Raw genomic sequence first — 71,084 nt, 5'->3', positions numbered from 1 at the left:
TTCGAGCGCGAATAGCAAGCGAGCTCCTGAGGTCGGGCCACAGGCCGGGGCTCCTGTGGCGGGAGGCTGTGGGAGCTCCTCCCGAGGCTGAGCTGCGCTTGAGAGTGGAGGCATCGCCGATGGCTTGAAGAGCCACTCCTCGAAGACGCCAGGCTCCTAGGGCTGCCGCTTGGATGCTCTCCTGGCGATGTCATCGGCTTCCTTGTTGGTGCCCCGGGGCACATGCTGCACCTCCAGTCGCATGAACTGTTTTTCCATCTTACGCACCTCTGCGAGGTAAGCCTCCATGTGCTCGTCCTTCGGCTCATACACTTTGTTGGAGAAGTTGACGAGGAGCTGCGAGTCGCCCCTAACAACAAGGCGCTTCACCCCAAGAGCTGCTACGGCCTTCAGGCCAGCTATGAGGCCCTCGTGCTCTGCGATGCTGTTGGAGACCTTCTCGCCCTGCTCAAAGCAGAGCTGCACGGCATAGTAGAGCTTGTCTTGAGTGGGCGAGATGAGTACTGCCCCAGCCCCCGCGCCCTGATGCGCGAAGGCGCCGTCGAAATACATGACCCAGCCGTCCGGCGCCTCGCTTCCCGGTGAGGTGGACCGGTCTTTGCCTACTTCAAGTGCCGGGGCATTCATCCATTCTGCCACAAAATCAGCAAGCGCGGCTCCCTTGATGACCCGGGTAGTGCTGAACTCCAGCTGGAATGCTTGTAGCTCGATGTTCCACTCAGCGACCCTTCCAGCAGAGTTCGGGCTCCTGAGCACTCTCTCCAATGGGTAGGCTGAGACAACCTTGATGGGGTGGCCCTGGAAGTAGTGCCGCAGCTTGCGCGAGGCCATCAAGAGCGCGAGCAGGAGCTTATGAGGCATGGGATATTGTGCCCTTGCGTTCCGCAACACCGTGCTGACAAAATACACCGGGTTCTCGACAAGGGCTGGCGCGTTGGTGAGGCTTGTGTCTTGCGGGGGCCCGGACGTCTCCTGAGGTGCTGGAACTCCTGGTGCCTGGTCGCCCGGGTCTCTGTGACGTCGTCCTACCGATCTTGGTCTTCTGTTGCCGCCGCTACGGCTCCCGCGGCGCCTTCCTGATCTTGCGTCATTTCAGTCGGAGCTTGGCTCGTCGCAAGGATGATCCTGATGCCTCGGTACTTCGCGCCTGTGCTTGCTTCCTTAGCACCAAAGAGGAAACAAGGACGCTGCATGCGCTGGCGCCCGCTTGGCGCCTGCCTGGTGTCGATCGTCATGGCTCACGTCACTAGAGCCTCGTGAGGTTTGCCCCGCCTTGATATCTCCGCTCCTCGCGAGGCAGCCTGGTGAGGCCGCTCCTGAGGAGGTCTTGCATCGTCCGCCTCGCGAGGCTTGGCCCCTCGCGAGGGTCTTGAATGCCTTGTTGATGAAGATGGGCCGTACAGGCCTGCTCACATTGCCACGCCGTGGGCCGCAGGCAGGCAAGTCTGGGGACCCCCGGGTCCAAGGCGCGCTCGGGCTTGGCTTCGAGGCGAAGCCAAAGGCCAAGCGCATAGCGCCACGGGCCCCAAAAGCCTGCGGCCTCGGTCGACGCGTGGCGGTTGATTGGACGTGGGCGTCTCCACTTCCCCACGCTGCCTTTGAATCCGCCTGGCTATGCTGCCCCCGCGGCCTACACAGTTATTCTTTCCTCATCCGCGCTTGGCTTCCCCAATCTCTCTGCTTTCTCGAGACTCTGCTCCTCCCTTCCAATTTGACCTGCGCCCTGCTTGCCCCGCCGCTATGACGCCGGGACGAGCAGACAAGGGGAAGAAGCCCCTGCCTTCGCCAAGTGCACCTCCCTCCTTCGAGCCTGCGCTCGGCCGACCCCGGGTGCTCAACGACGAGGCCATGGACAAGGTGCGCCCCATGCTTGCCTCCAGTTTCAATGAGTGGGGAGAGATGGTGGCTTGGCCCGCGTCTCGCACTCGCATTGCCCGGGCAGCCACTGAGGTCCCAATCTTCATCGATGCCCTCTGGGCTGGCCTGATTACTCCCTTCTCCGCTTCTTCAACGCGGTGCTCGAGCATTATCAGATCCACATGCTGCATCTCGACCCTCAATCTGTGACTCTTCTCGTCGTCTTCGCCTTTGTGTGCGAAGCCATGGTGGGCATCGCTCCTTCGGTGGCCCTCCTCCGCCATTTCTTCTCATTGCATCTGACCGACCCTCGGCAAAGCTCGGGGTGCGTGAGCTTCCAGGCTGTGGCCGCGACATCAGGCGCGGGGATCAACTTCGAGCTTCCTCCATCCACGAGCGAGTTTCGGACACGATGGGTGTTTGTCGACGCCGGTGTGCTCAGCCCTCTGCTCTATGCCCCGCCAGGGCCTGCTGTTCCCAACTCCAGTTGGGGCCACCAGAGGCTCGCAAGCCCCCGTCTCGTCCCCGTCTGGCTCAGGCTGAGGAGGTTGAAGGACCGCGGCGTGACTGCGCCTATGGTGGTGAAGGAGTTCGTCAAGCGCCGAGTCGCTCCGCTTCAGCGCCATTCCCGCCCGATGTGGGCCTTGCTCAGCAGTCAGGACCATATGAGGTTTCAGGAGGAGGGGCTTCGTCTTAAGACGCGGCAAACGGTGCTTACGGTCCTGACGGGTGCCCCTCTGCCTGACGACATGCCCAGGAAGAGCTATATGTTGTACCGCTGCGAGAACAAAGCCGAGTTTGCCGAGAGCATGACCTCCTTTGATGAATGGGGGCTGCACCCGATCGGCCTGGTGGGGCCCCGTGAGAACCCCGTCGACGTGGTTCCCTTCCTCACCGCTGGTGCCGAGCTCGCCCAAAGTGAGGGTGCAGGAGGGCGAGCACCGACGGAGGCCGGTGGCCCAAGTGCCGAGGAGCACGTGCCGCGTGGTTATCCCGGGGCGTCGTCCTCGGGAGCTCGCGATCCCTCCCCTGGGGCGTCGGTTACTGAGGCGACGTGGCATGCAGTTCCCGAGGTCAAAGCCCTGGAAGCCTTGGGAGGTCGTGGTGAGACGGCGTCCGGCTGCTCGCCGCAGCCGGGCGCCCCTGAAGTTGTCCCTCCAAGCTCTTCCTCGGCCTCGCCCCGCGCTGGTCGCCACGTCCAACGCTTCGGTCGGCTTTGCATGGACTTCGAGGAGCTCCGCAAGAGGAAAGGATCCCCAAGTGGCAACAGCACCTTCGGATTGTTGAAGCGACGGAAGTACTTCGCTGTCGACGAGTAAGTACTGCTCCTTGTGGTTTCTTGATTGCTGCTTTCCTTCCTGACGCTGGCTCTTCAGGACCCCTTCTGCCAGGGCCGTTGAGCCTTCCGACAAGCAATCCTCGCCTTCCTCAGCACCCCTGTTGGTCTTGTGCACCCCGAGCCTGCATGCCGCGCCTGGAGCAGGCCGGTCGAGGGGGTGCGCTCGCCTTCACGGAGCCTCGAATCTGCGGCTTCGTTGCCCTTCCTGCACGGTCTGGCTTGGAGCCTGGCGGGCGTTCCCCGTTCTCCTCCTCTGGTTATGGACAGCAGCTGGTTGGGCTCGGCCTTTAGTTCCTCCTCAAGCGGCGGGCCCCAACTGGCTAGGGCCCCCCGCAAGGACTGGCCAGCGCCCGGGGCAGCACCAGCCCCCAGCCCCCTGCCGAGAGGTGGTGCGTCGCTTGATGTCCCGCCTGCAGCCCCCCGGGGTGGAGGATGAGGTGAGGCGCGTGTTCGAGTCCGAGCGGGGGCGAAGCGTCGTTCGCCATGAGCTCTTCCAGGAGGCAATGGGCGCGATGAGCCGACTTGGCGAAGAACTCGCGGGTATCGACTCGCGTCTTGAGGCTGAAGGTCTTCGGCTGGCGGAGGAGTGGCGCAAGCTGAGGGTGGCTGTCAACTTGGGCCGCTACCAGCGTGATCTTGACAATGCGAAAGCCGAGGTGTCCCTCAAGGTTTCCCGCGAAGCTTGCTCCCGAGCCTTGGAGGAGGCTCGCGAGGCTGACCGCCGCCGCGAGGCTGCGGAGAAGCGCGCGTGGGAGCTCCAGGCCTGGGGTGCGTCCCTCGAGCAGCAGGTGGAGGCGCGCAGAGCCGCCCTTGCGTCACTGAGGGGGACGCCTGCCGAGGAAGAGGAGGTCCGGAAGCGCGAGGAGGCGCTGGCTCTGGAAGCCGTGGAACGCAGCCTTGAGCTCGAGCAACTGGAGACGAGGGAGCGTCAAGTTGCTCAAGCAGAAGATGCCGTCGGGGCTCGCGAGGCCAGGATCCAGGAGGAAGTCGACCGCCGGGTGGCCGAGGTTCGTGCAGATCTGGAGGGTAGGTATGACTTGAAGCTGAAGCTTGCAGGAACTAAGGCGGCGGGCAGGACCGCCGCTCTCAGACCCAGGTTAGACGAGTCGGAGAGGCATGGGGAGGCCGCGGCTGCCGCCTTGGTCACAGCGCAGGCGGACTTGGCCTCCGCCCGCGCCGAGCTGCTTTTGCTTCAGAAACGGGTTGATGATGCCGAGGCCGTCACGCGGCAGAACAGGGAGGAAGTGCTTCAACGGCGGACACTGGAGCGCGAGCACGCCCCCATGCTTCAGGACCTCCGGAACAGGGCTAACACCGCCCTGGGCTTCATCTGCGATGAGAACGCACCCCCCCCCACTCGAATGACTACGCCAGCCACCTGATCTTCTTCACCAACGTGGTGACGCGCCTGGAAGCCCGGTCTGACAGGGCTCGCCAGCTCGTGGAAGAGAGGAGTCGGGGCCTGCTCGGGCGTGCGTTCTCCCGCGTCTTCAGCCATCTCCGGAACACCTTCCCCGACTTCGACTTTGACGCCGCCATTGCCCCCGTGCCACAGGCCGTCCGAGGCGACCTGGCGCGGTGGGTGGAGGACAACGTGGATGCACTGGTCAGAGCCTTTGCATCTGACGACGACGCGGTGGTGGTCGTCGCGGACGAAGGCGACGTGGTTGACGACGGCGACGGAGGCGTCGCCAAAGGCGGCGACAGTGACGGCGAAGACGACGACGACGCTAGTGACGCATCCGAGGGTGATGTAGCGAGCGACATATCTGGTGATCCCATGCTCTCTTGTCATTTTATCCTGTACTAAAAAACTCGGGCATGGCGCCTAAAGATTGTTAGAGCATTTTGAGAGGGGGAGCCCCTCGTGCAAGCTGACCGACGCCTTTATTCTTTTGTGTCGAGCTAAATGTGTACCTCTGTGAATTCATGAGTCTGGCAGCAGGTTTGCCGCATCAACTCGCCTTGGTCGTGGTGCGCCTCGAAAGGGATCGCGAGGTCTTGAGCTCCTGAGGAATTCCTGAAGGGCCCGCAGACTCACCCGAGTGGGCCTTGCGAGGATCAGGTGCCAATAATGGTGCCGGCGCGTGTGCTACGCATGCTGCGCCCAGCCCCGCTCGCGAGGGGCCCGCGAGGGGGAGGCGACGATCGTGCGCTTTGTGAGAAAGCAAGAGCCGGACGACAATAAATCGCTCAAACGAGAAAAGGTACCCCCCGCGAGCATCAAAGAAAACTCAACTTCAACTTAAATCCAAAACCAGAAACCAAGGCTACAGAAGAAGAGATCCAAAGCAAATCGCCGCGTCCGGCGTCTAGTCTAGTCTTCTGGTCTTTGAGTCTTCTCACCAGCGCGGAGCTAAGTGCTACCACTAGGCGTGGGAGGGAGCCCCAGGGCCTGAGTCCGGCACCCCTGAGACTCTGGGGCGTGTACAGCCCCACTCATTATTACGTGAGAGTGTCATGGGCGGCGAGCTTCACAGGCACTGGGCCTTCTTCACAGGAACCGGCCTTGCTTCATATCGCCAGACGAGGGCCCCGCCTTGCGCCACCCTCGACCACCTTTGAGCCGACTGGCAACCCGGACGACACATAGGGGGGAAAGGGGACGCCAGCGGTGCCCTCGGCGACCACGGGTCCTCTGCCGGGGGAAGGCTCGCCGGCACCTCCCCGGCAGAGGGCCTACCTCCGGGCGTTGCCTAGCTTCGCGCGACGTGGGGAGGGGCCTTGCTCCTGGCCCCCTCCGTGCGGCCCCAGCGTGCTTCCCCCGGCGGAAGGGATGCTGCCGTGCCGGGGTCGTCGACCGATGCTGTGACCTGATTCACTTGCAGCCCATGGTTAGCGTAAGCCTGCTCCTGAGAGATTAGCGGTACCCTGTAGTTGTTGTTGCCGGCGCGATCATCGCGGTTCTCCGTCGGTTCCTGGAAGGCTTCAACTTCTAGCGTCCCTTCATCCCAATCTTCTCCGAGGAACGAGCCAGGGTCGTCTTCCGGCGCGTATTTCTGGTCCATCATGCGGGGCACGTAGGCTTCCGGGGCCGTCACCCCGAACACCTCGCCGTAGTGCCCCACACTCCATGTTGCCCGCCCCAGCGCGGCGTCCTGAGGATGGTAGCGCGGCATCTCACTGCGACCATGGAAGGCGACGCTTGTGCACATGCTTGTTGCGGGTGGCATGGGGGCGGTGGAGCCCCCGGCGCCTGCGGCCGTGCTGGTGTTGACGAAGCCCCCAGGCACACTCGATGGCGCGTGGTTGCGGCAAGGCCCGCCGTGAGACCCCGCAGTGGCCTGAGAAGGAAGCTGATAGCATAAGGGCGGCGCTCCCGATGCCGCCGCATCCAGCAGCTCGGCGACGTGTTCCAGCAGTGCATCCTGGCCGCTTTCCATCAGCCGGCACCGCAGCAGCTCCCGCGCCACCGTGAGCGTGGCCCGCATGTTCCCCTGCTCTCGCCGTGAGTGCGGCGCCGTTGCCGCGGTGTGGCTTGCAGCCCTTGTAGCGGCTCGCGCTTGTCGTGGAGTGAGGGTGGACGACACCCCGCCACGCCGCCCGCGCCCTCTGGCATTAGGGGGCGCTCGAGCCGCCTGGAGCGCGTGTTTGAGGTCTTCATGGGCAGATGGCGCCGCCCGGGCTAGCCAGGCTGCCCAGCGGTCGGAGTCGGCCCTCGGGTCACCGGACATCATGGCCGTGGAGCGTTGGCAAGTCGGTTGGCGGAGAAGAAGCTCCGGCGCACCCCTTGTCGGTGTCAAAACCGGCGGATCTCGGGTAGGGGGTCCCGAACTATGCGTCTAAGGCGGATGGTAACAGGAGGCGGGGGACACGATGTTTACCCAGGTTTGGGCCCTCTCGATGGAGGTAATACCCTACTTCCTGCTTGATTGATCTTGATGATATGAGTATTACAAGAGTTGATCTACCACGAGATCGTAGAGGCTAAACCCTAGAAGCTAGCCTATGGTATGATTGTTGTTGTCCTACGGACTAAACCCTCCGGTTTATATAGACACTAGAGGGGGCTAGGGTTACACAGAGTCGGTTACAAAGGAGGAGATCTATATATCCGTATCGCCAAGCTTGCCTTCCACGCCAAGGAGAGTCCCATCCGGACACGGGACGAAGTCTTCAATCTTGTGTCTTCATAGTCCAACAGTTCGGCTGTCCGAGGACCCCCTAATCCAGGACTCCCTCAGTAGCCCCCGAACCAGGCTTCAATGACGATGAGTCCGACGCGCAGATTGTCTTTGGCATTGCAAGGCGGGTTCTTCTCCAAATTCTGACTACCTGTTGAGTAGTGTCCGGCTTCCCATAAACGTTGCACTCCTTGGCTTCCGCGCCTAATAATGGCTATCTTCCATGTGTCGAGCGAATGCGAGAAGCCAGGGCATTTTTACATTTTCCACCCTAGCCATGTGAGCAAATCGTCTATTAAAGAGACAGGGATTCTCAGATCCAGATCACACCATCCTCCCGCAGCGAGTATCCATCGGAGCGCGCCTGGAAAAATCCATTCCAACATGGCCGACCATCGCAGCTCCTTCTCTCGCTCCCATAGCCCTAAGCTCGGCAATTGGAAGAAGTGTTCCGTCCCTCACAACCAATTAGTAGAATAACAGACCCAGGGATTTCTCCCTCCAGCGTATATGGTCCCCGTTCGAGCCGGGCTCGCCACCTACAATGGCGGGGAGCAAGCGGAGAGCCTCCCCAACCCATCCATGGGGGAGCGGGTATGCCTTGTCCCTTACTTATTAAGAGGGCTTGGATTTCCAATTCATCCGTTCCTCTGCGGGCTCCTGGAGTTCTACGGCCTCCAGTTGCATAACTTTACTCCCGCCTCCATATTACACATCGCTGGCTATGTCGCCCTTTGCGAGCTGTTTCTGGGCTGCGAAGCTCATTTCGAGCTATAGAAGAGGCTATTCTGCCTCGTACCCCATACACAGGTGGGGTCAATATATCAAGTGGGCGGAGCCAAAATATGGCGCATCGCCAGGACCGGGTACCTGCCCGGTACTCCGAAGAAGACATCCGAAGACTGGTCTTCGGAGTGGTTTTATATGGAGGACGTTCCCCTTCCGGACCCTATTCGGGTGGGCCTTCCTGAGTTCAGCAACGCTCCCTTGAAGAAACGCCGCAGCTGGCACCCTCGGAGCCCTCAGGAGGAAGATAACGGGGAAGTCCTTTACCTGATGGGTCGGATACAGATGCTGGCCCAGCCAGGATTGACACTAATCGAGGTTATGTCAATATGTATAATGCGGGGGGTGCAGCCACTTCAATATCACGGGAAACCCATGTCTCACTTCAACGGAGAAGACGATGCCACCCGCTGTGGTCGTAAGGGACCGGACTCAGTCGCTGCTCTAGCAAAAATTATGTCCGATTTGTACAAAGGAGAGGAAGAGGAGTTCATCCGCATCAAGCCACGGGATGGATTCTCCATGTACAACCCTCCAAGCTGGGTGAGCTGCTACTTTTTACTCCCAACCTTCCCGCATTCTTCATCATAAGTATTTACCTTGCCATTTCATAGCAGGAACTGCGAAAAGCTGTAAGGGAGGTCTACAGCCCGCCTCCACAACCGGAGGACCCTGAACGGGCCCTCGACCCCGGACTTGAAGAAGATCCGGACACATTTGTGGAGCTTATCAACAGGAAGTTCTATCAATTAAGCTGCGACGGGGCCATGGTGGCCATCATAGCCGATTATTCGGGACTACTCCCTGCATCGCATGTAAGTAAAAACCGGAGTCCTAACTTCCAAGAAGGATCCCTTTTTCTGCACTTCACCTACAGCACACATATTGTGTTTTACAGGGAAGGTCCTCGGGACGCCATGCCGAACCCGTAGTGACTCACCAACAAGGGGCACCGAAGCCGGGTAGGCTTAAAAGGAAGGCGGTCAGGACTGAGACGCCGTCGCAGAGGTACGAAAAGAGAACCCCGCTCCATGGTACGAAAAGGAAGGCGGTCGTCTTTTAAAATATAATAACACCCATGTTTCCTAGTAGGAAAAACGCTCGCCGGACTATATCCGGAGAGGTTGCCGGTCACACCTCCACCAGTCGGGCTCCAGAGCCGGACTTAGAGGCGGACGCTAACATGGGGCCAACGCCGGATATTCCTCCTATAGAGGATGCGGATAGGCTATCCGCTACAACTTCCGAAGTGGAGAGCGCCATGAATCACAGGCGTCGCCGGGCTGTATTCCGTGACGCTTGTTTCTCCCAAGAGGCGTTCGATGCCTTCAACTCAGGACACGCATACATCCGAGCTGCTGAAAATGGTCTTGCCAGAGCCACGGACCAGTATGTAAAGGATATACGGGTAAGGAAATCTAATAATTATGTATATCAGTAGCCCCTAAGACTTGAAACAGTTGGCACAACTGATTTAAGGATCATTGTTTGCATAGGTTCTTACGGAGAAGAATACCCGGTTGTCTCAAGAGCTGGAGGAGTGCAAAGCCCAGCTTCAGGCCGCAATTGCCACAGTAAAGGAGTCCGAGAAGGCCCCATCTGGTAACACTTATTTTGATTGCAAAGAATGACAGGTACCAGGTAGTATGCGGCATGCATGCAAATCTAACAATAGATTCTGTAGATGACTCCGGAGTGAATCCGGAGGTCGTGATAGGGGATGAGCCGCATGTTCAACGTCAGCTAAAGGCTGGCGAGCGCGTGCTTACACGGGTTAGGCGGGAGAAAAACGATCTCCAAGACGCCAATATCCAGCTGGGCGTGGAACTGAAAGATGTTCGAGCCCAGCTTGCTGACTCCGTAAAGGAGAATAAGAGGCTTCGACGCGGCATTTTTAGTAAGTGCTTGAACGAACTTTTAAAGAGTTCGGTGAAGAAACCGACTAACAGAGTTATATCTGTAGGTATGCTGACGGGTCGTCCCGCGGAGGAGATGCCCGGGTCTGCAGGCAATCTTCTGCCAGAGCTCTCACAACTGCACGAACAAGTACGACAGGTGATGCAGGGCGTTGCCCAAGCCTTGTGGCCATCCGCCTCCCTGCTAGGAGGCATGAGAGAGCTTGTAGAAAAGCTCAAGGGAGCGCAGCGACGCTTCCGATTATGGAAGATATCAGCCTGCCGACAAGGTGCTAGGGAAGCCTGGGCCATGGTGAAGACGCGATATACCAAGGCTGACCCGAACCACATGGCCGAGGTCGGACCTGTGGGGCCTGACGGGAAAGAGATCCCAGTCAGTTTGGTTTATGACCAGGTAGAATTAGCCGCAAAGTATTCTCAACAGGACTGTAGGCTAGACAACCTGTTGGATGGTATAGAAGAAGAGTTTAGTTAGTCTAAGTGACTGTGTACTTCCAGTGACATATATTGTCCCTAGCCGGATTTTAAATCATTTGTCATGGCGGACCCTTTCGCTTCAACCTCCGGACCCGACAGTCCGGAGTGTATCCGAATACCCGCTCAGTTATGTAAGAACCGGGATATGCGTGGAAACTAGGCGTAGGGGTCATAAGTGCTTGAACAGACAAGTACCCAACTAGCTATGTTATATTACATGGGTAGTAAGAAACATCTTCCAGGGAGAATAGTTCCGTTAAGGGTTCCTTTCCCTGGGTACGCATGCATTAATGTGCATGTCCGGACTGCGAAAAGAGACGCATGATATAAACTTCTGGGGGCATGTAGTACAATAAATAGATATCGTCTTTTGTTCACCGACCGAATATTCCCTTAAGAACGCTAGCCTTCGGCTTCACCCAGTCTGAGGTACACATCCGGCTGACCCAGTAGTAACAATCGTAGAGGTGCCCCCCTTATGCCCTAGCCGAATTAACAGGAACGTAGGGCATAAACACAAGAGCCAGACAACCGAGCTTGGCCAAAACTTAAGTCATATCAATGCATATAATGGCGAAAAAAGGTACATGTGAAAAGTAACATGTGCGTGGGGCCTAGAGCCCGGAACGTAGCTATATTAAGCTTCTGTATAAGAAGCCCCCAGGTATCATGAGCGCAGCTGGCGCGTCAAGATTGTGTAGTCAAGACACATTTTAGCCTTTTAAGGCCTTGAAGAAAAAGGGGAAAAAAGAAAGAAAAGACAGATAACGAATATATAAAAAATTGACAGAGGTAAGGAGACGAACACCGAGTCCGGCACTAGGCATAGAACCTTCGGAGTCTGGCTGCGTTCCATGGGTTCGGCTCGAGTCGATTGTCCGATGCATCCCGTAGACGGTACGCTCCACCGGTCAGAACTTGGCCAATAACGAAGGGACCTTCCCATTTGGGCTTGAGCTTGTTCTTTTTCTTCTCCGGTAGGCGCAGAACGAGTTCGCCAACGTTATAAGTTTTGGCCCGTACTTCTCTGCTTTGATACCTTCGAGTCTGTTGCTGATAGAATGCGGAACGGGCTTTTGCCACGTCGCGCTCCTCCTCTAGGGAGTCCAAACTATCCTGCCGATCAAGCTCGGCTTCTTTCTCTTCATACATGCGCACTCGAGGTGAGTCATGAATTATGTCGCAGGGCAGTACCGCCTCTGCGCCGCACACCATAAAAAACGGTGTGTATCCGGTAGTGCGATTCGGCATGGTCCGCAGCCCCCATAGTACAGAGTCGAGCTCCTCTACCAAGTGCGTATCGGATTCCTTCAAGGATCGCACTAATCTGGGTTTAATGCCGCTCATGATAAGACCATTTGCTCGCTCGACTTGACCGTTAGTTTGCGGGTGATAGACAGAAGAATAATCGAGCTTAATGCCCATGTTGCTGCACCAAAGTTTTACCTCGTCGGCTGTAAAGTTTGAGCCGTTATCGGTGATGATGCTGTGGGGGACGCCATAACGGTGTACAACCCCGGATATGAAGTCTATCACTAGTCCGGATTCGCCCGTTTTAACTGGTTTGGCTTCTATCCATTTGGTGAATTTGTCCACCATGACCAATAGTTATTTTTTCTTATGGCTTCCCCCTTTAAGGGGTCCGACCATATCAAGCCCCCAGACCGCAAAGGGCCAAGTGATGGGGATTGTTTGGAGAGCAGTAGGCGGCATATGGCTTTGGTTTGCAAAAAGCTGGCAACCGATGCAACGTTGAACGAGGTCCTGTGCGTCTGCTCGGGCCGTTGGCCAGTAGAAACCTGTATGGAAGGCCTTGCTTACAAGGGCCCGGGCTGCGGCGTGGTGGCCGCCAAGTCCAGCATGAATTTCTGCCAAAAGTTTCCGTCCTTCCTCTTCGGAAATGCACCTTTGAAGGACTCCGGTAGCGCTTTTCTTATAAAGCTCTCCCTCGTGGACCTTGTAGGCTTTAGACCGCCGCACAATGCAGCGCGCCTCGTTTGGGTCCTCGGGTAATTCCTGCCTAGTTAGGTAGGCCAGGAATGGTTCTGTCCACGGGGCGATGACAACCATTATCACGTGGGCGGAAGGTGTTATTTCGGTGGCAGAGCCTCCGATTATGTCAGAGTGTTCGGTATGTGGTGTTGTGGCCGGGTCTGGACTATTGTTACCGGTCTCTCCTTCCCAGACCACTGATGGCTTAAACAACCTTTCCAAGAAGATATTAGGTGGGACAGGGTCGCGCTTAGCGCCGATGCGGGCGAGGATATCCGCCGCCTGATTGTTTTCCCGGGCCACATGGTGGAATTCAAGCCCCTCGAACCGAGCTGACATTTTGAGGACGGCGTTGCGATAAGCTGCCATTTTTGGATCCTTGGCGTCGAAGTCTCCATTTATTTGAGATATTGCGAGGTTCAAGTCCCCGCGCACCTCGAGGCGTTGAATGCCCATAGAGACTGCCATCCGGGGACCATGTAATAGGGCCTCGTATTCTGCTGCATTGTTTGAGTCTGTGTATAGTATTTGGAGCACGTATTGGACTGTATCTCCGGTGGGGGATGTCAGGACGACACCAGCCCCCAGACCAGCCAGCATTTTAGAGCCGTCAAAGTGCATGATCCAATTGGAGTATGCGCCGTACTCTTTAGGGAGTTCGGCTTCTGTCCATTCGGCGATGAAATCAGCCAGTACTTGTGACTTAATGGCTCGCCATGGTTTATATATTATGTCGAACGGGAGGAGCTCAATAGCCCATTTAGCAATCCGGCCCGTGGCCTCGCGGTTGTTTATTATGTTGTTGAGTGGTACTTCAGAGGCCACCGTAATTGAGCACTCTTGAAAGTAGTGTCGTAGTTTCCGGGATGCCATGAACACCGCGTATGCTATCTTTTGATAATGTGGGTACCGTGATTTGCATGGAGTGAGGACAGTGGATACATAGTATACCGGCTTTTGAAGTGGGAAGAACTTATGTCCGTCCGTCTCTAGTCCGACGACGAGCACTGCACTTACAACTTGGTGTGTTGCCGCTATATATAACAGCATTGGTTCGCCAACGTTAGGTGCGGCCAAGATTGGGTTTGTGGCCAAAACGGCTTTTATTTCTTCTAATCCGGCCGTGGCCGCATCCGTCCACTCGAAGTGTTCGGTGCGCCGAAGAAGGTGATAAAGAGGCAGTGCCTTTTCTCCTAGTCGGGAGATGTAGCGGCTTAAGGCAGCCATGCATCCAGTTAGTTTCTGGATTTGCTTGAGGTCTGTTGGGATGGCCAACTGTGACAGAGCTTGGATTTTAGCCGGATTTGCTTCGATTCCTCTGTTGGAGACGATGAAGCCTAAGAGCTTTCCGGCGGGCACGCCGAAGACGCATTTTTCCGGATTGAGCTTAATGTCGTATGTTCGGAGATTGTCGAACGTGAGCCTCAAGTCATCTATTAGGGATTCGACGTGTCTGGTTTTAATGACTACGTCGTCTACGTATGCCTCTACTGTTTTGCCAATCTGTGTCTCTAAGCATATCTGAATCATGCGTTGATAGGTTGCACCGGTGTTCTTGAGCCCGAAAGGCATGGTGTTAAAACAGAAGGCGCCGTATGGAGTGATAAATGCCGTTGCGGCTTGATCGGACTCCGCCATCTTAATTTGATGGTATCCGGAGTATGCGTCAAGGAAACACAATGAGTCGTGTCCTGCTGTAGCGTCGATAATTTAGTCGATGCGAGGGAGGGGGAAGGGATCCTTTGGGCAAGCCTTGTTAAGGTCCTTGAAGTCGACGCATAGGCGCCAGGATTTGTCCTTCTTTGGTACCATCACCAGGTTCGCTAGCCAGCCCGGATGTTTTATTTCTCGAATGAATCCGGCCTCCAGTAACTTGGCTAGCTCCTCTCCCATGGCTTGTCGCTTAGGCTCAGAGAAGCGCTGAAGAGTTTGCTTGACCGGCTTGAATCCCTTTAGGATGTTAAGGCTATGCTCGGCCAGCCTGCGTGGGATTCCTGGCATGTCTGAAGGATGCCAGGCGAAGATGTCCCAATTCGCGCGCAAGAACTCCCGTAGCGCAGCGTCTACTGTGGGGTTTAACTGTGCCCCGATGGATGCTGTTTTTGTAGGGTCCGTTGGATGGACTTGGAATTTGACTATTTCATCCGCTGGTTTAAAAGAGGTGGACTTGGATCTTTTGTCGAGTATCACGTCGTCCCTGTCCACTGTGGAGTGCAGCGCAGTTAATTCCTCGGCCGCGAGGGCTTCGGATAGCGCCTCGTGGGCCAGTGCGGCTGTTTTATTTTTGGCGTGGAGTGCTATGTCCGGATCACTAGCTAGAGTGATGATTCCATTGGGCCCGGACATTTTGAGCTTCATGTACCCGTAATGGGGTATAGCTTGGAAGATCGTGAATGCCTCCCGCCCTAGAAGGGCGTGGTATCCGCTATTGAACGGGGCCACTTGGAATGTGATTTCTTCGGACCTATAATTCTCCGGCGTGCCGAATACTACATCCAGTGTGATTTTCCCAGCACATCGTGCCTCCTGACTAGGGATGATTCCTCTAAAGGTCATGCTGCTTTGCTCAATGCGGCTTCTGTCTATTTCCGTTTTTCGAAGAGTCTCCTCATAGACGAGGTTTAATCCGTTGCCGCCGTCCATGAGCACTTTAGTAAGCCGAAAGCCGTCCACAATTGGACTAAGGACCAAGGCGGCTGGTGCTCGGGCTATTTGGAATTTAGGTTCGTCACTGGCATTGAAGGTGATAGCCCTATCGCTCCATGGATTTATTGCTGCTACGTGGCCGACTTCGGCAAGGCTATGGAGTGCTCGCTTGCGCCTATTATTTGAGGCGAAGGTCTCGAAGACTGTCAATACTGTATTGTTGTTCTCCACGGGATGGTGCTCTGCGGTATTGTTGATGAGGAGATCCTCACCGCTCTTGGCCACCTGCCGGAGTACCCAACATGCTCTAAGGCTGTGTGTTGGCATGGTATCCGTTGTACTGTGAATTTTGCATGGCCCATTAAGCCATCCCTCCAATACGGTTCCACGCCTTGTAGTGGGCTTTTGCTTCTTTGTAATTGGATCGGGTGACTTACGAGAGTACACCCTTTTAGTTCGGACTGGGGGTTTTGTCAGAGCCGGAGGATCCCAAAATTTTGTTTGGGTTTTCCAGGCGCTTTCCATCGCATAGTACTTCCGTACTATGGCCGCCAAGTCAGCGAAGTGTGCTATGTTACGGCGACTTATGGCGTTGAGGATTCCCCTGTCCGTGCAATTTTTGCAAAAGAATGAAATTGCGTCTCCCTCGCGACAGTCCTTAACCTTACTCATTACAAGGAGGAATCTGGCCCAATAGTGGTGTACTGTCTCTTGGGGCTCTTGTGTAATGTGGGAAAGATCACTTATATCTGCGTGGGTGGGTAGATTTAGGTCCGAACCCTGACCCGATCTAAGACCCAGGGGCGGAGGAGTTTCCGATCTTGGAAGTTCGGGCTCCGGGATGTTGCCCGCTAGGTCTGGCCCGCTGCCTCATTCTAGGTTCAAGGCTTGGGCCATGTCCTCCCGTGGACGGGTATCCGGCTCGAAGAGCTCAGGAATCTGGACATAGTTCGTCCTCAAGATGGAGGAAGAATCGCTAAGTTGCTCCTCCACCACCGCTATCTGATGGGTGACCGGCGGAGAGTTAATCTCCCTTTAGTCGGGTTTAAGCCCAATCCGATCATAGTCCGTAGCGACTCCCAAAGCGGCGATGCGATCCAAGAGCTCGTTCAAGGAGGAGAGCTCCACTGGATCCATCTGCTCGGCGAATCTCGAGCCGACACGGAGGCGGTTTTTGATGACCCGAGAGGTCATCGTCGGCGCACCAGCCGAACGGGCGGTCATGATGGAATCGCCTAGTCGGAGAGTTTGGCCTACAGCCAGGGCTCCCCCGAAGGTAATGTTGTCCTTGACAACAAGACGAGCCATCAAGCCTTATGGTGACGACACAGTGGAACTCTCAATGAAAGCACCAATGTCGGTGTCAAAACCGGCGGATCTCGGGTAGGGGGTCCCGAACTGTGCGTCTAAGGCGGATGGTAACAGGAGGCGGGGGACACGATGTTTACGCAGGTTCGGGACCTCTCGATGGAGGTAATACCCTACTTCCTGCTTGATTGATCTTGATGATATGAGTATTACAAGAGTTGATCTACAAGGTGATCGTAGAGGCTAAACCCTAGAAGCTAGCCTATGGTATGATTGTTGTTGTCCTACGGACTAAACCCTCCAGTTTATATAGACACCGGAGGGGGCTAGGGTTACACAGAGTCGGTTACAAAGGAGGAGATCTACATATCCGTATCGCCAAGCTTGCCTTCCACGCCAAGGAGAGTCCCATCCGGACACGGGACGAAGTCTTCAATCTTGTGTCTTCATAGTCCAACAGTCCGGCTAAAGGATATAGTCCGGCTGTCCGAGGACCCCCTAATCCAGGACTCCCTCACCCCTACCCGGCGCGCCAAATGTCGGATGTGGGGTTCCGGCAAACCCTTAAGGTTCGAACTCTGGAGTGCGCGCGAAGTTCTTTCTCTCCTGCCGATCCACGCCCTAGCTCGCTAAGATCTCGCGGACGAACTCGACGAACTCTCAACACAGAAACACATGAGATTTATACTGGTTCGGGCCACCGTTGTGGTTACCCTACTCCAGTGTGTGGTGGTGGATTGCCTCTTGGGCTGATGATGAACAGTACAAGGGGAAGAACAACCTCCTGAGGTTGAGGTGTTCTTGTGTTTGTCGAACTTGTGGGGGTGAGGACTCGATGCCCCTGAGTGCGTTATCAGATGCCCTCAACTGTGGTGGCTAGCTCTACTTATATAGGCCCTGGTCCTCTCCCCAAATATTGAGCGGGAAGGGAGCCAACAATGGTGGGCAATTTGAAAGGGGACAGCTAGTACAAGCTATCCTGACAAAAGCGATCTTCGCCTGCAAAAGGCTCTGGTGATGACGCCGTCTTGGGATCCACGGTGACCTTCGTCCTGCTGGCCTGCTGGTCTTGGTCTCGTTACACTGATATGGAAACCTTTTCCTGATGCCTCAGTACTTCGCGCCTGCGCTTGCTTCCTTGGCACAAAAGAGGAAACAAGGACGCTGCGCGCTCTAGCGCCCGCCTGGTGCCCGTCTGATCCTGACCGTCATGGCTCACGTCACGAGAGCCTCGCGAGGTTTGCCCCGCCTTGATATCTCCACTCCTCGCGAGCCTGCCTAGAGAGGTCGCTCCTGAGGAGGTCTTGCGTCGTCTACCTCGCGAGGCTTGGTCCCTTGCGAGGGTCTTGAATGCCTTGTCAATGAAGATGGGCCGTACAGGCCTGCTCGTATAGCCATGCCGTGGGTCGCGGGCAGGCAAGTCTGGGGACCCCCATTCCCAGGACGCCGACAGCTCCCCTGGGTTGGGCGGCGCCCAAGGCCAACCTGACCTTCCATGCGAGGGACCACCCTGTCACCATCGTCGGCTCGGGCGTGCTCCCAATGCTTTGCACGCCCACCATCAGCAGTGTAACCGTCACCAAGACCCTCATCGACGGCGGCGCCGGCCTCAACATGCTCTCTGTGGAGGCTTTTAGCCTCCTTCACGTACCGCTCGATCGGCTCCGCCCCAGCAAGCCCTTCTCCGGGGTCCGCGGCGGCTCCTCCAGTCACCTGGGGCAGATCCGTCTTCCCGTGACCTTTGGCACCCGCGACAACTACGACACGGAGCTGATCGACTTCGACATCGCTCGCATTGGCCTTTCGTACAATGCCATCCACGGGTACCCGGCTCTGGCTCAGTTTATGGCGGCGACCCATCCAGCCTACAACCTCATAAGGATTCCCGGGAGCAAGGACGTCCTCACCGTAGTTGGAGATACCAAGGAGGCTCTAGTGGCGCTCAAGCTTGCCCTCAAGGCCGCCGCGATGGCGCGACCGACCGACGAGGCCACCTCTGGAGTTAAGGAGGCCGCGCCGGCCAAGAAGAAGCAGTTGTTCACTCAAGATCGGGCAGAAACCAAGCAGGTGCCGGTCAAGGAAGATGGGTCCTCTAGAGCCACCTTCACCATAGGTGCCAACTGTCGGTGTCAAAACCGGCAGATCTCGGGTAGGGGGTCCCGAACTGTGCGTCTAAGGCGGATGGTAACAAGAGGCGGGGGACACGATGTTTACCCAGGTTCGGGCCCTCACGATGGAGGTAATACCCTACTTCCTTCTGGATTGATCTTGATGGTATGAGTATTACAAGAGTTGATCTACCACGAGATCGTAGAGGCTAAACCGTAGAAGCTAGCCTATGGTATGATTATTGATGTTGTACGGACTAAATCCTCCGGTTTATATAGACACCGGAGGGGGCTAGGGTTACACAGAGTTGGTTACAAGGGAGGAGATCTACATATCCGTATTGCCAAGCTTGCCTTCCACGCCAAGGAGAGTCCCATCTGGACACGGGACGAAGTCTTCAATCTTGTATCCTCATAGTCCAACAGTCCGGATAGAGGATATAGTCCGGCTGTCCGAGGACCCCCTAATCCAGGACTCCCTCAGTAGCCCCTGAACCAGGCTTCAATGACGATGAGTCCGGCGCGCAGATTGTCTTCGGCATTGCAAGGCGGGTTCCTCCTCCGAATATTCCATAGAAGATTTTGAACACAAGGATAGTGTCCGGCTCTGCAAAACAAATTCCACATACCACCGTAGAGAGAATAATATTTCCACAAATCTAATCTGCTGACACATTCGGCAGCATGACATCACACCACAGCTCGGTCATTATTCGAACCGTTTTTCTCAACCAGCTACTGCACATATTGCGAGGCGGTTTTCTTGGCACGTCTTGTCGAAGCAGAGATCATGTCCCCTTATCACGGGATTTTCATCAATGCGGGTGTGGGTAACACAACCGCGCCATCAATTACGGCGCTTGGGGAATAAGCGGTTTTACCAGGCAAGTTGGGAGGCGCAGAATCCCTGCTGCCTTTATAAGGGGTTAAGGACTCCCTTTCGCACCCACGCTTTCTTCTTCCCGATCCATTCCCCTCCGCCCAAGCGTTCATCTTCTCTGCCCACGAAGGCTTTCCGAAAATGTCCGGATCCGGAGCAGGAGGCAAATGGATGGCCTCTACCGTCCGGGAGAAGGATATCAAAAAGCTTCGGGAGGCCGGGTATCTGGCCAAGAAAATCAGCCATCATCTCCCGACGGCGGGACAGATCGTCCCCACCCCGGAACCCCACGAGAGGGTTGTATTCCTCCCTCACTTTGTCCGCGGGCTAGGGTTTCCCCTCAACCCGTTCATTCGCGGCATCATGTATTATTATGGGATCGATCTTCACGATTTGTCCCCTAATTCCTTCCTCAACATCTCGACATTCATTGTCGTGTGCGAGGCTTTTCTTCGCATCTCGCCACATTTTGGCTTATGGTTGAAGATTTTTAATGTGAAGCCCAAGGTAGTGGGTGGCGAGCACGCCGAGTGCGGGGGCACTATGATGAGCAAGATGCCCAATGTTACATGGCCAACAGGCACCTTTAACGATTCCATCAAGGAGTGGCAACAGCCGTGGTTTTACATCACCGAGCCACGCGGCACGGAATGGGCCGCTACTCCTGAGTTTCGATCCGGTGCCCCCCTGCGGCTTACATCCTGGGTCAAGAAGGGCCTGAACTGGTCCTCGTCCGACGAATTGTCAGTGCTCCAGACGCGCGTTAAAGATATGGGAGACAAGAACATTGAGCTCGTCAATGTGGTCCAGGTGATGTTAGTTCGTCGGATCCTGCCTTGTCAACACCGGACTTGCAATCTATGGGAATTCGATCCGGCCAAGCACCAAACCTTGCGGGAGCTTTTCGGCTCCTCGCACAAGGACATCTGGAAGGTGCTTTTCCAGTCCAGCAAATCATGGCCAGACTCCGCCAAAGACCGCGGGTACCAACTGTCCCGCCCTGCAAGTTCGGTAAGTAATCGTACTCTTTGTCCGCATAACCCAAGGGGAGCGCTTAATGTGTTTTCCATAATTCTCCTAGGGCCGGACGAAGAAGGCGGAGCGGATCCATTGTCCGGCCCCGCTGCCCGAAGAACTGGCCATCCCACTTCTGACGAAGATGCTGGTCCCGGCGCCTTACAAGGTGCCGAAGAAGACAGCCGAGAAGGGGGCCAAGAAGACCCGGGTCGGCCTTCGTCACCGCGGCACTTCGAATATGATATTCGAAGGCTCTGATGCCCGTTCAGCCTCCGAAGAGGACGAGGAGGAGGAAGAAGATGAATCCCCTGCGGGGCAAGAAAGAAGAGGACGGCCTCTGCACACTTGGAGGCTGAGTCTCCCAAAAGGGGAAAAGCTCCTCTTCCGGAGGAGTCCACTGCCGCCGCCGATAGCGGCCCGGCGTGGGATCCCAAGGCCCAGCCCCTGGTGAACCCATGAGTATATATAGTCCGAACACGTTTATGCGTCCAGCCTCATCATGGCGTAATATTTTAACCTAAGCCATATGTTTTGTAGTCCGGCGAGGTCCCGTACCGAACAATCCTCATCAGAGGATTCGCTGAGCTCGGATGCTATGGAAAGCGGGACGCCCCCGAAGGCCCCTTCCTTCGAACAGGTGAATACCACCGAGGCTTCGTCCCAGAGGGACCCCGGCCAAGGAGGAGAGGAAAAGACCGTGAAGGCGGCGCCTGGAGGTCAAACTTCAGGGGCCGAACACATGGGGGAGCAAATTCCCATGGGAGCTGACGGCGGGGGCCATCTTGAATTCGGCTCCCAGCCGGATGCAGTTCCGGAGACCAATACGGCTTCAGGATCAGTCAGGCAGCCTCTCTCAGCTGGAGGGGGTATACCGGCAACCTCTGTCCAACCAGAGGTGTCGGATGCTTTGTTGGTGGCGCTGAAGAGCGCCTCCATCGTCGATGAACACCGTGCCCTTATGGGTGCGGTGATTGAGAAGATTCAGTCTGTTGAGAGTGGACTGAATGGAGCCTGTATCAGCCTTATAAAAGGTTTTGAGGTATGTTTTTTGAAGAGTGTCATGGTATGGATAGTAGCCCCTGATACACTATTCGGTGAAAGAAGAAACCGGACAAAGCATCAAATTTATGTTCGCATGAAGACTCATTGACATCTATTTCTCTTCTGTTATAAGCAGGCGTCTGTAGCGGCTGCTGCCTCTCATACTGCGGAGGTCTCCAGACTGAATCAAAGTCTAGAGCGGGCCAAAGAAGAACTCGGCCAGTTGAAAATGCAGTTGGGAGATAAACAAGGTATGCACAAGTCTTGTTCGCGTTTAGTGCGATCAAATTTCCAGTATGATAAAATATGTTCCCTGATTTTCTCTAGGGATGATGACCGAAGTCGAGGCTCTTAAGAAGGCTGTGGCCAAGGCCGAGGAAAAGGCAGCCGCAGAGAAGGCCCTCCGTGAGAAGTACGAGGCCAGGGTTATTAAAGCTGAGCAGGAGCTACAAGAGGCCGTAAAGAAATGCGAGACCTTGGAGCAGAGTTTAACGGAGAGAGAATCCGAACTCACCAAGGCGCAGCAGGCCACGAGCGATGCCCGGGGGGAAACCCAAAGCGCCCTGCAGGGGATCCAAGAGGCAAGGAAGATCGCGGCGGGTAAGGCTTTTTCCTTCTAAAGCAAGTTTTTAAGGAGAAGATTATGTTTCTAATTTTGAATTCAGATTTCTCCAGGGGTGTTTGCGGAGCTGCCCCGCAGCATATCAGATGCCGCCCAATTCTACCGGGCCGAAGAAAGGAACACTGCGGATAAGCTCTTCTGGTCGCAGTATTTGGCACCGAATTATCCGGTGCCTTTTGCCGATCAACTGAAACAGCTGATCGAACTGCATAAGGCGACGGAACTAGCCATGAAGGATTTGATTATCTGGCTATGGCCCGCCGAGCCAATTCCAAGCAGCTACTTCGGGCTCGTAAAGCGGCTTGTAAGCGCTTGCCCTCGACTTGACGTCATCAAGCGGTCGGTCTGCATAGAGGGTGCGCGGATGGCCTTCGCCCGCGCAAAGGTGCACTGGGGGAAGATGGATGCTAAGAAGCTGATGACGGAAGGGCCGCCAGAGGGGAAGGAGCACTGCAAGCCCGAATTATATTATGAAAGTGTCCTTAAAGGATCCTACCTTGCAGCGGAGCTATGTACCAAGGACATTATATTTCCGTGAATGCGAATCATGTCGTCCTTTGTAATGTCTGAACAGGGTCATTTATACTATTTATTTCCTGTTATGTAAAAGTTTACCCTCCTGTGCGGCCGTTTTATATGTTAAACCTGAGAGTTGGCCAGTCGTCGGCTTCTGCCCCCACGTAAGAAGTACGGGGGTGTTCGGGATAAACCTGAGCACTCTTTATCCCAGTTTTGGGTCCTTCGAAGGAGGTGCTCAGCACAACGAACCAGGCAATCGGACTATAGGGCTTTATCACTCTCACTTAGCCATAGGAGCTTTAGTAAGGTAGGCGCAACCCCTAGTGTTCGGAAGACCATATAGGGGCTCTATAAGCACCTGATCGGAGGAAAGACCAATCCATCACATGCTGCATTGGTTATGGCATTATGCGGGAGAAATCCTTAAGGATTTTACGACCTCTCGAACAGCTGACCAGCTCTCCCCGTATCATGACAGTCAGTTTTCGGCTTTCTCTACTGAAGTGCTCGTCCGGAAGAACCAGGACACAATCGCAGTAGTTCTCCCAGTGCTACCTTAGCCGATATAGCGGAACGTAAGGTACCAAAACATGGGAGCCGGGAAAACCCAACTATTGACCCAAGACATGATTCGGAGCTGATGCATATAATGCTATAAGTTTGGGGTGCCGAACTTCCACGAAGGTGTTCCGACTTTATTGCCGTACTGTGGGTAAAACGAAGCCCCTGGCTCGTTTAAAGGCATATCGCGGTGTACGGATGCCACTCAACGAAAGAGTTTTAATAAGAAATGACAGCAGAAAAGCGTCATACAAATCCACATATTTTATTTGAATAGTACGTCGATGCGCATAAGACAGATAATAAATGGAAAAGAAATATGACTGTGGCACCTACTTTGACCAGGAGAAGAAGAAGCTGCATGCAGATCCGGAGTATAGTCGGATGGTCATCGCGGGGAACATCTAAGGATTCCCTTGCGCGTTCGGGCTGCCTCCATATTGCCCGTCCTGGTCGACGCAGAGGTGAGCCTGCAAGTGAAACGTAAGAAATGTTTGTGTGCCGGAGAGCGGTTGAGCCGTTGTATGCGGCCTATCTTGGCCTTCGCCGGAGTGTTTAATTGAGCTCTGGACGAGCCGGGCTATGCTGCCGAAGTAGTTCGAAGCCTTTTGGCAGTATCCGGGAGCCTGGCCGTCGACTCGAGGTTCGGCTGCAAGGTGCTGCTCATTGCTTCTGCTGTTAAGGCAGCGGTGTACTTGTTGCTGCCGGAGGAAAGGTCGGCCTTGCCCTTAACCGTGATGACGCCGCGTGGACCGGGCATCTTGAGCTTACAGTAGGCCTAATGTGGCACCGCATTAAATCGAGCGAACGTGGTTCGTCCGAGCAGTGCCTGATAATTACTGCAGAAGGGGATGATTTGGAAGGTTAACTCTTCGGTGCGGTAATTGTCTGGTGATCCGAAGACTACCTCAAGGGCAATGGAGCCTGTGCAACTGGCTTCCACACCTGGTATGATGCCTTTGAAAGTGGCTGTAGTGGGTCTGATCATCGAATGATCGATGCCCATCTTGCGCACTGTGTCCTGATAAAGCAGGTTTAGACTCCTGCCTCCGTCCATAAGGACTCGTGTGAGGTGGAACCCGTTAATTATTGGGTCAAGGACTAGTGCGGCTGGATTGCCCTAAATTGCGTTGACCGGACGATCTGTGTGGTTGAAGGTGACCGGCCCTAGTTTATATTGTGGGACGGTTGGTTCCGTTAAGTCGGCATCCCTAGGGGTGCGTATCGGGTCCGGTTTGGGAATTTGGGTGGTGTTTACCACGTTCACCGTTTGGATTTGTGGGGGAAATTTCTTTTGCCCTTCTGTGTTCGGTGATCTGGGCTCCTCGTCGCCATCATCGCTTTGAGACCCCCCCTTTATTGTTTTTGGCGCCTGCCCTGCCGGCTTGTTTGAAGACCCAGCATTCTTTGTTGGTATGGGTGGCTGGCGTCCCTGGGGTGCCATGAATTTGGCATTGACGATCGAGTATGCGGTCTAGACTGGATGGACCCGAATTGTTATTTTTGAGGGGCCCTTTCCGCTGACCGGACTTTGAGCCACTAAACCCGGCATTAACTGCCGTTTCTTCGGCGTTTTCACCATATTTGCGGCGCTTGTGTTTGTTGCGTCGTGGTTTGCCGTTGCTATCCCTGGCCTCTGATGAGCCAGGATTGCTTGCAGTGTTGTTACTACGAGCCAACCAGCTATCTTCGCCCGCACAAAAGCGGGGCATAAGTGTTGTGAGGGCTGCCATGGATTTTGGCTTCTCTTGACCGAGGTGCCGGACGAGCCACTCGTCACGGATGTTATGCTTAAATGCCGCTAAGGCCTCTGCATCCGGACAGTCAACAATTTGATTCTTCTTAGTTAGGAACCGGGTCCAGAATTTCCTGGCCGATTCCCCTGGCTGCTGAGTTATATGACTTAAATCGCCAGCATCCGGCGGTCGCACATAAGTGCCCTGGAAATTGTCCAGGAATGCATCTGACAGGCTCTCCCAACTTCCGACGGAGTTTGCCGGCAAGCTATTCAGCCAATGCCGAGCTGGCCCTTTGAGTTTTAGCAGGAGGTACTTGATGGCGTGTGGATCGTCCCCGCGGGCCATGTGAATGTGGAGGAAGAAATCTTCTATCCATACCGCGGGGTCTGTAGTACCATCATATGATTCAATGTTCACGGGTTTAAACCCTCCTGGGAATTCATGATCCATTACTTCATTGGTGAAGCATAGGGGGTGTGCGGCGCCTCTGTGCCGGGCTATGTCACGACGCAGTTCGTACGAGTCTTGTCTGCTGTATTCGGCCCGGCCGGACTTTCTTTTAGTGTATCTGATGTGACGATCACCGTCACGCGTTGGGGCGCGACCCCGTGATCTGTAGATCGATCTTGTATGTCCTGCTTTGTTTTCCAATACGTCTCGCAGGTCCCGCGTGTTGCCCCGGGCCTTGGTGTTTTTGTTTGTCTGGCGACGGGGTGCGGGCTGGACTTCGGGCTGATATGCCCCTCTGTCTTGGCCACGTGGTGGCCGATCAGCCGCATCATACGCTGGTAAGGTAGGTTCTGATGTTTCCTCCTCCAGTTGGGGTAGCAACTTGCGCTTTGGGTAACTCTTGGTTGGGCGTTCGAGTTCGTATTCCTCGGCTGCAAGGACTTCAGTCCATCTGTCCGCTAGCAGATCTTGATCATCTCGAAGCTGTTGTTGCTTTTTCTTCAGGCTGTTTGCTGTGGCTATAAGCCGGTGCTTGAAGCGCTCCTGCTCGACGGGATCCTCAGGCACGATAAATTCTTCGATGCCGAGGCTCACCTCGTCTTGGGAGAGAGGCATGTAATTGTCATCCTCTGATTCTCCGTGTGCTGCCTGTTCTGGAGGACTAGCTTGTTCATCCTCCCGCTCGAGGTCTGGCTGGAGGGGATTATCGTTGTCTTCGGCACTATCTGGAGCGTTATTGTCTCTTGTGCCAGTATCGCTGCTTTTGCTATGGCGGGACTTAGAGCGGCGCCGCTGACGTCGGTGCTTGGATTGCTTCTTGGAGGGGTTATCCTCCGCTGTCTTATCGCCATCGCCTTCTTTGGGGGTGTCCACCATGTATATGTCATATGATGAGGTGGCAGTCCAGCGCCCTGTGGGCGGTGGTTCTTGTTCGTCTCCTGCATTGTCGTCCATACCGTTGATGTCTTCGGAGCCGAAGTCGAGCATGTCGGTTAAATCGTCGACAGTGGCTACTAAGTGGGTGATGGGTGGGGAGCGAATTTCTTCGTCGCCCGCATCCCATTCTAGCCGGACATAGTTCGGCCAAGGGTCTCCTGACAGGGAGAGAGACCTCAACGAGTTTAGCACGTCGCCGAAGGGCGAGTGCTGAAAGATATCCGTGGAGGTAAACTCCATGATCGGTGCCCAATCGGATTCGATAGGCACGGACGCAGGCGGCTCGGGGCCCATGGCCGGGGACGAATCCAACGGTTCGGCAACACGGGTCTCGTAGGAGGTGAAGTCAGTATTCGGCTCTATCGCCACTGAGTGCGCGGCCTCCGAGGCGGGGTCCATCCACCCGTCTTCAGATGGCACAATTTGTTCCGGATTGAGGGCCGGAGTAGTTACAGGTGTGATCTCCCGAACACTGTCTGACGACAGAGCTAAGTCATGCTCGTCGTGATTGTGCGGCGCACCTAACATGGGCTCGAACCCGTCGAAGATCAAGTCTCCGCGGATGTCGGCAGTATAATTCAAGTTTCCAAACCTGACCTGATGGCCAGGGGGTAGCTCTCGATCTGCTCCAGATGGCCAAGCGAGTTGGCCCGCAGTACGAAGCCGCCGAATACGAAGATCTGTCCGGGGAGGAAAACCTCACCCTGGATCGCATCGTTGCCGATGATCGAACGAGCCATCAAGCCTTGTGGTGACGGCGCAGTGGAACTCTCAATGAAAGCACCAATGTCGGTGTCAAAACCGGCGGATCTCGGGTAGGGGGTCCCGAACTGTGCGTCTAAGGCGGATGGTAACAGGAGGCAGGGGACACGATGTTTACCCAGGTTCGGGCCCTCTCGATGGAGGTAATACCCTACTTCCTGCTTGATTGATCTTGATGATATGAGTATTACAAGATTTGATCTACCACGAGATCGTAGAGGCTAAACCCTAGAAGCTAGCCTATGGTATGATTGTCGTTGTCCTACGGACTAAACCCTCCGGTTTATATAGACACCGGAGGGGGCTAGGGTTACACAGAGTCGGTTAGAAGGGAGGAGATCTACATATCCGTATTGCCAAGCTTGCCTTCCACGCCAAGGAGAGTCCCATCCGGACACGGGACGAAGTCTTCAATCTTGTATTCTCATAGTCCAACAGTCCGGCTAAAGGATATAGTCCGGCTGTCCGAGGACCCCCTAATCCAGGACTCCCTCACCAACCTTGACTCAGATCAAGAGGAGGCATTGGTAAAGTTCTTGTGCGCAAACAAGGAAGTGTTCGCCTGGGAGCCCAAACAGCTGGTAGGGGTCCCAAGAGGGGTGATCGAGCATCACTTAAGGGAGTGCCCCAATGTGCGCCCTGTGAAGCAGAAGGCGCGGCGACAGTCCACGGAGAAGCAGTCCTTCATCGTCCAGGAAACCCGCAAGCTGGAGGCAGCAGTAGTCATTCATGAGGTTCGGTACCCCGAGTGGCTGGCGAACCCCGTCGTTGTGTCAAAGAAAGGCGGGAAGGAGCGCATGTGCGTCGACTTCACCAACCTCAACAAAGCCTGTCCTCAAGATCCGTTCCCTCTTCCACGCATCGACCAGATCGGCGACTCCACCGCCGAGTGCGACCTGCTGTGCTTCCTGGACGCGTTTCTAGGCTATCACCAGATCAAGATGGCAGTAGAGGATGTGGAGAAGATGGCCTTCCTAACCCCTTGCGGGGTGTACTGCTACACTTGCATGCCGTTCGGGCTGCGTAACGCGGGTGCGACCTTCCAACGGCTGATGCACATCGCCCTGGGACAGCAGCTCGGGAGGAACGCTGAAGCCTACGTCGATGACATTGTGGTGAAGTCTCGGGAGGCGAGAACTTTGATTCAGGACCTGGAGGAGACCTTCGCGAGCCTGCACCAGGTGGACTTGCGCCTCAACCCAGAAAAGTGCGTATTTGGTGTCCCCTCCAGCAAGCTGCTTGGCTTCCTCGTGTCCCACAGGGGGATCGAGGCCAACCCAGAGAAGGTCAAGGCGATTGAATACATGAGCCAACCACAAACCCTCAAGGAGATGCAGAAGCTTGCCGGCTGCGTGACTTCGCTGGGATGCTTCATCTCCAAGCTGGGAGAGCGCGCCCTACCGTTCTTCAAGCTGATGAAGAAGAAGGGCCCGTTCGAGTGGACCCCGGAGGCTGACCAAGCGTTTCAAGACCTCAAGAGATACCTGACCAGCCCTCCGGTGATGGTGGCGCCCTGCCCTCTCGAGCCCCTAGTGCTCTACCTCACCGCCACTCCTTACTCAGCCAGTGTGGCTCTGGTGGCGGTTGGGGAAGAGCGCCAGGCCAAGGATACGTCGCGCCGAGCCACGACCCCGACCGGGGCGACGCAAGACCCGAAGGGCACCGCGGGGGCTGCAGCATCGCCAATGGATGACCAGGCTCAGCAAGATGGCGCCCTTGGGCCTGCAGAGGCCCCAATTGGCGACCAGGCTCCGGAAGTTTCATCGCCTCAGGAGGCACCTCAACCCCCGACGGACGCAAGCCCCGTCGACGCGCCAACCCTCGTCGAGCACCCAGTATATTTTGTCAGCACGATATTGCGGGATGCAAGGGTTTGCACAGTACCCTATGCCTCAGAAGCTCTTGCTCGCGCTTTTGGTGGCCTCGCGTAAGCTACGGCACTACTTTCAAGGTCACCCAATCAAGGTCGTCTCGGCCTACCCACTGGAGAGGGTACTCAGGAGCCCCAACGCTGCTGGAAGAGTCGCCGAGTGGAATATCAAGCTGCAGGCATTCCAGCTAGAGTTCAGCACAACCAGGGTCATCAAGGGAGCCGCGCTCGCCAACTTCATGGCAGAATGGACGGACGCCCCGGAGCTTGAGGCAGGCGAGGATCGATCCCTCTCACCGGGAAGGGAAGCGCCAGATGGCTGGGTTATGTATTTCGATGGCGCATTCGCGCGCCAGGGCGCGGGGGGCTGGAGCAGTGCTCATCTCACCCACTCAGGGAAAGCTCTACTATGCCCTGCAGCTCTGCTTCCAGCAGGGAGAGAAGGTCTCCAACAACATAGCGGAGTACGAAGGCCTCATAGCTGGCCTCAAGGCTGCGGTGGCCCTGGGAGTGAAGAGCCTCACCATCAGGGGCGATTCGCAGCTTCTCGTCAACTTCTCCAACAAGGTATACGAGCCGAGGGACGAGCACATGGAGGCATACCTCACGTAGGTACGCAAAATGGAAAAGCAGTTCTTGGGCCTAGAATTGCAGCACGTGCCCCGTGGCACTAACAAGGAGGCCGACGACATCGCCAAGAGAGCATCCAAGCGACTATGCCAAGAGTCTGGCATCTTCGAGGAGCGGCTCTTCAAGCCGTCAGCGACACCACCACCTTCAAGGCCGGCGCTGCCTCGGGAGGAGCTCTCCCAACCACCTGCCTCGGGAGCCCCGACCTGCGGCCCAACCTCGGGAGCGCGCCTACTCTTGGCGCTCGAGCCTCAGGAGGGGTGCTGGACCAAGGAGTTCAAGGAATACCTGACACAAGGGACGCTGCCGGAGAAAGAGGAGGACGCGGAGCGCGTGGCCCGATAGGCCACGGCGTACTGCATCCAGGATGGTGAGTTATACAGGAAGCGACCGAATGACGTTTCCCTGCATTGTATCTCCAGGGAACAGGGGAAGGAGCTGCTAGCTGACATACACAGCAGAGACTGCGGGCACCACTCATCGTCATGAACCCTCGTCGGCAAGGCATTCCGCAGCGGGTTCTACTGGCCTACGGTGCTCAACGACGCGACTGAGCTGGTGAAGTCCTGCGAGGCCTGTCAATTCCACGCCAAGCAGATCCATCAGCCAGCTCAGGGCCTCTAGACCATTCCGCTCTCGTGGCCATTCGCAGTCTGGGGGCTGGATATCTTGGGCCCATTCCCTCGAGCGCCTGGGGGCTACCGCTACCTCTACGTCGCCATCGACAAGTTCACCAAGTGGGCGGAGGTAGAAGCCATTCGCACCATCCCGGCCGGATCTGTGGTCAAGTTCATCAAGGGTCTCGTGAGCCGGTTTGGGTTCCCCAACCGCATCATCACCGACAACGGCTCGCAGTTTACTAGCAATCTCTTCAGGACATATTGTGCTAATCTTGGAACGCAAATCTGCTATGTTTCGGTGGCATACCCCAGGAGCAATGGTCAGGCCGAACGCGCCAATGCGGAGGTCCTGAGAGGCCTCAAGACCAGGACCTTCAAGAAGAAGCTCGAGGCCTACGGCAGGGGCTAGCGCGATGAGCTCCAGTCTGTGCTGTGTTCCATCCTCACCACTGCCACCAAGCCAACAGGCGAGACTCCGTTCTTCCTCGTCTACGGAGCAGAAGCGGTTCTCCCTCACGAGGTCAAGCATCGCTCCGCGCGGGTCCTGGCGTTCGATGAGGCGCAACAGGACACCATGCGGGGGATGGACCTCGTGCTGGGGGAGGAACACTGCCGTGAAGCCACGCCCCGGGTGGCAAGATACCAGCAGGCGCTGCGGCGGTATCACTGTCGCAGCGTCTACTCCAGGACGCTCGAGGTGGGCGACCTCGTCCTAAGGCGGGTGCTCTCCAGGGAAGGGATGCACAAGCTCTCGCCCATGTGGGAGGGCCCGTTTAGGGTCGCCCATGTCTCCAGGCCCGACGCCGTGCGCCTGGAGACGCAGGATGGGGTCCCTATCCAGAACGCATGGAACATCCAGCACCTCCGGAAGTTCTACCCATGAAGAAAGGCCCGACGCGTGTGAAGCAAGGCCGAGTGCCTGTGAAGGTCTCCGCTCGTGACACTCTCACGTAATAATGAGTGGGGCTCTACACGCCCCGGAGTCTCAGGAGTGCTGCCCTCGGGCCTCGGGAGCTCCCTCCCACGTCCTAGTGGCAGCACTTAGCTCCGCGCCGGTGAGAAGACAAGAAGACTAGACTAGGCGCCGGACGCAGCTTTTCATTTGCTTTCCGTAGTTGGCTTGCCCCTCTTTAATGAAAATTTGCTTTCTGGTGTTCCTTGCCGGCTTGGTTCCGTCGCCTTTGCCTCCGTTTCTGCCTTCGGTTCCTTGTTTTGACCTGTACTGTCTCTCGCATGCCTCCCGAGGGGGCTGGAAAGGTGCCCTCGTGAGCGTTTTCCTGTTTTTCGCAAGGCACCCTCGTTCGAGCTCGCAAGCTGGCGCACCTCTCTCAATCCGTGCCCCTCGGGTACCGGATGCGAAGCGCTGGGTCGTGGCCAGCAGCGCCTGCGACCAGGGCTCGGGAGAATAAGAGTTTCCTAACGAATTTTTGCAGTTCCTAGACGCCTCCCAAGCCAAGGAGGCCTCGCCAAGTACTAGGAAATGTGCGCCTCACGAGGCAAAAACTACTTCGAACGTGCCAAGCTAAGTTATTTCTACGTGCCTACATGAAACGTTGATGCTGCAACGCGACACAGGAACAATAAACATATCATAGCAACTTGGAAACCATGGTTCGTTGCACGCCCCTACAGGGACCCATACTTGTCTCTCTCTTAATGCAGGAAGATAAGAAAGAACGAAACAAAACTGGCGCGTGCCCCTGCAGCAGCTCACAAGGATGGACCCATGGCGCTCTCCCGAGCTTAGCCGGACCCCTCCTCACGCTTCAATGGGCGCGGCGATGAGACAACCCGCTGCCACCCTCGAAGCGGGCGTGGCGGCTGGTCGTAGCTGTCGCTGCTGGAGCTGTCGCCGGAGGGAGAATCGCCGTAGCTGGGCGAGCAGCGGCCAGCACCGAAGGCAAGACCATCCTCACCCTCGTCACGACCGTCGCCAAGGCCAAGCACCTCGCCGCCGTTGTTGTCCTCGGGGCAACACCTGACGCGGTGGCCGTCTTCTCCGAACACCCTCACGTAGAGGGTCGTGTTGCCATCGTACTTGAAGTGGAGGGTGCACCACCTGCCCAAGCCGCGCACGCGGGCAAACGTCTACCAGCCGCGAGCCAGGACTGCGTTGCCCGCGATAGAGACCTCGACTGCGACCCATGAAGCTTTGCTGCAGCAGCTGTCCGCCTACAGGCAGAGTCCGCCTGGACCCGTGGCTGGCAGCTCGCCGGCGAAGAAGCGTGGGAGCTGAAGCCAGGTGCCGGCCAGGTTCTCCGACCACACGACGAACTCCGGTAGCACCTTCGCCGAGTGGAAGCACGGCCGGGGAGCCGTGCGACCATGGCGCGCCTCCCTTCATCGACGGGGCTGCCACGACCTGGTCGACTCCCACCACGCGAAGAGGCTGTCGGTGTTCTGGGAACGGGGGTCCCCAGACTTGCCTGCCTGCGGCCCACGACGTGGCTCTGCGAACGGGCCCGTATGGCCCATCTTCACCAACAAGCATTTGAGACCCTCGCGAGGGGCCAAGCCTCGCGAGGCGGACGACACAAGACCTCCTCGGGGGCGGCCTCACCAGGCTGGCTCGCGAGGGGCGGAGAGATCAAGGCAAGGCAAACCTCGCGAGGTTCTCATGACGTGAGCCATTACGACCAAGGCCAGGCGGGCGCCAAGCGGGCGCTAGCGCGCGCAGCGTCCTTGTTTCCTCTTTGGTGCTAAGGAGGCAAGCGCGGGCGAGGAGTACCTAGGCGTCAAGCAAAGGTTTCCATATCGGTGCAACGAGACCAAGACCAACAGGACGGCAAGACGGAGGTCACCATGGAGCCCAAGGCGGCGTCACCACCAGAGGGTTTGGCAGGCGAAGACTGCTTTTGTCAGGATAACTTGTACTAGCTGTCCCCTTTCAAATTGGCCGTTGTGGCATCCCTTCCCGCTCAATATTTGGGGAGAGGACCAGGGCCTCTATAAAAAGGATTAGCCACCATTGTAGGAGGCGAACTGAGCCTCAGCCATCTCATCTTGGACAGGGTCCAACCCATCCTCACACCCACCAAGCACAAGAACACCTCACCTCAGGAGGCTGTTCTTCCCCTTGTACTGTTCATCCTCAGCCCGAGAGGCAATCCACGACACCACACTGGAGTAGGGTATTACCCCACAACGGTGGCCCGAACCAGTATAAATCTTGTGTCCCTTGTGTTGCGAGTTCGTCGAGCTAAGCTTAGAGATCCCGGTGAGGCTAAGGGCATGATTCAGTAGGGGGAGATCTTCGTGCGCACCCCAGTGTTCAAACCTTGAGGGTTTAGCCAGCACCCGAGATCCGACATTTGGCGCGCCAGGTTGGGGTGCGTCGAAGCTTTCCTTCCGTTGCTCCGCGTCCCGTCGCTTCGTCATCTCCATGGCGGACGCTCGCCAAGCTCGCGCTGAGCGTCGGGCCACCCTCGCTGCCCGCGTTGCTAAGACGGCTCCCGTCGGCGGGCCACCCCGTCGTTCTCCGTCGCCTGCCACCAACGCCGCCACCGGCCCGGCGGGGAACGAGCAGCAAGCATCCTCGCTGCACCTGTCGGTGTGGAACGACACCTATGGGATCACAAGAATCCCTACTACGGTTGCCGGGGCGCAGGTTGCGAGAAGAGCAGGATTAGTAACCAGCACAAGGATCGTTTACCCAGGTTCGGGCCGCGAAGATGCGTAAAACCCTAGTCCTGCTTTGGTGGGTGTATTTCAGAGAGTTCTTGAGCTCTTGAACTAGCTATGGTGAGTGCGTGGTTCGAAAGAGCCGAATCCCCCTCCAGTATGCCATGGGCCTCCTTTTATAGTTGAAAGGGGCTGCCATAGTGGCATACATGAGGTGGAAAGGCGTACAGTATTGCGAGTTTATCGCTCGTATTACAGGACAAGACGCATTTAATGCGCCGCTGAGGTGTCCCCTAGCTTTATCAGGGACGGGGGCGAGGCCCGTCCCGTCCGTCACCGCTCTTCCTCGCTTCGACACGCGCCCCGGCCAGCGATGCGTGCGGCGCCATGTAGGCACGCAGGCAGCTGAGGTGGCGCGGTGGTGGAGTCTCCACGAAGATCTGCATGCCGCCACGCAGGCGCTCGATGAGTTGGCCTGGGAGCTGCATGTTGCCACACAGGTGCCTGCTCAGCTGGTTGAGCTGGCAGCTGCATGTGAACGGCGGCGGAGACTTGGTTGGTGCGGGCCTGGCAGTGGCCCTGCTGGCATCCTCGGTGAGGGCCTTGCCGGGGGGCCCGGCAAGGGTCTTGCCGTGGCGCACTATCGTCCCCGACAAGGATCTTGCCGGGGGTCTCGTGGCTGTCCTCGGCAAGGATCTTGCCGCGCATCGTTGTCTTCTAACCCTCATCTGATCTTGAATATGTCTTCACAAAGATCTGCATGCTACCACAGAGGTGCCTCCCGAGCCCTGGCCCAACGTGGTCGATAGTGTTGGAGACCGTGGGCTTGAGGGTGGCTCGCTTTGTTGGTGTTTGGGTGCGCTACCCGGCAAGGGTCTTGCCGGGGGAAATTGCTCCGCCCCTCTGCTTCTTTGCGTTCTTGGTCTTGGCGTTGCTCTGGCTTTCTTGGGCTTCGGTTTTGCCTTGGTTCACCTCCCCTGCTCTGCCTGGTGTGGCCGTGGGTGCGGCTCCGACTGCCCGTGCACAGGTAAAGGGGTACAAAGGTGTGCCCCTTCGTTTGTACACCGACAGGAGCCCCCGGGCCTGGGCCACACATAAGCGCGACACGTTGTTGGGCCAGTCCAAAAACGGTGCGCGGGCAGGCGGGGCAGTTTTTACCGCGGTGAAACATTTCGTGCGCCGCGCTTCCCACGACCTGTGTTGAAGGCACGACGTGGAGGGGCGCGCATGACGTGGGCGGCATGCGTGGGGCGATTCCTGCACGCATGCGTCACATCGCAGTAAATGGGCAGCGCGACCGCGGCTTCCCCATAAAAAAGGGATAACCGCGAGCGCACTCTTCCTTTACCCTCCGCGCAATCCCAATCTCGGAAGCCTCCGCTCGTCTTCCTCTTCTTCCCTAAGCTTCACCCTTGCTCGCCGCCATCGCATTCCCGGCAACCTCTGCTCTGCCCTTCTCCCCCAGCCGCCATGGCGCCGAAATCCGTCAAGGGCAAGGGTGTGGCTAAGGATGCCGGAGCGGCGGAGCCGCCGGAGAGTGCGCAGGCGGTGCAGCGGACATAGTCCGCCCTCTTCCCCTTGACAGTTGACGTGTTCGAGCTTCGGGAAGCCTTCAAGCCCCTGTGGGGGGTGAAGACGGGGGGGGGGGGGAGAAGTCGAGGCGTCCGGCCACACACGTCACCCCCGCCAACTGCGCCGAGGCTGCACCAAATCGGTACCCCTTCTTTGTCGACTATTTTTCCAGCGGGCTTTGTCCTCCCTCTCCGATTTCTTCAGCGATATATGTAACGCCCCAAGACCGACGCTCCAGATGCCTTTCATGTTTGGCCTGTCAGCTCTGTTATTTATTTGTTTGCATTCATCATCGCATCATCTGCATTGCATCCGCATGTTTTCATAAAACCCGTAGCCATTCACAGTGTCGCTTCTCTCTGTCTCCATTGACCTTTTGTCAGCCCTCCTTGTCTTTCTCGACCTCTCTCAAACCCCCTCGTGTGCGCGTCTGAATGCTTCCTGAACCCGACCCGCACGGTCATGACCAACAAGTCCGGATCATCTTCAAACATCCCCTAAATATCATCGGTTTATTTATTGAACTCACCTAGTCTATTTTTCTCAACCGCCCGATTTCGATCGGAGGGTCCGAATCTACCCTAAACTCCCCCTCTTTCCTTATATAGGAGACTCCTAGTCTAAATCTAGTCTAAACCTAAAACCTAGGAGGTTTGTCCCATCCCTCCCGTCTCGCGCCGCCACTCCACGAAATCCCCCTCGGGATCCCCTTCGCACCAACCAGCCACCACAGAGACTTCCAATTCCATCGATCCATCCACCCAACCACGCGTCTTGCTCCTCCTGTGCACCCCGCCTTCGCCCGTCGTGCCTCGTCGGATCGGCCTCGCCGGAGACCAGCGCCGCTCCACCCCGTCTCCAACTCCGGTCACGGTTCCGCCCCGCTCGCTGCTTCTCCTTCCCGTCTTCTTCTCCCGTTCCCTCTGATCCCGCTCTTACCTGCTCTCTCTTCTCCAGGAAACCAGCAGGAGCATCGTCCTCTCGTCGCCGCTGCCTTCCCCTCTCCCCGTGCTCCTCCACCTCGCCTCGTCGTCCGGCAACCGGCGCTGCCGCCGGCGACCACGAGATAAGCACCGCTGCCCTTCTCCTCCTCCTGTTGTTCCTCTGCTTTCCTCGTCTCACCTTCCTGTCTCTCTTTCTCTGCTCAAACAGGAGCGCCATGGCTCTCGGTCCCCATCAAGCTCCGCGCCCGGACCTCCTCGTCGAACCTCGCCGGAGTTCCTCCATGACGCCAGTAGGAGACCCCTATCCCGCCGTCTCTCTCTGCTTCCTTCCCCTGTTCCCTCTCTGAATCTCTCTCTCCTTTCTTTCTTCAGGCAACAGCAGCAGCCGCTGCACCCTCTCGCCGGCGAACCCAGCAGATGAGCCGCCGCCTTCCTCACGCCTCCCCACCGCGCCAGTAGCTCCAGCCGCTCAAGTCCCAACTTCGAGCTGCGCCCTTGCCTCGCCATGACCACCGGGCTCGTTGTTTCCTCGCTGTGAGCAACTTCCGTCATAACCGAACCTTCTTTCTTTTCCTAGATCCGTTCTGGCATGTATAGTTCATTTACGATTGCCACTAAGTTTCTGCACGAGCTCAGTAGTAGCCCGACTGGTCAAAAATCCATGCTTTGTCCAAGAGGTCTTGGGATCGAGTCCCAGGCGCCTCAGATTCTTTCCTCTGGTTCTTTTTTGTCAACGCTGTCTCACACGTGCTTGGGCCTAATCCGCCAGTGGTCTGCACTGACCTTCTCATTCCGGCCCAGTATTATTTTTTTTTCCTCGGCTCAACAGTTTTTCCATTTGTCCAGGACAACTGTTTTACAGATTAGTCCCTAAAGTCATGCATCTAATAACTTTTCACCCGTGCATCGGAATTAAACAAACTATATATGCAAAATGCTTAGAATTTCATCTAATTTCATAATATCTAACTTTCATCCATGTTAAAAATGTTTAAATGTGCTGTTTGATTTAATTTGCTTAAATGCCATGTTAAAATGATTTAATTCATAACTAAATAACCGTAGCTCCAAATTTAATAAACCGGCCCAGTATTATTTTTTTTCCTCGGCTCAACAGTTTTTCCATTTGTCCAGGACAACTGTTTTACAGATTAGTCCCTAAAGTCATGCATCTAATAACTTTTCACCCGTGCATCAGAATTAAACAAACTATATATGCAAAATGCTTAGAATTTCATCTAATTTCATAATATCCAACTTTCATCCATGTTAAAAATGTTTAAATGTGCTGTTTGATTTAATTTGCTTAAATGCCATGTTAAAATGATTTAATTCATAACTAAATAACCGTAGCTCCAAATTTAATAAACTATATATGTAACTTGCTTGGAAAAATGTCTAGTTTAACATGGTGGCATTACTTTGCATGTTTAACAACTCTAAAATATGGTTTAGGGCAGAACAGTAGCAAATTCGAAATATGCATATGAGGATTTTCCGGAACTGTTGTCTCTTATTTCCGGCCTCATTTAAACTTGCCTAAATAGTTAGTTTAATTATGCTTCACATCTTGCCATGTTTAACAACAGTTAATATTGTTGGGTACATAACCGAGAGAGAACTAAATAATTGATGTGGTGTCTCGTCAATACGCATCTCGTTGCTTATTGAGCTCCACTTAATTTGTAGTATTGTTTGTGCACATTGCCATGCCATGCCTTATTAAACTGGACATGCATCATACTTGATTGTGCATAATGCCATGCTTATATGATGGTTGTTTACCATGTCGTTTGCTTCTTTCCGGTGTTGCTTCTTCGGGTTAGTTCCGATAACGTCGCGTTTGTGAGGATTCGTTCGACTTCGTCCGTTTGTCTTCTTCATGGACTCGTTCTTCTTCCTTGCGGGATCTCAGGCAAGATGACCATACCCTCGAAATCACTTATATCTTTGCTTGCTAGTTGTTCGCTCTATTGCTATGCCGCGCTACCTACCACTTGCTATATCATGCCTCCCATATTGCCATGTCAAGCCTCTAACCCACCTTTCCTAGCAAACCGTTGTTCGGCTATGTTACCGCTTTTGCTCAGCCCCTCTTATAGCGTGGCTAGTTGCAGGTGAAGATGAAGTTTGCTCCATGTTGGATCATGTTTATGTTGGGATATCACAATATCTCTTATTTAATTAATGCATCTATATATTTGGTAAAGGGTGGAAGGCTCGGCCTTATGCCTGGTGTTTTGGTCCACTCTTGCCGCCCTAGTTTCCGTCATACCGGTATTATGTTCCTTAAGTTTGCGTTCCTTACGTGGTTGGGTGATTTATGGGACCCCCTTGACAGTTCGCTTTGAATAAAACTCCTCCAGCAAGGCCCAACCTTGGTTTTACCATTGTGTGAAGTGGCGATTGTAAGCCAACTCTTTATCCCATTCTTGTTCATTACATGGGATTGGGTGAAGATGACCCTTCTTGCGACAAAACCACAATGCGGTTATGCCTCTAAGTCGTGCCTCGACACGTGGGAGATATAGCCGCATCGTGGGTGTTACAATATCATGCACACCTTTGGCTTCCGCCTCTTGGATTTTACCCAGAATGCGGTGGCGTACATGGCCCTCTTCGCGCACCTCTGTGAGGGCTTCACCGGGGTGCACCCCAACACGGAGCTCTTTCGCCATTACTTCTCCCCTCGAATCCAACCAGGGGGCGCCATCTCCGGTTCCATCACCTGGATTCGAAGGTCCAATGGGGTGTACCCGGAGGGTGCCATGAAGGAGAGGTGGGAAGAATGGCGGGGCCGGTGGTGCTGGATCGAAGAGAAAGACCCGCCAGCGTTCTGCGACGTTCGCCGGGCGCCGCCGGTCCGTAGAAGCGATTGGAGTGACGTCGATGCCGATGACGAGAAGCTTACGATTGCCACCACTAGGATCCTCCGGCTCACCGAGGCCGGGCTCACCCTTGAGATGATCGGGGCGGATTTCATCCACCGCCGGATCGCTCCGCTACACAATAAGGGGAGGCCGACCTGGCTCTTCACGAACCCCGCCGACATCATGCAGCTTCGCCCCGGCCTCGACCACAACTTCACAGTGATGGGGCACGCTCATTTCTGCCAGCGGCTCTTTCAGCTTCATGTGGGCCGAGACGGCGAGGTCGAAAGGACCGGCAAGGCCGCGAGGGCCGCCGCGAAGGCCGGCAAGGTCTTCAAGGGGCCTTTGTTCAAGCTACCGGCGGGAGTGGTCCTGCTGTGCAATAACTCGCGCCGGAATGAGATCATCGCCATCATGCCAGACTGCAACGCGCATGGCCCTGACCCAAGCTGGAAGGAGCCGGAGGACGTCGAGGTGCAGCAATTCTTTGACACTCTGCACGAGGCGTACATCAACGCCGACGCCGAGCGGCTACTCGTCCAGGACACCACCCAGGCGGAACTGGACTATATCGCCACCAGGGCGAGGGAGGCGCAGCTTGCCGAGGAGGCCGGCAGCACTGGTGGTGTCGAGGACAAGGCAGCGACGGCCGCGGAGGAGGAGGAGCTCGCCCGATGGGCGGCGGCCGTCGGGGAAGCCAGCAGCGCCGGCACCGAAGCTCCTCGGTTTGAGGAGGCGGCCGACGAGTCGCCGGAGGAGGGGGCCGGGGCTGTTGACCCTCCGGCCACGGGGAGAGGGCGTGTCCTGCGACGGGCCACTTCCGGCGAGCCGGTGCGGCCCGTCAGGGCCGCGCGGTGGCCAAAGTCCCCGGAGGACTTCGCTCGTCAGACGAGAGTCGCGGCGGCGAATAAGGTGGTGAAGGCCGCGGCAGCGAGGAAGAAGGCATCTGCTTCTTCTTCGTCCAAGCGCACGCAGACTCCGCCCTCCTCCCCTCCTCCGGCGGATCCCGACGCGGGGGTCACCTTCGACTTCGGATCCCTCAGCCCAAGGAGGAAGAGGAAAACAACAGAGGAGGAGGTGGACGACGAGTAAGTATCTGGCTTCTTCCCGTCATCTCTGTCTCCTCAATCTATGTCGCTTGTCTTGATTTGTTTTCATCTTTGCAGGGACGCGGAGACGCTGGCCCAAAGGGTGAAGAGGGCCAAGACCTCGGCGGGCGGCCAGCCCCCGGCTGGTACTTCAAGGGCGCCACTGGTGGTGCTGAGTAGCCCGGACAGCCGCCCCTGGCCCAGCCCCTAGCGTAAGCTCACTACTCTCCCCTCGTCGACGTGTGCCAGAGGTACGATACTTTGGTGCTAACCTTGCTGGGTATGCAGGAGGAGAGCAGCAGTAGGAGGAGCCGCAGAGGGCTACTCCCAACACGCCGCCCCCATCGACCACGCCGCCCCGAGGGGCGTCCCCGGCAAGGGCGCCAAGCACCGAGCCCACGCACATGGAGGAGGAGGAGGAGAACTTGGGCGCTGGCGGCTTTGCCTCGACGCCAAATGTTGGCGGGGAGGGGACTTCTTTTTCCCAGGCTGGGACTGGCGCTGGTAAGTCGCTCGCCTTTCGTCCCTGTTCCTTTTTCTTTCTGGCTCTTGGTCTGGGCCTTGCCTCACTCCCTTCTTTGTTGTCCAGATTCCTCCTCGGTGAACCCAGAGGACATGGACGCCATCATCGAGAACGTCGCCAAGGCTGCCGAGGCGGATGCCGAGAAGATCGCCGCCGAGGAGGCCGCCAAGGGTGCTACGGAGGACGCCGCCGAGGGGCCTGCTGGGGAGGCCGGCAAGGCCGCCGCTGAGGAGGCCGGTAAGGGGCCAGCCGGGGAGGCCGGCAGGGCCGCCGCCGAGGAGGAGGAGGAGGTGGCTGATGACCAGCCTTCCTCCTCCGCTGCTTCCGGCTCCGGCAAGTACCTGAGGGTGAGCGACGACTTGTTCGTTCACCTTCCAGGCGCGTCGAGCACCAGGACACCCGTTGAGGGAGAGGTGTTTGACGATGAAGTGCTTGCCGCCGCCGGGCTTGAGGTCATCGACGAGCCAAGCGTCGGTGGTGGCGGCTCGCAGGAGGAACGGCTCCTCCACGCCATGGGCGCCAACTTCCGGAAGCTCTAGGCGCTCCACCACGCCCGTCTGGACAAGGCTAAGTCTAGGACGGCAATGGTGGAGAAGGTGGAGGCGGACCTCAAGGAGCGCGTTGCCGAGACGCAGGACTGGTTCCGCTAGGCTCACGAGGAGCTGAAGGCTGCCCAGGGCGAGTTGGCCAAGCGCGACATGGAGCTCACCATGAAGCTTGCCGACGTCGAGAAGGCGCAAGAGACGACGAAGAACTTGGCCGCTGCTGCCGAAGCCGCCCGGACCCAGCACGAGGCCGTGCTGAACTCCCAGGAGAAGGACCTCGCCGCGCGCGAGGAGAAGCTTGCCGCCACGCTTCGCGGCAAGGATGAAGAGGTGGGAAAGCTTGTCTTGCAGCGGACCCGTGAGCTGGAGCAGTGGCACCAAGAGGCACTCGATGCCCAGGCCCTGGCCCACGCTGGCAAGGTGAAGGAGCTGGAGGCGGAGCGGTATGAGCTGAAGGAGCAGGCCCTAAAGCTGTCCCAGGAGAAGGACACGCTCAACGGCGCCCTGACGGAGGTGCAGGGCGCGGCCATCAACAAGGCTGGGGAGCTCTCCGAGGCCAACAAGTCCATCAAGGACCTCACGCTGAAGCTGGAGGCCCTCGAGGCGATGCTCACGGAGGCCAAAGCCCGGGAGGGGGCCCTGGACAAGGAGCTGGAGACCGTGAAGCAACTGCAGAGGAACGAGGCCACCGAGCATAAGGATATAAGGAGGGCGTGAACCGCTGGATCGGCCTCCTCGAGGACGTTGCCGGTAGGATCACCGCGCAGCTGGCTACCATGGGGATGCCAAGCGTGAGGTACGCCCCAGAGCGCAACGGGACCACCAATGCCAAGCTGACCTTGTTCTTCGAGTGCGTTCTCGGGGCTCTGGAGCAGCTTCACGCCAACCGGGCGGCTTCGCTGGCCGACGAGGCCCGGAGGCTTTGCCAGGGTGCCATGACCAAGGTTCTCACCAAGGTGGCGCACTGGTACCCCGACCTCGACTTCGACGCCACGCTGGAGAGCTTGCCGGAGGATACTGACCTCGCGCCGCTCAGAGAGCGCATCAAGCCCATCATCAGCCGTGTCGGCGGAATTTTGAGGGTGGAGGGCCAGCGCCAGGATTAGGCACCCTGTTTCTTTTTTTATCATCGCTGCAGGTTCACAACCAAGACAATTGCTATGTTTAGTTAGAACCGCGACAACAATTTGATGTAATATAACTCTGCAACACTTTTGACATTATGCACGTTATTTCCCTGTTCGATTCTCCTTTGTATGTCCACCCTACGTTAACTGGGTAGGTTTGCCGGCGCGTAAACCCAGGATGGCGTCTTGGGGACGGATCCCCATTGGCCTGCCGGGTGTGCTTGCTGCCGGGCGAACCACCTTACCGCCCTTAGCGTGGCCGCCCGAACTGTCGAGCTTGACTTGAGTCAGAGTCGGGAGCGTTGCCAAGTGCGGAAGGCTACCCCGCCACTCTCGACGCGGCCGCTTTGAGTTGTTGAGCGGACTCGAAACAGAACAAGGGCGTTGCCAATCGCGGGAGGGCCCCTTCGCGTGCAAGTATTCCATACATAGGCAAGATCTCTGAGGACGATAACCTTATGTATAAAAGGAAATAACTTAAGGCTCTGAACGACTTAGCTTTTCTTTCGCCGCGCTGGCGTCCTTCGCGTTCGCAGGCGACGCCTTTTTCTCATGGCCGTCTCCTTCTTGGGGGCCATGGCGATGAAGAACTGCTAGGCCAGCTACTAGACTAGATTCTCACAATTGCGCCCCCTGCCTGGCGCGCCAAAGATATCGGTGTGGAACGACACCTATGGGATCACGAGAATCCCTACTACGGTTGCCGGGGCGCAGGGTTGCGGAAGAGCAGGATTAGTAACCAACACAAGGATCGTTTACCCAGGTTCGGGCTGCGAAGATGCTTAAAACCCTAGTCCTGCTTTGGTGGGTGTATTTCAGAGAGTTCTTGAGCTCTCGAACTAGCTATGGTGAGTGCGTGGTTCGAAAGAGCCGAATCCCCCTCCAGTATGCCATGGGCCTCCTTTTATAGTTGAAAGGGGCTGCCACAGTGGCATACAGGAGGTGGAAAGGCATACAGTATTGCGAGCTTATCGCTTGTATTACAGGACAAGACGCATTTAATGCGCCACTGAGGTGTCCCCTAGCTTTATCGAGGACGGGGGCGAGGCCCGTCCCGTCCGTCGCCGCTCTTCCTCACTTCGACATGCGCCCCGGCCAGCGATGCGTGCGGCGCCATGTAGGCACGCAGGCAGCTGAGGTGGCGCGGTGGTGGAGTCTCCACGAAGATCTGCATGCCGCCACGCAGGCGCTCGATGAGTTGGCCTGGGAGCTGCATGTTGCCACACAGGTGCCTGCTCAGCTGGTTGAGCTAGCAGCTGCATGTGAACGGTGGCGGAGACTTGGTTGGTGCGGGCCTGGCAGTGGCCCTGCTGGCGTCCTCGGTGAGGGCCTTGCCGGGGGGCCCGGCAAGGGTCTTGCCGTGGCGCGCTATCGTCCCCAGCAAGGATCTTGCCGGGGGTCTCATGGCTCTCCTCAACAAGGATCTTGCCGAGGATCGTTGTCTTCTAACCCTCATCTGATCTTGAATATGTCTTCACAAAGATCTGCATGCTACCACAGAGGTGCCTCCCGAGCCCTGGCCCAACGTGGTCGATAGTGTTGGAGACCGTGGGCTCGAGGTGGCTCGCTTTGTTGGTGTTTGGGCGCGCTGCCCCGGAAAGCGTCTTGCCGGGGCTGCTGAGGCCGTCCCCGGCAAGGGTCTTGCCAGGGGAAACTGCTCCGCCCCTCTGCTTCTTTGCGTTCTTGGTCTTGGCGTTGCTCTGGCTGTCTTGGGCTTCATTTTTGCCTTGGTTCACCTCCCCTGCTCTGCCTGGTGTGGCCGTGGGCGCGGCTCCGACTGCCCGTGCACAGGTAAAGGGGTACAAAGGTGCGCCCCTTCTTTTGTACACCGACAGCACCCCTCGGTGTGGCGGGACGGCCGCACCGCCACTCCATCGCTGGCCCCGACCGACTCGTCGTCTCACGCCCGTCGCGCTCCCGCGGACACGCAGGCCGCGCTGTGCATGGCGCATGAACTCCTGCGCTACCGCCCCATCAACGACCTCTACGAGGACTGGCTCCACCGCATCGCCGAGCTTGTCAGCGCCGCAGGGGGCTCTCCTGTGCTGTCCCTCTCGCTGCCTCGCCCTCCGCCAGCTGCAGGTGACGTGGCTCATGGAGCGCGTCCACCACCTCGGCCCCAAGATGGCGCCCTGGCGCCAAGGCGTGCGCCCCCCGGCGTGATCCACCGCGTCAGGCGCCCGTACGTGAAGAAGGAAGCTGCCGAGAAGTCCCACGTCCATAAGAAGACGCTCCCGCTCTCTCGGCACCACTACGGCAAGACCGTGCGCCGCCTGCGCTGGTGGTGCGCGGGCATCAAGGCCAGGCTCCACATCAGCAAAGGGTCTCGGTGGCCACCGCGGGCTGCCGCGCCTTCACCCCCGAGCTGCGTAGCGTCGCCTGGTCGGGCAAATTCAAGCTAGACCTGCCTCTGTGCTACGACGGCGCCCCCGACACCGCGGAGTTCCTGTAGCTCTACGAACTGAGCATCGAGGCGGCCAACGGTGACGAAAAAGTCATGGCGAACTGGTTCCCCATGGCTCTCAAGGATGGTGCCCGCTCCTGGCTCCTGAACCTGGCTCCAGGCTCGATCTCCTGCCGGAACGAGATGCGCGACCGCTTCGTCGCCAACTTCCAGGGCACTCGCGGCCGCCCACCGACTGCGGGTGACCTGCGCCGCGTCAAGCAGCAGCCAGGGGAGACCCTCCAGAAGTACATCCAGCGCTTCAACAACGTTCGTCTCAAGATTCCTAAGGTGACGGACGAGGCCATCATCTCTGCGTTCTCCGATGTTGCCCGCGACGTCAAGATGAAGGAGGAGCTCGCCATCCACGAGGAGCTGTGCACATCCGTGGAGCTGTTCAACCTGGTGACCAAGTGCACAAGGGCTGAGGAAGGGCGCCTCTCCCTTCTCGAGCTCCCGGCTGCCGACCTGGAGGAGAAGAAAGCCAAGGCCAAGGACGCGAAGCGCAAGGGAGTGGCCGTACTCGTGGCAGAGCTGGAAACGAAGCGCGGCAAGGACCAGCCTGAGTCATACAAGAGCAGCCGACCGTTCTGCACCTTCCACAACGTGCACATCCACAACACCAACGATTGTCAAGAGCTCAGGGCCATTCGCGACGGACGCTTCGGTCGACGCCCCGAGCGCAATGACCGAGGCTACTGCCGAGGAGGAGGACGTGGCGGAGGACGCTGGGACGACCGGGGCTCATGCCAGGAGTGGCGCGACCGGCCTCGTGAGGACCACTGGTAGGATCAGCCTCGCGAGGGTGCATGGAGGGATCAGCCTCGCGAGGACCGTCCTTAGGGCAATGTTGGGCTTCCACCGCTGCTGCCACCGCCAAGAAGGAACGACGACCACCATCAAGACGAGGGGGCTGGGGGCTTCCAGGAGCCGCGTGCTATTGCCTGCATGTTCTGTGTGATTTGGTTTAACCACCTAGAGTTTTAGCTATGTCGACTGCAGGGATAATCAAAGTCTCCGCTGCGTGCCCTGTCTTTGATGGCACTGATTACCCCGACTGGAAGAATAAGATGCGCATGCATCTTGAAGCCATTGATGTCGACCTTTGGTATGTCGTCAAGAACGGCGTTCCCAAGGGTGGTGAAGGCGTCACTCCTGCTGATGTCAAGAAGTTCATTCAACTGGATTTTACTGTGAAGAACATCATCTGCGGTCATCTAACCAAAGGACAGTATGGCCGCGTGAGTGCTCTGGAAACTTCGAAGCTAGTCTGGGACTGGCTCTCCAAGGTCAACGAAGGCGTCTCAACTCAGAGAGATCAAAGGATCAGTGTCCTTCGCAACCTCTTCAACCGCTTCAAGAGAAATGACAATGAGAATGTCCAGCTCACCTTTGATCGCCTCATTGATTCACCAATGAGCTTCATGCACTCGGCGCTACTGAGATCCCTTGACAGCTCATTTGATACACTAGCCCTGATGATTCAAGAACACCCTGACTTCAAGACACTCGATTCGTCTGACATACTTGAGAGGCTCAACACACATGAGTTTCAGCTATCTGAGAAAAGAGACATCTATGGTCCCAACTATGGACGTACTCGTGCTTTGAAGGCAAAAGCTGCTTCCTCATCTGAAGAAGAATCTTACTGCAGTTCTGGGGATCCTGAAGACATTGGAAAGGAGCTTGCTATGCTTGTGAAGAAGTTCCAGAAATTCACCAAGAAGAAAGGCTTCAGAAAGTCTTCAAGATCTAGCTCGAGAAATGATGAAGCTTCCACTCATGACCACAAGAAGAGAACATGCCACAAGTGCAAGAAACCTGGTCACTACATCTCTGAGTGTCCACAATGGGACAATGAGAACAACAACAAGAAGAAGAGCAAAGAATATGATTCTGATGACAAGAAGAAGAAGAAATCCTCAAAGTCTTCTTCCAAGTCTTCCTCCAAGTCTTCATCACATAAGAAGAGCTCATCTGGCAAGGCTCGTGCTTTTGTTGGCAAGGAGATGGATTCAGAGGAGGAGTCTGCTTCTGAGGAGGCAGAGGTGGAGTCTGAGGAGGAGTCTGACTCTAGCGTTGCAAGTCTGGCTCTAGCCACAGCCTACGTTGCCAAGTCCATCTTCAACACTGAAGACAATGGCTCCGTCACCAATGCTGATGCTAATGACAAGGACGACTCTGCCCCCACCTACTGCTTCATGGCACATGGTGCCAAGGTAAACTCACGCGATGCTTACATTCAAACATCAAGTGAAGATGACTCTGATTGTGAATCTAAACCCAGCTACAAAACACTTGCTAAAATTGCAACTGAACAACAGAAAGCTATGGAACATATTAAAAAACTGCTAGACAAAAGCGATGACCTGTTGGACGCGGAAATGACCCGATCTCAGTCCTTAATTGAAGACATAAAAAATCTTCATGTTAAGTTCGAGGAACTTGAAAGTCGTCATGAAATGCTCTCAACAACTCATGAAAAGCTTTCCTATGATTATCTTCAAAGGAAGCAAGAACTTGAGAAATTGAGAGCAGTTCATGAAGATCTTCAAAAAGAGAACGAGTCACTTCGCGCTCAACAGATCAGTCCCGCTCAGGAAGGATTTGAACCACCATGTGTAAAATGCCTTGAGCGTGATAACGCTACTTCTGTTGCTGAATGTTCTACTACTGGTACTGTCACAATATATTCAACTTCTGATGTGGTAACTAACCCCTCTGCTAAGGATGCCACTACTATTGCTGATGAAAATGCTAGGTTGAAGACATTGCTTGAGACTGGGATGTATAAAAGTCTCAAAGGGCATCAGACACTATGTGATGTCCTCAAAAAGCAGATTCTGAACCGAAAACCTAGAAAAAGAGGGTGTTGGGTTCGAGAGGAAAATGAATGTTGATGGTTCTTACTGGAAGCCTGAGCAGTACCCCAAAACCACATGGGTTGCTGCAAAGGGACCTTCAGTGGATCCATCCACCTTATCTGGCTTCACTTGTCCTAACCCTATTATCATTGATGAATCCTTTGATGCAAACTATAAACTGTTTAAGAATCAGAAGGGTGAAGTGTTTGCCAGGTATATTGGTACTAACTGCAGGAATGGACCACCTATGAAGAAGACCTGGGTGCCCAAAAGGTGTCTTGAGAATCTTGCTGTGAATGTCGTCCTGACACCACAAAGGAAGAATACAAACCCCAGACCAAAGGCTTCATATGGTCCAAAGGCTTCATACAGACAGATGACTCACCTGAGTCACCGTAACGTCAATGTTTTGCAGGGAAATCATACTCAAACTTATGAATATGAGCGCGTATCATCAAACCGCTATGTTCATAAGACTAAGAACTATTCTGCTTATTCATATGAGTACTATTCACCTCCTGCAAGGCTATTTGCTAGGGCTCCAAAGCCGAAGTTCTCAGATGCTGCACTTAGACTCATTGCTTCTAAGCCACCCCTGAAAATGTGGTTGGTTAAGAAAAATTAACTTTCTTTTGCAAGGAAAGGTCTCCAGCCGGAAATCAAAGGCGTCCGATGCTTTTGCTGGGGACCTAAAACATCTTGTGGGGCGCTGTCGGTGTCAAAACCGGCGGATCTCGGGTAGGGGGTCCCGAACTATGCGTCTAAGACGGATGGTAACAGGATGCGGGGGACACGATGTTTACCCAGGTTCGGGCCCTCTTGATGGAGGTAATACCCTACTTCCTGCTTGATTGATCTTGATGATATGAGTATTACAAGAGTTGATCTACCACGAGATCGTAGAGGCTAAACCCTAGAAGCTAGCCTATGGTATGATTGTTGATGTTGTACGGACTAAACCCTCCGGTTTATATAGACACCGGAGAGGGCTAGGGTTACACAGAGTCGGTTACAAGGGAGGAGATCTACATATCCGTATTGCCAAGCTTGCCTTCCACGCCAAGGAGAGTCCCATCCGGACACGGGACGAAGTCTTCAATCTTGTATCTTCATAGTCCAATAGTCCGGCAAAAGGATATAGTCTGGCTGTCCGAGGACCCCCTAATCCAGGACTCCCTCAGTAGCCCGTGAACCAGGCTTCAATAACGATGAGTCTGGCGCGCAGATTGTCTTCGGCATTGCAAGGCGGGTTCCTGCTCCGAATATTCCATAGAAGATTTTGAACACAAGGATAGTGTCCGGCTCTGCAAAACAAATTCCACACACCACCGTAGAGAGAATAATATTTCCACAAATCTAATCTGCTGACAGCTTTTCATAACGTGACGTTCTGCCGTGGTCTGGTCATGACGAATCGTTTTTCCGAGCCTGCTACTGCACGTGTTGCGAGGCTGTTTTATCGGCACGTCCTGTCGAAGCAGAGATCGTGTCCCTCTTTCCACGGGATTCTCATCAATACGGGTGTGGGTAACCCAATCGTGCCTGCTGGTATGACTCCTCGATTTTAGGAAAGTTCCAAACGGCCACGTGGAGGACGCTTGATATTCACCCTCTTTATAAAGGGGCCAAGGCCTTTCATTTTCTTCTCGCGCTCAATCGAATCCTTCCCCCACCTCGAGTTCCAACACCCAAGGCTCAGGCTAGGCGCTTCGGACCTTCAATCATGTCCGGATCTAACCTTCAAGGTCGGTGGATGCCCTCCTCCGTCACAGAGGAGGACATCAAGAAGCTAAGAGAAGCCAGGTATCTGACCGCCGAAATCTCGCACAGGCTGCCTGCTCGAGGGCAGGTCATTCCCACTCCCGAGCCTAACGAGAGTGTCGTATTCATCTCCCACTCCTCCGAGGGCTAGGCTTTAGTCTAGATCGCTTTGTTAGAGGCCTCATGTTCTATTACGGGCTGGATTTCCATGATCTGGCCCCGGATTCCATCCTTCACATCTCGTCGTTCATCGTCGTGTGTGAGGCCTTCCTCCACGTCACCCCACACTTCGGCTTATGGCTCAAGACCTTTAATGTGAAGCCGAAGATGATTAATGGGCGACACGCAGAATGCGGAGGTGTCGTAATAAGCAAAGGCGCCGATGCTCCATGGCCAATGGGTTCCTTCCCGGAGGTGTCCGGCTTATGGCAACGGGAGTGGTTTTACATCACAGCTCCCCGAGGTACTAAGTGGGTAGCCGCCCCTGCCTTCCACTCGGGCCCCCCGCCACAACTGGCGTCATGGATCAACAAGGGACTGGACTGGGGGCCAGTAAATGATGTGCCGACATTGCAGAGTCGCATCCGAGATCTCCTTGAGAGAGATGTCAGCCTTGTGAAGGTAATGCAAGTCATGCTAGTTCGTCGAGTCCTGCCTTGCAAACGTCGACCTCTCCGTATGTGGGAGTTCAACCCGGAAGGACCGCGAGCTATTCAGCACTTCTTTGGCGTGACGCTCGAAGAGATGTACAGATTGTTCTTCGGATCACAAATAAAGTGTCCGGACACCATCGAGGATGCGGGTCTGAGCTGCAATCATCCAGATACCCAAGTGAGTAGTTCTTCGGCCGAACATGCTGTCTCTTTATTTATCACAACATCATTCTGAAAAGTCACTCTTTGACCAGGACTGGGTAAAAAAGGCGAAGATGACCAGGTGTTCGGCCCCCCTTCCCGAAGGCTCAACAGATCCAGTACTGGCCAAAATGCTTGAGCTCACGCCTTATCAAGCGCCCTCAGGGGAAGATAAAGGGGGGAATAAAGGAGCCGAAAGCGGGCCTCACTCATTATTCATCCAGACCGGGGGAATTAGTGCCTCCGCGAAGGAGGATAACCGGGGAGAAGAATCTAAAATTCCCTCTCCCCAGGGAAGGAAGAGGACTGCCTTTGAAGACTTGGAAACAATGGTTTCCAAACGAGGGAAGAAATCTTCGTCAGGGGGTCCTACCCCGGAGGGTATCCTTACCGCACAGTGCTCGCAAGGGGATCAGCCCCCCACCTAGCTGTAAGTAAACAAAAGTACTTTATAGTAAACATATCCTACTTTATTTCCGAGGACAATAACCGAGACGTATGTCCTGTAGTTCGGAGCGTAGCCCTTCTCGACAGAGTTCGTCTTCGGGGGATCTTCTTGCGGAGATGATGGAGAGCGAAACACCTCCCCATGCCTCGCCACCTCATGAGGCGGGTGACCCTGAGGTGTCGTCATGAAGGGTTTCTCCTGATCCGCCAAGGCCGGAAGGTAACCCTTCGGCCACCCGGAGTCCGGAGTATTCGACTCCTAAGGGGAGCAGCAAAAAGGGTCTGGAACTGTACAGTGCGCGACCAGACTCACTACGGAATCTTCTAGAGCAAGCGGCTATCTCGGAAGCACACCGTATGTTAATGGGTACGGTGGTTGAGAAGATTTCATCCGCCGAAAGCGGGTTGCATGAAGCTTTTGTGAGCCTACTGAGAGGCTTTGAGGTACGCGAAGTAATATGTATATTTTGACGGTACCACGCATGTCAGGTGTGCCCTATGTAGATAGTAGCCCCTGAGACTCTGGTTGCTGTCGAAAAAGGCGGCAAACAGAGGATCATAGTCCCAGGTAATAATCATGTCGTCTTCATGTGCAGGTGGCTGAAGGTCCGGTGGCTAGCCAGACTGGTGAGTTTGCCGAACTGAAGCGGCAACTTGATGCGGCAGATGCCAACATCGTGCTTGTAAACAGGCGGCTTGACGAGGCACAGGGTATGTATTCTCCGATGGTCAACATATATTAAGAGGAGCATAATGCTAGTATCTATAATATGCTGTGACTGCAGATGGAGCTGCCGCCGTGGAGACCCTTCGGGCGGAACTTGCCCGAGCCAAGGAACAAGCTAGGAGGAGTGATGCGGCCGCCCTAAAGGCGGTCGAAGAGTTAAGAGCCGAACAGGATGCACATTGCAAGAGCAAAGAGAAAATAGCCAAGATGGCGGTTGAGTTGAAAGATGCCGCCGATCGTTATGAGCTTCTCGAAAGGGAAAGTCAAACGAAGACGGCGGACCTGGAGAAAGCCATGGTAGCAGCTAAGGAAACCCGCTCTAAAATCAGAGCAGCGAAGGAGGAGCTACGTCAAGCCGGCAATATCACGGCTGGGAAGCCCTTTTTGTTGCTGACGAAGTTCGGACATCCTAAGTATGCCCTTCTGGATCAATTATGGAGTTCTGCGGACGCGTACCTGGATTTGGCAGCGAGTGCTGCTGATGCGACCAAGTTTTTCGAAGATCAGAAAGATCACGAAGTGGAAAAGTTGTTCTGGTCGCAGTTCAATGCTCCGGCGCGTCCGCTGCTGTTAAATGAGCAAATGGCCGAGTGGGCCGAGCTCCATAGGTTGTCCGGGCTTGCCATGAGGTGTGTCGTGGATCGCCTCTGGCCGGAAGGACCAAGGCCGAATAGTTATTTTGGTCTTGTGCAACGATTCCTTGGTGCTGTGCCGCATATCGACGCTGTAAAGAGGTCGGCGTGCATAGAGGGTGCGCAGATGGCTCTTGCCCATGTCAAGACATACTGGGCGGAGATGGAGGCCACCACGATTGCAACCCAGAATCCGGACGTAGGCCAGGTTTCGGTCGAGCACTATTTCGAAGAAGTCCTGGAAGGTGCTCGTTTAACAGAGGCTCAGTGCTCGAAGAGTGTCATGTTCGAGTGACATGTATCTCGATTGTAATAACAATGCTATTTGAATTATAAAGGCCGTGTTTATACTTTTGCCTAAAAGTATTATGATGCCTCCTTTGCGGCCGTTTATGTATATATGTATATAACCTGAAAGTTTGCAGTCGTCGGCTTCAGCCCCCACGCATATAATGCGAGGGTGTTTGCAAAAGCGCGTGTTCACACTTGATCCAACGTCTTGGTCCATTAAGGAGGTGGTAGCACGGCGAACGAGGCAATCGGACTATATTGCTTTAACACTTTCACTTAACCATAGGAGTTTGACAGTGGGGCTACTATATAGCCCCTGGTACTTCCGCGCTCATCCGACTACGGGACGCATGCGTACATGACCGGGAAAACCGGCCCTTCGTTAATGCGGAGGAATCCCGAAGATTTCGCTAAGTCATCGAGTGGTTGACCAGTCTCGCGCTTTATCATGACAGTCAGTTTTCGGCTTTCTCTACTGAGGTGCTCATCCGGATGAACCAGGGCACAATCGCAGTAGTTCTCCTGGTGCCACCTTAGCCGATAGAGCGGAACGTAAGGTAGCAAAACACGGGAGCCGGGCAAACCCAACATTTGACCAAAGACATGATTCGGAGCTGATGCGTATAAGGCCAAACTCGCGACGCCGAACACTCCCTAAGGTATTCGGTCTTTACAACATATACCGGGCTGAGTAACGCCCTTGATAATGAACCCCGAGTGTCCAGGTATGTGCATTATTCTAACATAGCGAAATGCCAATAACGTCAGCATCCCTCTCGGTTATACTGAGTATCCGGAGGATGTGAAGCAACAAGAGACAGTAAAAAAGGATTACACAGGGTCTTAATCTAAAAAGAAACCTTTGAGCGGGGCCCTGCTGCACGTCCGCGCCTGTGTCTCCATTGTGCCGTATCCTGGAAGGGTGTAGCACGGTTATCATCTGTAAAAGAGAAAAATTTAGGTGAAAGTTGTCGTGCGAAAAATTGGTTATTCTCAATAAACCATTAAAATTCAAGATAAGTAAGGTCGAGCCGAACTGTAGTCCTTTTTACATGCGGGAAGCCCCTAGTACCGCCTATGGGGGTATAACCATCAAACCAATCTCAGGTTTATCTAAGCTGTTATAGCTAGTGATGCGCCGGACTCGTCTAGCCGTGTCCGCGGTCTTGACGACCGATCATTTATTCTGGTTGGAGAGGCCGTTTAGTGTTCGGCTGCTAAAGCCGCCACACGTTCTTCCGCGCGTAAGGAACGCTCAATATTTCCGCTAACTGTGATGATGCCCCATGGACCGGGCATCTTATGCTTAAGAGAAGCATAATGCGGTACTGCATTAAAACAAGCGAAAGCTGTTCTTCCGAGTAGTGCTTGATAGCCGCTTCGGAATGGAGCGATGTCGAAGGTTAATTTTTCACTTCGAAAGTTGTCGGGAGAACCGAATACAACCTCTAGTACTAGAGAGCCCGTACAGCTAGCCTCTGGGCCTGGCATTACTCCCTTAAAGGTAGTATTGCTTTGGCTGATTCTTGTCGGGTCTATCCCCATTTTGCGGACTGTGTCCTGATATATCAGATTAAGACTACTGCCGCTGTCCATGAGGACTTGGGTGAGATGGTATCCATCGATAATTGGGTCTAACACCAAGGCAGCCAATCCTCCGTGCTGGATAGTTGTCAGGTGATCCCTGCGATCAAAGGTGATCGGGCAGGCCGACCAAGGGTTGAACTTAGGGGTGACGGGCTCTACGGCGCATGTGTCTCGGAGTGCATGTTTGCTCCTTCTTTTTGTTACATGAATCATGTTCACTGTTTTGACCTCTGGTGGGAATTTTTTCTGTCCCCCAGTGCTTTGCTGGCAAGGCTCATCCTCGTCTTCACTTGGTGTTTCCCTCCCCTTGTGTTCGGCGTTTAACTTACCGGCCTGCTTGAAGACCCAGCATTCTCTGTGGGTGTGATTTGCAGGTTTATCGGAGGTGCCATGAATCTGACATAATTTGTCTAGAATCTTGTTTAGGCTGGACGGTCCATCTCTGCTGCCTTTGAAAGGCTTTTTCCGCTGACCGGGTCGAGAGCCCCTAAATCCGGCGTTTACCGCCGTGTTGTCTGGGCTGTGTTCGTTATTTCGACGCTTGCTTTTACTGCGTCGTGGTTTTCCATTGCCATCCCTGACTTCAGATGTGCCTGGGTCGCTGGTGCTACTACGGGCCAGCCAGCTATCTTCGCCCGCGCAAAAGCGGGTCATGAGGCTTGTTAGGGCTGCCATTGTCCTCGGTTTTTCTTGGCCAAGGTGTCTGGCGAGCCATTTGTCTCGGACGCTATGTTTGAAAGCTGCTAAGGCTTCGGCGTCCGGGCAATCGACGATTTGGTTCTTCTTAGTAAGAAATCTATTCCAAAGCTTTCGGGCTGACTCTCCGGGCTGTTGAATTATATGACTTAAATCGTCTGCGTCCGGAGGTCGGACATAGGTCCCCTGAAAGTTAGCCCTAAAAGCATCCTCAAGCACCTCCCAACTTCTAATGGAATTTTCGGGGAGGCTCTTCAGCCAGTGCCGAGCTGGTCCTTTCAACTTGAGGGGCAAGTATTTGATGGCGTGGAGATCGTCTCCGCGAGCCATATGGATATGGAGGATGAAGTCTTCAATCCAGACCCCAGGGTCTGTCGTTCTGTCGTATGCCTCGATGTTCACGGGTTTGAATCCCGCTGGGAATTCATGATCCAGTACCTCATCGGTGAAGCATAGGGTTTGTGCAGCACCCCTGTATTTGGATGTATCGTGGCGTTCGGATGGTTGTAGTGTTCGGTTTTGATTCTGCGCTAGAGCGCGCTTCCTAGACCCGTAGATGGATCTGGTCATGCCGGCATTTTGATGTAGGTCCTCACGTGAATCGTGTGTTGACTTATGTGCGGCCTCGTTAGCCGCCCTATCGCGGCCACGAGGTGGTCGATCCGATCGGTCGGCCGTTTTATTTTTCGGCTGTGTAGGCTCTAAGGCCTCGTCATCGAATTCAGGCAGTAGATTGGCTTTGGGTAACTCTTTGTGTGGCGACTGCCACCGTACTTTTCCGCAGTGTCCAGCACTTTGTTCCATCTACTGATGAGTGTATTTTGCGCGGCCTTAAGCCTTTTTTCTGCTTCTTAAGACTCCTCGTGGTGGCAATAAGCCTTCTGTGGAGGTTCTCTTGTTCCAAGTTCCTTTCCGGGATGATGTGTGCATCGTCATCCGGACTATTCTCCTCTCCGGAGACGGGTTGATGATTTCTACCCTCGGCATCGCCGTGATCGGATAGTGGCTCCGTACTATGTTCTCCGTCCGCTGGCTCGTCCTACTCTGTTGCTTTGGAGTCGACCGGGGTCTCACTCTTTCTTGCGCTGTTATCGCTGTTTTTGCCGAGGCGGGATTTGGAGCGGCGTCTGCGTCGTCGCTTTGGTTGCTTCTCGAGGGGGTTATCCTTCGTTGCATCCTCCCGTTCCTCATCATTGTCTTCCTTGGGTGTATCCACCATGTATATATCATGTGATGAAGTGGTTGTCCAGCGCCCTGTGGGTGGTGGTTCCTGTTCGTCTTCTGCATCGTCGTCCATACCGTCGATGTCTTCGGAGCCAAAATCAAGCATGTCGGTTAAATCTTTGACAGTGGCTACTAAGTGGGTGGTGGGTGGGGAGCGAATTTCTTCGTCATCCGCATCCCATTCTAGCCGGACATAGTTCGACCAAGGGTCTCCTGATAAGGAGAGAGACCTCAACGAGTTTAGCACGTCGCCGAAGGGCGAGTGCTGAAAGATATCCGCGGAGGTAAACTCCATGATCGGTGCCCAATCGGATTCGTTAGGCACGGACGCAGGCGGCTCGGAGCCCATGGCCGGGGACGAATCCGACGGTTTGGCAACATGGGTCTCATAGGAGGTGAAGTCAGTATTCGGCTCTATCGCCACTGAGTGTGCGGCCTCCGTGGCGGGGTCTATCCACCCGTCCTCAGATGGCACAATTTGTTCCGGATTGAGGGCCGGAGTAGTTGCAGGTGTGATCTCCCGAACACTGTCCAACGACAGAGCTAGGTCATGCTCGTCATGATTGTGTGGCGCACCTGACATGGGCTTGAATCCGCCGAAGATCAAGTCCCCGTGGATGTCGGCAGTATAGTTCAAGTTTCCAAACATGACCTGATGGCCGGGGGCGTAGCTCTCGATCTGCTCCAGATGGCCAAGTGAGTTGGCCCGCAGTACGAAGCTGCCGAATACGAAGATCTGTCCGGGCAGGAAAACCTCACCCTGGATTGCATCGTTGCCGATGATCGAAGGAGCCATCAAGCCTTACGGTGACGGCACAGTGGAACTCTCAATGAAAGCACCAATGTCGGTGTCAAAACCGGAGGATCTCGGGTAGGGGGTCCCGAACTGTGTGTCTAAGATGGATGGTAACGGGAGGCGGGGGACACGATGTTTACCCAGGTTCGGGCCCTCTTGATGGAGGTAATACCCTACTTCCTGCTTGATTGATCTTGATGATATGAGTATTACAAGAGTTGATCTACCACGAGATCGTAGAGGCTAAACCCTAGAAGCTAGCCTATGGTATGATTGTTGATGTTGTACGGACTAAACCCTCCGGTTTATATAGACAGCGGAGGGGGCTAGGGTTACATAGAGTCGGTTACAAGGGAGGATATCTACATATCCGTATTGCCAAGCTTGCCTTCCACGCCAAGGAGAGTCCCATCCGGACACGGGACGAAGTCTTCAATCTTGTATCTTCATAGTCCAACAGTCCGGCTGTCCGAGGACCCCCTAATCCAGGACTCCCTCAGGCGCAAGATTAAATGCCCAAATGGTCTTACTATGTATTTTGTTCCTGAATCGCTTGCCAATCATCCTATCAGTCCTAACCTTGATCTGAGCTTTGATAATCCTCTTGTGCGTCAAATGTTTATGCTTCACAATACTCTTGGTGAAGCCTATCCCCCTAACTGTACTGTAGGATATGACACCTCATGCTTCAGAATGGATTATGGACAGTGGATGCACTAATCACATGACTGGTGACCGAAGTCTTCTCATGGACTCAACCTTACGTTCATCTAACAAGAGTCACATCACATTTGCTGACACTGGTAAAAGCAAGGTATTGGGTCTAGGTAGAGTTGCAATCTCAAAGGATCAGCACATGGATAAAGTGATGCTTATTGAATCCCTTGGTTTCAACTTAATGTCTGTCTCAATGCTTTGTGATTAGAACATGATTGTGATATTTGGAAAATATCATTGCCTTGTTCTAATGGAATCTGACAAGTCTCTAGTCTTTGAAGGGTACCGGAAAGATGATTTGTACATGGTAGATTTCTCAGCAGGACCACAGTTGGCCATATGTCTTCTAGCAAAAGCTTCAGAGTGCTGGCTCTGGCATCGGAGGCTAGGGCATACTGGCATGAGGAACTTGCACACTATCGCAAAGAAGAAACACTTCGTATGCATCGAGGGCGTCAAGTTCAAGAAAGATCATCTGTGTGGTGCCTGCGAAGCCAGAAAGATGACGAGGGCCAAGCATCCCTCGAAGACAATCATGATGACATCTCAACCCTTCGAGCTGCTTCACATGGATCTCTTTGGACCTACTCACTACTCTACTCCCACTACCACTGCTTGCCTCTATGATTTCGTCATTGTTGATGATTATTCAAGATATACATGGGTGCATATAATCATTTACAAGAATGAAGTGCAGGATGTCTTCAGACGCTTCGCAAATCGTGCCATGACGAACTATGGCGTCAAGATCAAGCACATCAGAAGTGACAACGACACAGAGTTCAAGAACACCGGCCTCGACCTTTTCCTGGATACATTGGGCATCACTCATGAGTTCTCAGCTCCGTACACACCTCAGCAGAATGGCATCGTGGAGTGCAAGAATAGAACACTCATTGAGATGGCTCGGACGATGCTTGATGAATACAAGACTCCAAGAAAGTTCTGGCCCGAAGCCATTGATTCTGCATGCCATGTCATCAACCGTGTTTATCTTCACAAGCTTCTGAAGAAGACATCCTATGAGCTCCTAACTGGTAAGAAGCCAAATGTCAGTTACTTCAGAGTATTTGGTGCTAGGTGCTGGATCAAGGATCCACATCACACCTCAAAATTTGCACCGAAAGCACATGAAGGATTTATGCTTGCTTATGGAAAGGATTCGCACTCTTACAGAGTGTTCAACCTCTTTCACTATAAAGTGGTTGAAACTGTGGATGTGCGGTTTGATGAGACTAACTGCTCGCAAAGAGAGCACCTGCCAAATGTGCTAGATGAAGTTCCACCTAGTGAATCCATCAAGCTCATGGGAACTGGAGAAATCATACCGTCTGAAGCTCAGGCTGAAGAGGAACTTATCATTTCTGCACCCAATCAACCTGAAGACAATGCTCAAAATGAAGACAATGATCAGCAAGAGCAAAATCTTCAACCAGTTCATCCTCGGGTTGCTAATGAAGTGCAAATTGAGAAGATAATTGATAGCATCAATGCACCTGGTCCACTCACTCGTTCAAGAGCAACACAGCTAGCAAATTTCTGTGGGCACTTTGCATTTGTCTCAATATCTGAACCCAAGAAAGTTGCTGAAGCTTTCATGGAAACTGAATGGATTCAAGCTATGCAAGAAGAGCTTCGACAGTTCGAGCTGAACAATGTGTGGGAATTGGTCAAGCGTCCCGACCCTCGCAAGCACAACATCATAGGCACCAAATGGATATATCGCAACAAGCAAGATGAGCATGGTCAAGGTGTCAGAAACAAGGCTCGTCTCGTTGCTCAAGGATACACTCAAGTTGAAGGGATTGACTTCGATGAAACATTTGCTCCTGTGGCTAGGCTTGAAGCCAGTCGCATACTGCTAGCCTATGCAAATCATCACAACATCCTTCTGTATCAAATGGATGTGAAGAGTGCCTTTCCCAATGGCAAGATTGAAGAAGAAGTGTATGTTTCACAACCACCTGGCTTTGAAGATCCAAAACATCTTGATATGGTATACAAGCTAAACAAGGCACTGTATGGCCTCAAACAAGCCCCTCGAGCTTGGTATGACACACTCAAGGACTTCCTGAAGAGCAAAGGCTTCAAACCTGGTTCCCTGGATCCCACACTCTTCACTAAGACATATGATGGTGAACTGTTATTGTGCCAAATCTATGTGGATGACATTATCTTCGGCTGCACTAATCAGAAATACAGTGATGAGTTTGGACACATGATGCAAGAGCAATATCAGATGTCCATGATGGGTGAGCTGAAGTTCTTCCTAGGTCTTCAAATTCATCAGCAAAGCAACGGCATCTTTATATCTCAAGAGAAATACCTCAAAGACTGCCTGAAGAAGTTTGGAATGCAAGACTGCAAAGGTTACACGACACCAATGCCAACCATAAGTCATCGGGGTCCTGACGCCAATGGTAAAGAGTTCGATCAAAAGGTACACCGCTCCATGATTGGTTCTTTACTTTATTTATGTGCATCTAGGCCAGATATCATGCTTAGTGTTTGCATGTGTGCCCGATTCCAAGCGGCACCAAAGGAATCGCATCACTTAGCTGTGAAGCGAATTCTTTGATACTTGGCTTACACCCCAACACTAGGATTATGGTATCCAAAGGGCTCAGAGTTTGATCAAGTTGGATTCTCGGATGCTGATTATGCTGGTGACAAGGTGGATCGCAAGTCTACATCAGGCACATGTCACTTTCTGGGTCGATCACTTGTCTGTTGGTCTTCAAAGAAGCAGAACTGTGTATCTCTCTCCACTGCTGAATCTGAATACATTGCTGCTGGATCTTGCTGCGCTCAGCTTCTATGGATGAAGCAAACTCTCAAGGACTATGGCATCCATCTGAAGCAAGTACCACTCTACTGCGACAATGAAAGCGCTATCAAGATTGCGAACAACCCAGTTCAGCACTCGAAGACAAAGCACATTGAAATTTGTCATCACTTTCTCAGAGATCATGTCATGAAGGAAGATATTGATATCATTCACGTCAACACTGAAGAACAATTGGCTGATATCTTCACAAAGCCCTTGGATGAGAAAAGGTTTTGCAAGTTGCGGTGTGAGCTAAATATCTTGGAGTCCTCAAATGTCCTGTGATTAGGCACACATCCTAACACTTATGCATGTTGATGACTTAGATGTGCAACACACGAAGTAATGTATATCTTCAATCAATGAAGACATACACTCTAAGTGTGAATACATTAATGCGGAATTTGACTTCGGAGCGCCACGACAATTGTGCGCCGTGTCTGGGTCTAATACTTCCTATACGGTGGGTAACGCCACCACCAAACTTTTGTTTGGAGTGTTTTCATTTGGCGTTGCATTTGCTAAGTCTTCACATTTGATTTATCTTCAACATTGATTTGTCTTCTTGTTGATCTTCACTTTGTTGATTTGATCTTACTCATATATACATATAGTTGTGTTCTGTCCTCTACAACATTAACTTATAGCTATGTCTTCTCGTTTGAATCTTTTTGACTAAGTGAATGTGATTGGACCCTAACCTCTTCTATGCTTCTACCTCAAACTCTATCTATCCAAATCATATGCATTCTATTGAAACCGTCGAATGTCTTCTCTGTGTCCTTGTCAGCAGAAGATATAGAGACAAATATTGAATCTGTTTTAAATGCTCAATCCTTATTGCCTGAAACTCGGAGAAGCCGGAACGACCACCCGCCAGTCCAGGCGTGCGTGGGAACATGGAACAACTTCCAATGTGTTGCATGTTCGCCACGTGTCCCTCAGATGTGAACCGCCAGGGGCACCTGCGTAATTGCGTTGTGTTGTCCCTCTCCTTATAAATACACATCACATCACGGTCAAAATCTTTCTCCCACCTCTCCACCTCGCACAAACCCTAGCACCACCACCAGCTCTCGACGACGCCGGCGACGAAGCACTTAGGTGCCGCGACCTCACCGACGTCGTCCTCACGCCGGCCGTGGACCTCGTCTTCTCCGCCGCCACCATAGGTGTCTTCCGTTGCCAAGTTAGGGCACGGAAGATCGAACTGCTCGGCCTCCTCTCTACTCCATCTAGCAGTTCTTCGTGTGGTAGTTAAAGCTTAGTTTTACTTCCTTTTTGATCCAATAGATTCATCCTTCTCCACCAAAAGTGGTTTCTGAGCCTACAAATTTGGATATATCCTATTCTGCATCTCATAACATGCCTAGTATATTCACTTATGCTTCACAAGTAGTTAGATTCCTCACTTGTACCTATTCTTGGATTCGTACAAATCTGGAACCAACTCTCAACATATAAGTGAATGTCTTCGCGCTATGAGGTCAATGTCTTCAAACCGATTTATCGTCAAAATCTTCTGAGAATGCATATGACCTCTTCCCCTTCCCTCGCATCTCTAATGCTGTCACAGGTACATGTCCGTGGGAGAATCCCTTGGTTCTCATAGTCTGCATTCATTTCCAGAATTCTTACAATGTCATATCAATTCTCCCGAAGCCAGTTCTTGTCTGACCAGCAGACGGAGGCCCTTGCAAGTTCTGAAGCCATTCAGGTTGAACCTCATGGCCACAGAAAAGTCAGCAAGAAAGGGCGGCAGATAGCGCCGTGGGAATACTTCCAAAGATTTGCCACCTGAATCTGTATGAAATGTACAAGACTGACCCAGAAGAAACCTATGGTGAACGCAAGACTCGAATCCAGTGGATTCGAAGATGTTGGGCAGAGGAATGGTACAAGTACAGATTCGTCACTGCTGAGTATGCCGAGAAGAATGCCATCAAGCGACCTTGGGTAGATACCTTATACAAAAATCTTCCACCCAGGTCCAGAACTGAAGCCATTGCTCAAGGCTTCTATCCTTGCATGGTTCGTGGACCACAGCCAGAGAATGCTGACCATCTTCTCTGCTATGGTGTTGTGACGACAATCTGTTCAAGCGCAACTACAAGTTTGCCAAGGACTCTGCAGCAAAAAACAAGAAAGCTTTTGGACTCGACTTCAACCCCGGTCCACTTGCTCCTCGGGCCGATGGCACACGTGATGCTGATCCCAATGTCATCGGGCCCTTCTACAACCTCGACGGTCTTCTCACTCACATTGTTGTTCAAGGGGCAGCCGTGGAGCACTCTGTGGACGGCACTGATTCTGATGAAGCGCCTGCTCCACCAAAACCACAGAAGCAGAAGAAACCCAAGGCTTCAAAGCCCTCCACTGCACCAAGAGCTTCGCGCGAGAAGCCTCTGGCCACTGCTCCTCCTGAAGCCAGTGTGCAGTCAGAAGATCTTTCTCGCATTTCCAAGACCGAGAAGAAGAAGAAGCCCATCCAGATTTCTGGTCAAGCACTGACACCAGCTACTGTTCTGAGGAATGAAAACAAAGCCATTGATCTGTCAAGTGCCGAAGATCTCGGCGATGATGCTCTTGAGCTACTGATAAAGAGCAAGCAAGAGGCGGAGATCTTGAACGATCTACCCCTCTTCGATGTGGACATCTTGAATAACTTCATTGATGAGTGGTTTGAAAATCCGAACCTCAACATCGATGATCTTGAGCTTCCAATTGGCATCAGTGTCTCCTTTCACGGAGCCATTGCAAATGAGTTGGCTCTGGCTCAGAAGATTGTTGAACTCAAGAACAAAAATTGACTTTGAGAAGGCTCAGTTCAAGAAGCACATGGCCAAGCTCAGCGTGGCTGATGTTCAAAACTTCAAGCAGATGTTGCATGACCTCAAAGAGCAGTTTCAACAGAAACGTGAAGCAGCAAAAGGATCAAGAGAACGTATGAAGCTCTCCGCTGCAAAATGTGTTCAAGCTCACAATGAAGATGAAAAGCGCAAGGCACTTGGGCGTCCTGGCATCGACCCCAAGATGGCTGCCAAGAAGAAGAAGCCAGCTGTGGCACAAGCTGAAGCATTAGGGCGGGAAGCACCTCGCATTGTCTTCCCTGCCAGTATGACAGGCACGAAGCCTAAGGTCCCCACAGTTGCTTCGGAACTTAAGAAAACAAGGGCAGCCGAAGCCGAAGCTCGAAAGCGCAAGAACAAGAACACCAATGACGATGCTCCACCGACCAAGAAGAGAAAGACAAAGAAGAAAGATTGGGCTGCTCCCACAGAGCCCCTTATCGTCGAGCCAATCTCAGTTGCTCGTCCTGCGTCCGAACACCAAGAGCGTTAGTTAATAGTTCATGAGCCTGCTACCACAGAGGCTCCTGAAGCTGAAGACATTCCAGCTGTTGACACCACCGCAGCTGAAGACATTGGTCCCCAAGACAATGTAGATGATGATGAAGTCCTTCCTAAGATTGAGAACCAAATGGTATCATCGCCTGTTCTCACGAACAGCGAACTCATTAGCATTGGTCGTCCTCTGACGCCAATTGCTCAAGATGATTCATGGGCTGATCACCCTCAAGACTCCCCTCAGAAAGAAGAATCACCAAGTACTCCCCCAACTCAAGTCACCACTCCGGTGCTTGAAGATGATGACTATGTGGTCCAGCCATCTCCCTCTCCAAAAGCGTCGCCCACATTTCGTAGGCTTCGCAAAGGACAAAGGCCACAAGTCGCTCTGTCGAGCGTACCAGAAGGAGATGAGCACCACAACTCAGTGGCACGACAAGTGTTTCCTGACGCCACTCCGACTGTAAATGTCTCTTAGTCTGAAGCCAAAGCTGCGGAAGACATTCTGGCTTTATCAGCCGATGACCAAGAAGAACCCCGTCAAGAAGAAGAGCGTGTTGCCACACCCCCTACCAACCAAGAAGCTGTTCTCGAGGAGAACGTGTCCAACCCTCTAGCTACTCAAGTGGAGGTTGATAATACTGCGGCGGCCACCAACACCAATACTGAAGCCAATGAAGTTGTCATGGCTGAAGCTAATGTGGCGCCTGAAGTGAATACGGTGCCTGAAGCCAATGCTACACTTGAAGTCAATGTTGCACCTGAAACCATTGTGCAGCTTCAAGCCCATGTCAATGCTGACGCTCCTGTGCCCCCTCCAAGGCCTCATACAATTGAGCTGGCATTTGATCGCGGCCAACCTATCATGGTTCGCTGGCCTATTCTGGTTCCTCCACCTGCTCCCGGACCACAATTTGATTATCATGTGGAGCACATGCCTCAGGTCCAGAAGCCACAGCCCAGGCTGCCAAGGTTTCCATGTAGAGCAACTTCACCAGGATCGTTTAATGTGAATGGCTTCATTGCACACAACACCTTCTTTGACAGCAACAAGAACCCATACTCGAAACCAAGAATTTCATCTGATCGGTTCTAGAGCTATCATCAACGCAGTTACTATTCATGTGTTCTTTATGATCAATGGCGCATATTTCCCCATATGCGTCTAGACAGCGAAGCCATTGCTGGCCTGCCCTGCTTGGAAGAAGCCCTTGACTGCTTCAGAGATGCTGGTCTACTACAGTTTGTGACTGACAAAGAAAATTGGAATGAAGAGCTTCTACTGCAATTCTATGCAACTGTTCACATTCGCGGCTACAACAGGGATTCGAAGACTTGGATCCTTGAGTGGATGATAGGCAATGTACATCACGAAGCCAAAGCTCTTGATATAATTGAGCTTACTGGCCTGCCCACTCCAGGTGAACTCTTTGAACCTGGTTGTCAGCTTCACCGCAATGCGTTGGAGAGCATCTTCCAGAAGCCTGAGCCAAACATGAGCCAAATGCTGAGCATGATGAAGCCACTGCCCCGCGACGCTGAATATCCAACAAAATTCTTTGTTGAAGACCTAGAGTATCTGCCCCGCACTATTTATCATATCATCAGGCGAACTCTCTGGCCTGTCAAAGGACATTCTCCTGCAGCGAAGCTAGAAGGTGCAATGAAGACACTGGTTTTCTATATCTTCAATGGCATCAGTTTCAATACTCAAGAATTCTTCATCGGGCAACTGGCTGCATCTGGCTCTGATCTTTTTGGACTGAAGTTTTATGCTCCGTGGGTAATGCGCCTCATCAAGCTTCATTCTGCTGTCAACTATCAGCCTTTTGCGCGCAATCATCTCATATTCTTGCCAGAAGTTGATCTGTCTGTTGAAGCCATCTACCCAGAGCCTGCCAAGGAGCCAATATATCTTCACAACGCTGATCACCAGAGTTTCACTCAACCCATTGAAGGAGTTCTTGCTGCTACTCGTGTTTATCCTTTGGCTGGCAATACACGTGCAACTCATCATGCCCATACTGAAGCCACTGAAAGCACAATTGCTCAAAGGCCTCGGAAGCGTTCTCGTGTTCTCAATGACAGAGAGCTTCTCGTTGCCCTGCATCAAAAAAAGGATAAGCATCATGACTGGCTGAAGCGTCAGATGCAAAGCCTCTTGGTGGATGTTAATCGCATTCGCAACCTTGCCACCAAGAATGCTTTTGTCATGCACGAAACCTGTCGGCGGTCGTGGAAGAGTCTGACTCTGCTGAGCTCTGAAGATGATCTTCAACAAGATGGCTTCTCAAAGAGATTCAAATTTGATTGCACTCCTCCCAGGAACGCTGTCTTGCGTCGGACTCCCTCACTTGAAGACTCTGACTATTCTTCCTCAGCTGCAACTGTTAATGCCAGAGTCATTGATGATGAAGATGATGCTACTTCACCAACTACATTTTCGCCGCATATCGACACTGCACCGAGTTCTTCTGCACCACCGGACCTCAACAACGACCCTGTTGCTTCGCCTACTCCTCATGGGAACGAGTAGACACTCTATGTCTTCAAACCTTTTTGGTCCTTACTAACAAAAGGGGGAGAAGCATATGAGTTGAAAGTCTTCAAGCGGGTCCATATGGGTGGTTGTTATACTTTTTGCTAAGTCCTTATAACTCTCGCTTTTGATACATTTGGTTCTTTGAGTTGTAACACTTAAACTTGATGGTCGTCTGCTACCTTTTTCTGCCAACTATGTGATGCGATGATAAATTCCGCATGTGCGATAATAAATCCCGCACGAAGTCATTTCGCAGACGTCCATTTTTCATTATGCATGTCATTACCTTCGTTATATCCTTTCATGCATGACGAATTTTCTTCATTAGTTGAAGAGGATCTCCACAAGTACAACCTGCCATGTGCATTTGCATTCAAAAGCAAAATACTTATATGCACATCTTCAGGGGGAACCTTTTACTACTTATGAAGACAATATCTTAATCCTTTACAACTTTACATACTTTTATCCCCGTTGAAAATTTCAACCAGTTTGTCATCAATCACCAAAAAGGGGGAGATTGTAAGTGCATCTAGTGCCACCCCTAGTTGGTTTTGGAGTATTGACGACAAACCTGGTTGAGGGACTAATGTGTTTGTGAGAACTGCAGGATAACACAGGTAGTAGTCCCTCATTGATTTGGTTTACCTACCGGAGATGACCCCTAAAAATGTGTGAAGACATTGAAGACAATGGTGGTATCTGAAGTCATTCACAATGAAGATCATGACTCGAGAAGACATTCACGTGAAGACTCTGGAGTGCGAAGACATAGTTGTTTTGTAGTTTCCTTTCTTCTTTGTTGAGTCATAGGGACCACCGTACTGTTAAGTGGGGTCCAAGTGAACAAAGTCAGAGTGACTGAAGTGATGCTCAACCAAATCCTATGTCTTCAAGTGAAGACAATGAGAGCAAACCTTATCCAGAGCTGGATGAGTCAGCTTTACTTGTAGCCCAAGTTAAGCTATCGTGTGTGTTTGAAATCTGACTGTTGGAACACATGTCAGTTCTTTAGTAACCCAGGGTCATTTCGGACAAATCAGGTTGGGTTGCCTAGTGGCTATAAATATCCCACCCCCTACACCATAAATTGGTGGCTGCTCAGAGTTAGTGCATGGCTTTTGTCGTTTGAGAGCAACCCACCTCGAAGCCTTTGAGAGAGAGAAAAATCCTTGCAAGGACAAAGCCCAAAACACCCAGAGCCAAAGAGTGTTAGGCATCACTGAAGTCTTTTTGTCCGCGTGACCTGAAGACTTGTTACACTTGAGGACTGTGAATCCTCCAGCCGGTTAGGCATCGCGTTCTGAGCATCCAAGAGTCATTGTGGATTGCCGGTGAACAAAGTCGGTGAAGGTTTGGAAGTCTACCTTGAAGACTTACTAGAGTGATTGGGCGGGGACTAGGTGTCCTTATCTCAAGGGGAATAACGTGAAGATGCGGTCTTCTGAGTTTAATCTCAGCCTCCCTAACCAGACGTACAGTTGTCACAGCAACTAGAACTGGTCCAACAAATCCTTGTCCTCACCAAGCAACTGGTTCTATCTCTTCCCTCACTTATTTACAGTTTGTCTTCGTGAAGTCATTTGTCTGCTTGTCTCATCAGTTTGACTTCACTGTGTGACGATTTTTGTTATCTGGTGTCATACTATCTTCCTTCTTGATCCATACTACCTAGCTGCTAATAGTCTTCGTGCTTTAGCTTCATTACTTGTTTGACTATGGCTTGTCTAGTGTAGTCTACCTTCCGCTGCATGTTAATAGGTTCATTTCTATCGTTTGTCTTCGAAACTCCCATGTTTTGAAGACTTCAATAAAAATCGCCTATTCACCCCCTCTAGTCGATAACTAGCACTTTCACCACGTCCAATCAACCGCCACGCGTCGACCAAGGCCGCAAGCTATTGGGGCCCGCGACGCTCCACACTTGCCTTTTGGCTTCGCCTCGAAGCCAAGCCCGAGCGCCCCTTCGGCCCGGGGGCTAATGTCGGTGTTCTGGGAACGGGGGTCCCCAGACTTGCCTGCCTGTGGCCCACGGCGTGGATCTGCGAACGGGCCCGTACGACCCATCTTCACCAACAAGCATTCGAGACCCTCGCTGTTGGAAATATGCCCTAGAGGCAATAATAAATAGGTTATTATTATATTTCCTTGTTCACGATAATCGTTTATTATCCATGCTAGAATTGTATTGATAGGAAACTCAGATACATGTGTGGATACATAGACAACACCATGTCCCTAGTAAGCCTCTAGGAGACTAGCTCGTTGATCAATAGATGGTTACGGTTTCCTGACCATGGACATTGGATGTCGTTGATAACGGGATCACATCATTAGGAGAATGATGTGATGGACGAGACCCAATCCTAAGCCTAGCACAAGATCGTGTAGTTCGTTTGCTCAGAGCTTTTCTAATGTCAAGTATCAGTTCCATAGACCATGAGATTGTGCAACTCCCGGATACCGTAGGAATGCTTTGGGTGTACCAAACGTCACAACGTAACTGGGTGGCTATAAAGGTGCACTACAGGTATCTCCGAAAGTGTCTGTTGGGTTGGCACGAATCGAGACTGGGATTTGTCACTCCGTGTAAACGGAGAGGTATCTCTGGGCCCACTCGGTAGGACATCATCATAATGTGCACAATGTGAGCAAGGAGTTGATCACGGGATGATGTGTTACGGAACGAGTAAAGAGACTTGCCGGTAACGAGATTGTACAAGGTATCGGGATACCGACGATCGAATCTCGGGCAAGTAACATACCGATTGACAAAGGGAATTGAATACGGGATTGATTGAATCCTCGACATCGTGGTTCATCCGATGAGATCATCGAGGAGCATCTGGGAGCCAACATGGGTATCCAGATCCGGCTGTTGGTTATTGACCGGAGAGTCGCCTCGGTCATGTCTGCATGTCTCCCGAACCCGTAGGGTCTACACACTTAAGGTTCGGTGACGCTAGGGTTATAGAGATATTAGTATGCGGTAACCCGAAAGTTGTTCGGAGTCCCGGATGAGATCCCGGACGTCACGAGGAGTTCCGGAATGGTCCGGAGGTAAAGATTTATATATGGGAAGTCTTATTTTGGTCGCCGGAAAAGTTTCGCACTTTATCGGTATTGTACCGGGAGTGCCGAAAGGGGTCCGGGGGTCCACCAAGGGGGTCCACCAGCCCCGGGGGCCACATGGGCTGTAGGGGGTGCGCCTTGGCCTATATGGGCCAAGGGCACCAGCCCCAAGAGGCCCATGCGCCAAGAGATAAGAAAAACGGGGAGTCCTAAAGGGGGAAGGCACCTCCGAGGTGCCTTGGGGGGGAAGGACTCCCCCTGGCCGCACCCTTCCTTGGAGGAAGGGCCAAGGCTGCGCCCCCCCTCTCCCTTGGCCCTATATATAGTGGGGGGAAGGGAGGGCAGCAATATCCTAGCCCCTGGCGCCTCCCTCTCCCTCCCGTGACACCTCTCCCTCCCGTTAGTGCTTGGCGAAGCCCTACCGGGATCCCCGCTACTTCCACCACCACGCCGTCGTGCTGCTGGATCTCCATCAACCTCTCCTCCCCCCTTGCTGGATCAAGAAGGAGGAGACGTCGCTGCTCCGTACGTGTGTTGAACGCGGAGGTGCCGTCCGTTCGGCGCTAGGATCATCGGTGATTTGGATCACGACGAGTACGACTCCATCAACCCCGTTCTCTTGAACGCTTCCGCTCGCGATCTACAAGGGTATGTAGATGCACTCCTCTCTCTCGTTGCTAGATGACTCCATAGATTGATCTTGGTGATGCGTAGAAAATTTTGAATTTCTGCTACGTTCTCCAACAGTGGCATCATGAGCTAGGTCTATGCGTAGTTTCTATGCACGAGTAGAACACAAAGTAGTTGTGGGCGTAGATGTTGCCAATTCTTCTTGCCGCTACTAGTCTTATCTTGTTTCGGCGGCATTGTGGGATGAAGCGGCCCGGACCGACCTTACACGTACGCTTACGTGAGACAGGTTCCACCGACTGACATGCACTAGTTGCATAAGGTGGCTAGCGGGTGTCTGTCTCTCCCACTTTAGTCGGAACGGATTCGATGAAAAGGGTCCTTATGAAGGGTAAATAGAAATTGGCATATCACGTTGTGGTTTTACGTAGGTAAGAAACGTTCTTGCTAGAAACCTATACAAGCCACGTAAAAACTTGCAACAACAATTAGAGGACGTCTAACTTGTTTTTGCAGCATGTGCTATGTGATGTGATATGGCCAGAAGATGTGATGAATGATATATGTGATGTATGAGATTGATCATACTCTTGTAATAGGAATCACGACTTGCATGTCGATGAGTATGACAACCGGCAGGAGCCATAGGAGTTGTCTTTATTTTTGCATGACCTGCGTGTCATTGAATAACGCCATGTAAATTACTTTACTTTATTGCTAAGCGCATTAGCCATAGAAGTAGAAGTAATCGTTGGCGTGACAACTTCATAAAGACACAATGATGGAGATCATGGTGTCATGCCGGTGACTAAGATGATCATGGTGCCCCGAAGATGGAGATCAAAGGAGCAAAATGATATTGGCCATATCATGTCACTATTTGATTGCATGTGATGTTTATCATGTTATGCATCTTATTTGCTTAGAATGACGGTAGTAAGTAAGATGATCCCTCACTAAAATTTCAAGAGAAGTGTTCCCCCTAACTGTGCACCGTTGCGAAGGTTCGTTGTTTCGAAGCACCATGTGATGATCGGGTGTGATAGATTCTAACGTTCGAATACAACGGGTGTTGACGAGCCTAGCATGTACAGACATGGCCTCGGAACACATGCGAAACACTTAGGTTGACTTGAC

General features: G+C 53.8%; 1 protein-coding gene and 1 long non-coding RNA gene across 2 annotated transcripts; both read left to right on the top strand.

Annotated features, from left to right (window-relative positions):
* Nucleotides 1-36,115: 36,115 nt before the first annotated feature.
* LOC109759173 (uncharacterized) lies at nucleotides 36,116-38,272 on the top strand. The gene is made up of 4 exons (XR_012184355.1): nucleotides 36,116-36,266; nucleotides 36,351-36,627; nucleotides 36,710-36,871; nucleotides 38,164-38,272. It is a non-coding gene; the product is annotated as an uncharacterized lncRNA (long non-coding RNA).
* Nucleotides 38,273-51,341: 13,069 nt separating this feature from the next.
* Nucleotides 51,342-52,581, top strand: LOC141022626 (uncharacterized). Its single transcript, XM_073498891.1, has 3 exons — nucleotides 51,342-51,359; nucleotides 51,456-51,570; nucleotides 51,645-52,581. Exons 1-3 carry the CDS (start codon nucleotides 51,342-51,344, stop codon nucleotides 52,511-52,513), a joined length of 1,002 nt encoding a protein of 333 aa, XP_073354992.1. The 3' UTR covers nucleotides 52,514-52,581.
* The last annotated feature ends 18,503 nt before the right edge of the window (nucleotides 52,582-71,084 follow it).

The sequence above is a fragment of the Aegilops tauschii genome, chromosome 5 (assembly GCF_002575655.3).
Source record: "Aegilops tauschii subsp. strangulata cultivar AL8/78 chromosome 5, Aet v6.0, whole genome shotgun sequence".
Classification (NCBI taxonomy): domain Eukaryota; kingdom Viridiplantae; phylum Streptophyta; class Magnoliopsida; order Poales; family Poaceae; genus Aegilops; species Aegilops tauschii.
The sequence above is the reverse complement of the archived record's forward strand: the minus strand, read 5'-3'. Positions and strand labels throughout refer to the sequence as shown.

What these genes read in the sequence shown, in the direction of transcription:
- LOC141022626 (XM_073498891.1), top strand. An exon ending in GCGGCTTGACGAGGCACAGG is followed by an intron (nt 51,571 to 51,644) that starts GTATGTATTCTC and finishes CTGTGACTGCAG; the next exon opens with ATGGAGCTGCCGCCGTGGAG.